This window comes from Carcharodon carcharias, chromosome 5 (genome assembly GCF_017639515.1).
Source record: "Carcharodon carcharias isolate sCarCar2 chromosome 5, sCarCar2.pri, whole genome shotgun sequence".
Taxonomy (NCBI): Eukaryota; Metazoa; Chordata; class Chondrichthyes; order Lamniformes; family Lamnidae; genus Carcharodon; species Carcharodon carcharias.
Window position 1 is genome coordinate 139,170,766 of NC_054471.1, and position 72,089 is coordinate 139,242,854.

At 42.2% G+C, this 72,089-nt stretch overlaps 1 protein-coding gene across 4 annotated transcripts; it reads left to right on the forward strand.

The window, feature by feature from the left end:
* Positions 1-24,436: 24,436 nt before the first annotated feature.
* rwdd1 (RWD domain containing 1) lies at positions 24,437-58,331 on the forward strand. Of its 4 annotated transcripts, XM_041188102.1 has the most exons (8): positions 24,491-24,743; positions 35,759-35,817; positions 38,760-38,825; positions 45,117-45,247; positions 47,761-47,904; positions 51,620-51,752; positions 53,004-53,066; positions 54,139-58,331. In XM_041188102.1, the coding sequence occupies exons 2-8, from the start codon at positions 35,763-35,765 to the stop codon at positions 54,246-54,248; spliced, it is 702 nt and encodes a 233-aa protein (XP_041044036.1). In that variant the 5' UTR covers positions 24,491-24,743; positions 35,759-35,762; the 3' UTR covers positions 54,249-58,331. The 4 variants fall into 4 exon arrangements, with proteins under 4 accessions (XP_041044035.1, XP_041044040.1, XP_041044036.1 ...); XM_041188101.1 differs by lacking the exon at positions 35,759-35,817 and having other exon boundaries at positions 24,437-24,743; XM_041188105.1 differs by lacking the exon at positions 35,759-35,817 and having other exon boundaries at positions 24,739-24,825.
* The last annotated feature ends 13,758 nt before the right edge of the window (positions 58,332-72,089 follow it).

The window sequence follows — 72,089 nt, forward strand, 5'->3', positions numbered from 1 at the left end:
TTTGCTGCCACAAACACTGCCCCAAAACTGTGCAGTGTTGCCGTCACTTCAGCAATGAGACCACAGTGAGTTCAACTTCTTATAAACATGCAGTGTCACTTCCTTCGTCGAAATCTCTAATTTGCTTTTTATTAACACGACAAAATGTTCTGTAATTGATAGGGGATAGGAAATATGTTAGTCTGTCTTTGTACTTTTGAAGGTAATTTGTATTTCTTATCTGACCACGTCTTAACTGCTTTACTGTTGAATGTGCTAATTTCTTATCCACTTTTTAAATTCAAATATGATCCTGCTTCAACAAGGTGAGTAGTTTGAAAGGACAAATGACTCAATGGTGATGGTCAACAGGAAAATGGGGTCCAGTATAAAGTGGTTAAAAGCTCGTTTCAAAATGCTCCATGTTTCTATTTCAGATTTCTAGCATCCGCAATATTTTGCTTTTATTTCAAAATGCCTCATTTGGCACTCATAATGACAGGGTTTACTTTGTACATAATACATTCACATCAGGAGAAATTTTACTTATTTGGGGTTATTTTTGAAGGTGGCTGATTCAAGCGCTAAAGGGCTTTTTCCTCCTGACTGCTGGATTGGCCCAAGAGAAGATGTCCATATATGACTACTATGAAAATGAAAGACACCAAGCACCAAATTTGGCTGAAAATCCTCAAGCCATGATCCCATTCAGTTAAGGATTTTAACCACCGGTAATAACTGTGTTGGAGTATATGGGATCAGTGAGGTGGTCAACTAATTTAAATAGTCCCAGTAGGTGGCCTTCCCACTAAAGGCACACCTGAGGTTTCCACTTGACCTGTTCCAAATTATGGCTAAGAATGACCAATCAGGGAAGCTTGTCTGCATATGTTTTCCTTGCCATTTCCACCCTAAACAGTCTTCTGCAAATTTCAACTTCCGGCCAATAGCCATGTCTGACTCCTTGCTAGGCATCCCAAATACTGAGACTTGAAAAGCCAGGCCTCTAGCTTCACTGTTGCGCCCTGCTAGGCTGCCCATCTCATAGGGGATACAATTTTCTACTCACCCACCTCTTTGTCTTTTCCTGTTGCAAGTTAAAACATGGGCTGTTGGTATTCTTAAGAATGTAGGAAGAGAACTGGCCATTCAGCCCCTTGAGCAGTGCTGCCATTCAATTAGATAATGATTGATTTGTATCTCTGCTGTATGTACCAGTCTTGGATCCATATCTGATGATATCCTTGTTTAACAAAATATTAATGAAAGTCTCAAATTGACTCAGCATCCACAGGATTTTGGGCAAGAGAATTTTAGATAGCACTTGCCAAGTAGTCCTCAGTTCTTGCCAATTAACTATAAAAAATAAAATAACATCAGGGTGGCATATAAAAATATATGATTTTCAAACAGTACCTGAATAAAATTTGCATGCCTTGGTCCAATTGTCACCTACCTTCTAACATGTGCGAAGTTCAGCACCATTTGTGACTCCTCAGATTCTGAAACAGTCCATGTCCAAATGCAGCAAGACCTGGACAATATCCAGTCTTGGGCTGACAAGTGGCAAGTACCATTTGCACCACACATATGCCAGGCAATGACCATCTCCAACAAGAGAGAATCTAACCATCGCCCCTTGACATTCAGTGGCATTACCATTGCTGAATCCCCCATTGTCATCATCCTGGGGGTTACCATTGACCAGAAACTGGACTGGACTGGCCATATAAATACTGTGGCTACAAGAACAGGTCAGAGGCTAGGAATCCTGTGGTGAGTAGCCCACCTCCTGATTCACCAAAGCCTGTCCACTATCTACAAGGCACAAGTCAGGAGTGTGATGGAATACTCTCCACTTACCTGGATGAGTGCAGCTCCAACAACACTCAAGAAGCTTGGCACCATCCAGGACAGAGAAACCTGCTTGATTGGCACCACATCCAAAAACATTCACTCCTTGCACCACCAATGAACTGTGGCAGTACATCTACAAGATATACTGCAGAAACTCACCAAGGCTCCTTGGGCAGCACCTTCCAAACCCATGACTGCTACCATCTAGAAGGACAAGGGCAGCAGATAGATGGGAACACCACAACCTGGAAGTACCTCTCCAAGCCACACACCATCCTGACTTGGAAATATATCGCCATTCTTTCACTGTCACTAGGTCAAAACCCTGGAACTCCCTTCCTAACAACACTTACACCACATGGACTGCAACGGTTCAAGAAGGCAGCTCACCACCATCTTCTCAAGGACAATTAGGGATGGGCGATAAATGCTGGCCTAGCCAATGAGAGACCAAGTGTGAAAAAGTGTCTTTTTCACTCCTTTTTTAGTCTAGCTCTAATTTTATTGTGTGCTCAGTTGTTTAAGATGCCCACCACATAGGAAATCATGTCATCTACCCTATCGAACCCCATTATCATGTGAAAGATCTTATTTCTGCTTCTCAAGCCCACACTTCTGATTACAGCACTTGCACCACTTCAATACTGTGAGGCTGTGACAATGAAATTCAGGCAATTCATTTGATCAGCTATAGCTGTGCAAATGAATCAAGGAATTATTTTAGTTATGTGTCTTACTCGATGGAAACAAGCAAATTCGTTTAAATATATGTCTCAGTGAATTCAGAGCAGTAAATTAATTATATAATGTAACGGTGAGTCAGTGGAATCAGCCAATTAATTAATGTGCTGTTATGTGAATGAAAGCCAGAAAACTCATTTGATAACTACTTGGTCTCTCATGGTGTTGCACACAGGTGAAAATTGACATGCAGATGCTATTCAAGTCCTGTTTGAAAATCATATATTCTGCCCTATTTTAAATGCCACTTTGATGTCACTGTATCATTTTTAGTTAAAGGGCAAAGCTGACAACCATTTGGGAAGCAGAGAAGTAGAACTGGCTGAAGCACTTCACTGTATTATAGGTAAGGAGCTGGAATACACAAAATCATCATTATCACAGTTTGACAGCTTTACATTGGCAGTCTGTTATAAATTTGGACATATAATGAGAAGAGTATTTTAATAAATGTTTTATAATGAGAAGAGTTGAAATAAAAGTTGAACAAAATGTTAGAACAGAAAGAAAATCTTTGACTAACATGATGAGATATTCAATATATTACTAAGCAATCTCCTCAGATTGTGGGGAATTTGTTAAGTGCTGTCTTCAGGTAAAGTGACGTTAAAAGCTGAGGGATAATTGGACATGGCTGAGACAATATTGTGACAATGGGGATGAGGAGCGAAGGTAGAACAGAATTGATGGATCAGAGGGGTAAGAGGAGAAGGAGAAAGGAGAAGAGGTGGGGGAGAAGAAGAATGGGAGGGAGAAAGGGGAGTGAGGAGAAAGTAAATATAGAAGGGGAAAAAGCAGGAAAGTCTGGGAGGTGTAATAGACAATGGAATGACAGGGTGAGGGAAGTAGGAGGAGAGGGAAAGGGTACAGAGAACTAAGAATGTGGCCAGGGCTTTGAAAAAGAAAAATGGGCCAAAACGTGCTGGAGTGGGGACTATGTCCAGTTATTTAGATATTTTTCCTGCACTGTTCAATAAGTTTCTAGAAGTGTGAGCTGATAACAGTACAGTGAGAGCATCTGGGACCTAGGTGAACAATGGGCCCAACAGTGCTCCTTAACCAATGAGATTAAAAGACTGGGGGTGCCATGACCATGGATCATAGCCCTAAATTACTTATAGGCATATTGAACTTTTATGTAAAGCATGTGTTTTTTTAAAAAGGACATAAAAGCAAAAGCTAACTGGAAAATTTCTATACGGATCATACTTGATCAGCTAGTCCTTTAGTTAACTAAAAAGAAATCGAGGCCTGCTTCAGACAGAGACACTTCAAAGGAAGAGATGCAATGCAGAAAACTGAACTGTAACCTGCTGTGGTTGTGGAGATAATGGAGGTTGATTACCATCTCAGCTCAAACCACCCCTGTTGAGTTTTATTCCAGACTGTGGATATGATCCAAGTTGAAAGGAAGCATATCTGGGTGAAAGACAGGTTTGATCTCTTTTTCCCTTCCAGGAATACACAAGAAAATGGGTTAAAAAGCCAATTTCAACCCTGGTTTCTGTGTGCTAGTTTTGGTGTTCCAGGCCTGATGTGTGAGGGTGTGCTGTGAAGGTCACAGCTGAGGAACATCAACTAGGCATCCCTGTGCTTACAGGTTAAAAAAACTCTCTCCAATTGCTGGAAGCAAATCACAAGTCATCAAAGCCACAGTCAAAAATGAAACAGGACAGCTCCTTTCAGCAGGCTAGCCTGCAGTACCAAAAATCTCCAAACCAACTGCTCAGCTGCCCAAAGTAAGCTCTATTGGAATCATCCAATTTAACGGCTGCAATGTTTTATCAGCTACTCCTCATGGACCAGCCAAAGACTGATTTGAGTATCTTTTTAACTTTTATTTCTGGACTCACTTCTCATTTCTAATCTGTGTGTATGTGTTGCATTTTTATTAATTTTTTCTCGCATTTTAGTAACTAACAAACTCTCTTTTTTAACTCAAGAAAGCCTGTTTAAGTTGGGTCCTTTTAAAACATAAATACATTTGGGCTGGGAAAAGGTATGCATGAGGGAAGTGATCCTTTTTAAATTAACCTTGTTGCGACCAACCGAGGGGGTTGAAAAAAGAAGAGTCAGTTCATGCCTCCTCACCTGGGAGCATAACATCCGGAACCACAACAAATCGGGGGGCCTTGCTTGGGACCAGTCATAACAAGGGATATGGGGAGCAGGGGATCAGCCATGCTCATTTTGAATGGCGCAGGCTCAAGGGGCCATATGGTCTCCTGTTCTTCTTTCCTATTGAGAAAGAAACAGGAGAGAGACTGAGAGAGGGGGTGAATTTAAGTCAAAATAGGCACAGAAAGAGAGTGAAAGAAAGATTAGTTTGAGAGAAAAAAAAGCAGCTAGAAAGGAAAAGTAAGAGGAAAATTTAATTTAAAATTTTGACTTTAAACCTTGAACAGCAAGTCACAATCTGAATGGATGAGACTGCTCATTTTCAATTGTGCATGTTTTGGGCAAGAGAGGTTGATAGACAACCATTAACAATCATATCATTGAAAGGGTACCTGCACTGCTAATTACTAGACTTAACTTTCTGGCATGTTAAATGGGCAAAGAATGTGTAAATCGTGCAAATTCATGAAACTCATAGGAATTTTAAGAGTGAGATGTTATTATGAAGTTAATGGCAGAGTGGCACAAATCATTCAGCAACTTGTAGTGATTGGCAAAGCATTTCATTTGTAGGCCCATTTGCCCACACAGTTTAGGCTGTTCACATGCCATTATTTTTTCAACTGAGGAGCTGAATCATGTGGCTGAGAAGTCTGCAGCCTGTGAGAACCAAACATCTTCATTTAGAAAAGGTTGGAAAAGTAGATTTTTTTTTATTCATTGGATGTGGGCTTTGTTGAGCCAGCATTTATTACCTATCCCAACTGAATGGCTTGCTAGGCTATTTCAGAGGGCATTAAGAGTCAACCACATGTGGGTCTGGAGACACATGTAGGCCAGATTTCCTTCCCTAAAGGACATTAGTGACCCAGATGGGTTTTTACAACATTTGACAATTAGACTTTTAATTCCAGATATTTATTGAATTCAAATCCCACCAACAATCATGGTGTCCCCCTGGGTCCCCAGATCATTATCCTGGATCTCTAAACCACTAGTCCAGTGACAATACCACTATGCCATTGCCTCCCCATAAGAATGCTCCAATGGCCACCAAAAGTGCATAACATTAATCAATATCACATTTTATGAAGAGAATGAAATTGTCAAAATAAATGCATTTTGCAAGTTTTTAAAAAATTGAATGGTTGAAAAAGGTTTATTATTTATTTTCTTCACAGTTGAATAAAAGCAAGGTGATGGCTGAATTGACATGGATATTTGGAATTTGGCAAAATTCCTGTATGACAACAGACAGTTAAGTGGTGTAGACAGGCAATGTGCACGGCTTTGAGTTCTTTGAACTATTATAAAAACCCTATTCCATCTCAGCTCATTTTGCTTATTGACTAATCCATTCCCCCCAAGATACTTGCTAACCACAGTTTTCCTTTCCCCATAAGTTACTCACTACAGCTCAGTTTTCTGAGGACAGCTCTGACGAAGTCATACAGGCTCAAAACATTAACTCTGTTTCATCTCCACAGATGCTGCCAGACCAGCTGAGTTTTTCCAGCATTTTCTATTTTTACCTCAGTTTCCTCTATTTACAACTCATTTCTCTACATTAAAAATCCTTTCCCAGATCCTCGATTCTTTCCAACAATTCTCTTCTTTTCTGAAACTACTCATTGCCCCCGTATATTTTAATTCCTTCTCTTCCACTCGTCACTTCTTTTCTTTTCTCTTCACCTCCTCTGTTCTCCTCTCTCTACCTTTCATCTCTTCCCTTCCTCTGAAACTTTTTTGTCTTCCACTCCCTCATCCCTTTTCATCTGTTTCCCTTACCTTCTCTCTCTTTGTCCTATTATTCTTTCTGAACCCACTTGGCCTAAAAACTACACATTTTCCATGCAGTTTTTTAAAAGGAGTGCAGTAATTCTCTATACATTTTATATAAAATTTGTTGTGACCAGTAATTAAGTAGCTTTTAGAAAACAGTTACTAATAATCACACAGTTAACCTACCAACACAAGTATGACAATAGATGTATGATGTTGCCTAATAACATCACATATCCATTTCCTTATAGAACACTATAGGGTAGATTTTCATATGACTGCTTTCATTGGCCTTTCATATTGCTTATAAATGCCCCTCATAAAACTTATTTAATGAACCTTTTTCCTTACCTACTGAGTGGCTTCCAGCGATTCCTTTTAAGGACTACTGATTAGCCTGATCAAAGCGTATGGTGCATGTCTCACCTGTTGAAACTTCAAAATTGCAGTGGGGTACTATTGGTATCTTAGGACTCTGATTTGCAAGGGGTAATGAGATTTCTGCTGTTCATGGTGAGAACCTTGGCTCCTTTCATTTAAAAGCCCCAACCAAAATGTTGGTGAGCTGGCCATTGGTAGGAACGAGGCAGTAAGTCCTGTGCTGCTATTTTAATTGTAGTACTCTCCATTCCTGCCTGGCACAAGAAATGGAGATCAGCCCCTATGTTAGCTGACTGTCAGCAACTCCATGGGAGAATCATTTGTCTAACAGCAAGAGTAGTGTATTCATGTGTTTACTTGTGCACATAATGTACTGGACTTCATTCAGTCTGACAAATTCACTTTAGAGATAGCTTTCTCTAGTGCATTTGCAGTTCTTAATTAAATATTATTTTTAATACAAAGGCTATAGGAAGTGACCAATGTGAGAAAGCCATGCTTTAGAATCATGCTTTTTAAGGGAATTGAACCTAGTATTCAAATTTTGCAGCTATAACACATTTCTGTATAACCTCGGGTACCATATTTTAGACTCTAAGTGAACCATAGCTTGCATATTTGCTTGTAACTGCATGGAACTAGACTAGAATGGTTAAAACCAGCATATAACTGAAAAGGTGTCTAGATGTTAGATAATTCTTTTACTTAGGAATGTTATAGGTTAGCAACTAACAATAGATGGCAGGGACCAATTAAATATCATTTACATGCCCTGGTAACTGGTCTATTGGCTCAAATGTAAAGGGGGGGACTAATTAACTGTTTAGGATATAGAAAGGAAGTTGAAACCATTTTTGTTGCAACGGAGAGAAGAAAGATCCTAAGGGAAGGGATTGCCCCTACCCAGGATCAGAGAACTACAGAAGTTTGACTAGAAGTCTGAAGAAACCACAGAATCTGAGAAGTCTACAAGATGCATCCAGCCTGGGTTTTTGCGTGCTCTGTTAACTATAGCTGAAACGGAAGTAAAACTGTTAATTTTTGCTTGGTTTGTTAGGTGATATTTTATGTATTATAAATCCTTCCACTTTGCTGTCTTGCTTTCAGCTTATTCATCATGCCCTAAATCCTTACACAAAAAGCATGCCTTAGGGTTTCAATAGCAGAGGACTGAGATGTTATTTTAAACAGTTTTCAATTTCACTCCTCCCCATCACTTAAGAGTTAATCACCAACCATACAACCATCAAATTTCAAACTTCACACACTGAAAACAACTGAGAACCTGACACACAAATATGAAATTCTATTGATACTTTTAATATATTATCCATTAACAAAATATTGGATAAAAGTTATATTCAATGCTTCACAAATAGAAAAATAGTCTACAATTTTACATATACACATTTTAAATACATTTTAGTATGTTTTTAGTATTTTCCACATCTATATTTGTTATAATTTCATATTACTGAATCCTTTACAATTAAATGAAAACCTTCCATTTTATTCTTATTTACTGTTGCTTTCATTTTTAAAGTAATTTCTTTAATGCTCTACATTGATACAATCTCCGTGGTGCCATTTTAATCCTTCTGTTCTATCGGTTTCCTGTATGCAATGTCACAGGAAATCAGTCACAACACATACATCTACAAATGTTACACTGCCTGCAATTTTAATGAACAAAATTATTTTATTTATAGCTGTCCAATGTTGCCTTTGGCATCAACACAATGACCACAGAATCTTCTGCCCATTCATTCTGCCTGTCTTCTGTAGCTCCTGAATAGCTTCCCCAGTGAATGCCTCATACCATGTACAGTTCTGATCCACAGTGCTAACCTCTGCTAGTTACTCAATGATTTTGCATTGGCTTATTTTATATATATAGGCCCTGCTTTATAAAATATATATAAACTCTGCTCGCTCAATTTTGTAAGGATATATATAGCATTGTTGTACACTCTTTTAAGAAAAGAGTCAAGCGTCCATGATATTGCACACAGAAGGTCCTGTTAGGTTGAGCGGTTCCAAAAGCTTAATTGTTACAAAAACGGACTAGCAAAAGATTCAGCCATGGGACTACCTTATTGAGATAAAGTCTGATCACATTTATTAAATTCTCAGATAAGCTTTAGCAATGAACTCAGGCAATAATTTACAGTATAACATAGGCTATATACTTCCTGTACAATTATATCTCTTCATTCAGCTTTTGGTCTTCAGGCTTTTAAAAAAAATCATTCATGGGATATGGGCATCGCTGGCTGGTCCAGCATTTATTGACCATCCCTAATTGCACTCAAGAAGGCAATGGTGACTCACCTTCTTGAATCACTGCAGTACGTGTGGTGTTGGTACATCCACAGTCCTGTTAGGAAGGGAGTTCCAAGATTTTGACTCAGTGACAGTGAAGGAATGGTGATATATTTCCAAGTCAGGATGGTGAGTGACTTGGCGTGCAACTTCCAGTTGGTGGTGTTCCCATACAACCGCTGTCCTGGTGCCTTCTAGATGGTAGAGGATGTAGTTTTGGAAGACGCTGTTGAAGGAGCCTTGCAGAGTTGCTGCAGTGCTTCTTGCAGATGGTGCACACTGCTGCCCAGGGCATCGGTGGTGGAGACAGTGAATGTTGAAAGTGTTGGATGGAGTGCCAATCAAGTGGGCTGCTTTGTTCTGGATTGTGTCAAGCTTCTTGAATGTTGTTGGAGCGGCACTCATCCAGGCAAGTGGAGACTATTCAATCACAGTCCTGGCTTGTGCTTTGTTGATGTTGGACAGGCTTTAGGGTATCAGGAGGTGAGTTAGTGTCTGCAGAATTCCCAGCCTCTGACCTGCTCCAGTATTTGTATGGCTGGTTCAGTCAGCTTATGGTCAATGGTAATCCCCAGGCTGTTGATAGTGGGGGATTCAGCAATGATAATGCTGTTAAATGTCAAGGAGAGATGTTTGGATTCTCTCTTGTTGAAGATAGTCATTGGAGTTTTTCTAAACTCTAGTCAAATTAAAGCCGGATGTTTTGAACAATTCAAACGAGATTTCTGCTAGATATTTTCAAGGCGAAAGCTTACCTCTCACAAAACAAATAGTTCCTTTTGCACAGTTGTAAAAATAAATTTTAAACAAGGATAACACATAAACCAGCATCTTTAGTTCAATATGTAATGTATTTATTTTATTTTAACAATTCTGGCTGCACATTCTTAAATAGAAACAAATAGACTCATCAGTAACATTCATTCTATATTTTCATGCAACTTTGAAACATTGATTCCTCTCATAGGTTATGAATTTAAAATCCAAAGATTCTATAACAAATCCAAGGAACACACAGCTTCACCTAGTTCATAACCAAAATATAATTCAAGTTTCCCACAAAAATATACATGTACAGAAAGAAGTTTTCAAGAATAAAGGCCAGACATTAAATGGTTAATGACTTTTAGCCCTGAAGAAGAGCACGCATGTGCACATAAATGAAGAGACACAGGCAGTTTCCAACATTCACCCACAAATAATGAAAATCAAATCCAGTTGTCATTCGCTGAAAACAGAAATGACACTTATTCCTGTCTCATGGCAGTTTTAACTATTGGTATGGGCTTTTTAACTTATTTCTTTTCCTCCTATCCAGCTTCCATTCTGCACAATTGTAAAAGCATTTTCTTGACATAGAAAACATTTACTATCAGCCTAAGCAATGGTTTCAGCTTCTACGATTCCTTATTTTTTGCTTATGAAATGTCGTCACAGCCGCTTATTTGGTTACGTTCAATATGTAATGTATTTCTTATATTTTTTACAATTCTGGCCACATTATCTTAAATTGAAGCAAACAGCCTCATCAGTAACATTCATACTATACTTTCTCAGTTGCTTTTTAAACATTCCTTCTTCTGGTATTTCAACTGGTTTCCGGCTTCTTGACCTTCAGTCAGATATGTGCCAGCCTTCAGGTAAGATACATGCTGCTGTAGCAACAAAGCGGCTGTATGTTTTGCACAGACCCAAGTCTCGAGTTAGGTGGTTCAGTCACTCTATTTCTTGTTTTTTCTGGTTAATAATCTCATCATTTCTGAGGGCAAAAGTGAAAACTGTAAGCATGAGGTCTCTTATTCTCCCACTTTTTAACTTGCGGCTTATCCTACCTTGGATAAGCTCTGGGTTCTGCTGAAGATCCACTTAACATTTTTGGATGACATAACTTTAGTTATTCTTTATATGTTCTCGTATATTCTTTATTTTAATCTTGTGCAAGTGCCTTTGATGACTGGTGGGTCCGTGAATGTCTTCACACTGCACAAAGGTTTTCCCTTCTAAGACGCATACTGACTGAACTCGCTAGGTTCTAACTGTTCCCCAAAAAGTGTTCATGACCTAGCCAGTCCCATCTGGGGTGCCATCTGATGGTTTTTGGGGGTACTGAACCCTTAATTGTTATGGGAACAGACTGGCAAAAAGTTCAGCCACGAGACTACTTTAATGAGAAAAAGTCAGAACAAGGTTATTAAAGTTCTCAGAGAAACTTTAGCAAGAAACTCAGACAATGACTTACAGTCGAATGTGGGCTACACACTTCCAGTATCAATTCTTGATGGGGAACACACGATGACTTCTCTTCTTGCAGCTTTTGGATTCAGGCTCTTCTTGTCTGTCTCTCTCTCCCCCTCCTCTGTCTTGTTTGTTCTTGTCTTGGATGGTTTCTCTCCACTGCACAGAGGCAAAGTTAGGGAGTTTGAATCACAATGAACTACTTACAGTTCCATTTGTTTAGTGAAGTGACATTTACATATAGTTTATAGCACAAGAAAGAGACTATTTGGTGTTTATGGTCCACACAATGCTCTTCCCAATAAAATTATCCATCTTGCACACTATTGACATATCCTTCTATTCCTCTCTTCCTCATATATTTATCTGGCTTCTCCTTAAATGTACTGAGGCTTCCAAATCCTGGCTGTAGCCAATTCACAGGAGAAGTTAACTTCAGGATCCAACAATTTTCATTTCTTGTCAGTTTTATGGAGTTTAAGCTGGTTAGATAATTTCTGTGATCAATTGGTTAGAGGTTACTGTAAATAATGAGGTTAACTAGGAAAGAGTATGAAGATCTGTCCCATAACATTAGTTCACTTTTGTTAAATGGTTCCCATAACGTGATGTTCACCTATCGGCACAATGCCATTAGACGGTTACAATAATCCCCTGGGAAACATCTTAACCCTGCCCACAAGGCAGGGACTGGGCGAGTGGACAGTTAAAATTGCCCTGAGTTACTTAACCTATCGGAAATCTGCCCACATTGCATCATTTCTGATTTTAATGGGCACTTCTGGATAAGTTTCTAGACTGGCCACCCAAATTCAGCAGGATCATAATTTACATATGAAGTGGTGTAAACTGCCATTGCTTTCCTTCCAGTTGAAAGCCAGCACAAAGAGGATCAGAAAGTTGAAGGGATGCTTTAGGTATGTTTTTTCTTTCCTGTGTGGGACCCAGAGGAGCAACAGTGTAGGATAAGGTGGCAAACATATTGAAAACAGTAAAATTTCATGACAAAAACAAAAATACTTGGAAAAACTCAGCAGATCTGGCAGCATCTGCGGAGAGGAACACAGTTAACGTTTCAAATCCATATGACCCTTCCACAGAACTAAGGAAAAATAGAAGAGAGGTGAAATATAAGCTGGAAATATAAGGGGGGGGGAACAGATAGAGCTGGATAGAGGGCCAGTGATAGGTGGAGATTGCGAAAAGATATCATAGACAAAAGGACAAAGGGGTGTTGACGGTGGTGATATTATCTAAGAGATGTGCTAATGATGACATTAAGGGTAGAAAGCAGGACGAGCAAGCTACAGATAGCCCTAGTGGGGCTGGGGTGGGGGGAAGGGATCGAAATAGGCTAAAAGGTAGAGATAAAACAATGGATGGAAATACATTTAAAAATAATGGAAGTAGGTGGGAAAAGAAAAATATGTATAAATTATTGGAAAAAGGGGGCTCGGAAAGGGGGTGGGGATGAAGGAGAGAGTTCATGATCTAAAGTTGTTGAACTCAGTATTCAGTCTGGAAGGCTGTAAAGTTCCTAGTTGGAAGATGAGTAAAATTTCATGAACAGCGTTAGGAATAATGGCCAATTAACCTAATTTTGGTGGTGCTGACTCGCCAGGAGACTAAGAACTGACTGTCATGGTACCGTGGGATTTTTAATGTTCACCTGAACTTCTGAAATGGATAGATATTATCTGAAGGACACAATTCTGACAATGCAGCTCTGTACTGGATTATCAGGTGGATGATATCGTCAATCCTAGGCCTGGATTTTCTGGCCCCACCTATGGTGGGTGTAAAGGGCTCAACCTGAGGGGGAGGAGGGTGGTGGTGGGGGAAGACAAAACAGAGGCAAGAGGGATATTAGGGCTTCAGGAGGAGTCGATCACAGTGCAGTGGGGGTTGGTGGGGGGGTGGTGGGTAGGCGATTAAAGGCACACCCATCTGGAATCTGTATTACCACATGAGGAGGAATGTACAGCTGAGACATGTTAGGAGCATCTCAATAGCTACACGGGCAATCTTGAGCCTTCAATGTAATAGCACATTCATGAGAGATTAATTCCATTGTGTTCCAGCCATCAATCTCCCTACAATGACACATTGTACCAACCATGGTAATTCCCCAGTGGGATAATGACTCCAAAAACAAGTGGGCACCTGAGCAAACTGGAGAAACCTCTTGGAAAGCCCACCTCAGAACCTTGCAGCTGCCAGGTTCAGAGATGGGAACTCCAGGCCCTCCTAAAACAATTCCATTTCCTCACAGAGCATGTGTCCTCATGTGTATTCTAAAGGATATAGTTATAGAGTCCATTGAATGAGTAATTTATTGCCTCAAATAAATGAGGGCATCCAAGCACCTGGCAAAATCCATCTCATAGCAGTAAGTCTACTGAAATGGGGCCATGGGTGGTGGGAGGGGGGGGTGGGGAGCATAATGTGTCCCTGAGAGCAGTCCTTGCAATGGCCAGGATTATATTGGCTAATTGGTGCCTAGACTGTAGCCAAGCCCTTGAATCCACAGTCACTCATGAGTCAGTGACAGAAAGCGACCCTTTGGAGGCTGATGCTCAGTCATGTCTTTCTTTCAGGAAACTGTCAAGAAGATGGAGGGTGCATTTAATGTTGCCTGCAGCAACGCGTGCAGGTGGCAGGAAAGGCGGAGAAGACTGCCATGGTGGCGCCAGGCTCGCCAAAGTGAGGAGCTTCATGCTGATGAGCAATGGGCAGCAGGGCTTTCTCTGGATCCACTGGATGAGGCTCACAGAAATGCTGCACATAAGCGCCTCTCAAGACCAAGGGTGTACAGAAGCTGCATGTCTTTTCTGCAGATGAGCGAGAGAGTGTTGTTGACACCTCTGCATGTCCAGGGATCTGGTAGCTCATATCTGCTACATTCTCCAGGAGTTGACATCATAGGGAGGACATCCATTGCCAGTGGCTCTGAAAGTCACTGCCACTCTTAACTTCTATCCGAGTGGCTCTTTTCAGAGCTCCACTAGGGACCTCTGTGGCATCTCTCGAGCTTCTACACACAAGTGTATACAGGAGGTAAGAGGCCCTTTTTGCCAAAGCCCACAATTTTGTTAATTTTGGCAGAGATCAAGCAAGCCAGGAGACCAGAGGACTGGGCTTTGCTACAATTTCCAGTTTGCCACAAGTGCAGCATGTCTTGCACAAGCATGCTTTACATTGTGGGTGAGGCCTCACTGATGTCAGTAATGAACTAAGAAAGGACAAACACTGTGATGAGATGACTGCACACAACATCAACCTGAGGCACATGATGTGAAATTTATGATAGATGGGGGGAGGGAACATGGTGTGACATCTGATCAAACCCAGCACAACACAACATACAGAGGGGGCTGTCAGGAAGAGGTATTAATGTATATAATGTTATTGCAAATTATTATTATTTTTAGATTAGTCTGTGTGTGTGTTAATTGGATTAAAGCCAGCTAGTCTTGGTGCTTTGATGTACAGTAGTTTTGAGATGTCAACAGTAAGTTAGAGGGTATATTTTCATTTTGTTGAATTCAGCATTCAAGAGTGGGAATGAAATTTTGCACCTAGCTAGGAGACACCACGCAATGTTTGTATTACTAATAAAATTGGTGTTACGAAAGGGGTTTTATTGTTAGAAGAGGTGGAGTTCAAAGGGCCTGGTGATATAATAAGAATTTACATTCAAAGGGGAGTGCTGGGTATAAGAGAAAGGAACTTTATGCATACAGGTCAGAGGCATGTGAAATCTAAGCCTGTATGCCTACCACTGTCTGCAAAGGAACCAAATTGAAAGGAAAACAAAAACAAAAATGCCTGGAAAAACTCAGCAGGTCGGGCAGCATCTGCGGAGAGCAGCGCAGTTAACGTTTCGATTCTGATGACCCTTCAGCAGAACTAAGTAAAAATAGAAGAGAGGTGAAATATTAGCTGGTTTAAGGGGGTGTAGGACAAGTAGAGCTGGATAGAGGGCCAGTGATAGGTGGAGATAACCAAAAGATGTCACAGACAAAAGAACACAGGTGTTGAAGGTGGTGCTATTATCTAAGGAATGTGCTAATTAAGGGTAGAAAGCAGGACAAGCAAGGTACAGATAGCCCTAGTGGGGGTGGAGTGGGGGGAAGGGATTGAAATAGACTAAAAGGCAGAGATAAAACAATGGATGGAAATACATTTAAAAATAACGGAAATAGGTGGGAAAAGAAAAATCTATATAAATTATTGGGAAAAAAAGGGGGGGGGATCAGAAAGGGGTTAGGGATGGAGGAGAGAGTTCATGATCTAAAATTGTTGAACTCAATATTCAATCCAGAAGGCTGTAAAGTGCCTAGTCGGAAGATGAGGTGCTGTTCCTCCAGTTTGCATTGAGCTTCACTGGAACAATGCAGCAGGCCAAGAATGGGCATGTGGGCATGAGAGCAGGTTGGAGTGTTGAAATGGCAAGCAACAAGGAGGTCTGGGTAATGTTTGCGGACAGAAGGTGTTCTGCAAAGCGGTCACCCAGTCTGTGTATGGTCTCTCCAATGTAGAGGAAACCGCATTGGGAGCAACAAATGCAGTAGACTGAATTGAGGGATGTGCAAGTGAAATGCTGCTTCACTTGAAAGGAGTGTTTGGACCCTTGGACGGTGAGGAGAGGGGAAGCGAAGGGGCAGGTATTGCACCTTCTGTGGTTGCATGGGAAGGTGCCGTAGGAGGGGGTTGAGGTGTAGGGGGTGATGGAGGAGTGGACCAGGGTGTCCCGGAGGGAACAATCCCTGCCGCCCGGGGGGTGGGGGGCGGGGGTGGTGAAGAGAAGATGTGTTTGGTGGTGGCATCATACTGGAGTTGGCATAAATGGCGCAGAATGATCCTTTGAATGTGGAGGCTGGTGGGGTGATAAGTGAGGATAAGGAGGACCCTATCATGTTTCTGGGAGGGAGAGGAAGGTGTGAGGGCGGATGTGTGGGAGATGGGCCGGACACGGTTGAGGGCCCTGTCAACGACCGTGGATGGGAAACCTCGGTTAAGGAAAAAGGAAGACATGTCAGGGGAACTGTTTTTGAAAGTGGCATCATCAGAACAGATGCGGCAGAGGTGAAGGAACTGAGAGAATGGGGTGGAGTCCTTACAGGAAGCAGGGTGTGAGGAGCTGTAGTCGAGGTAGCTGCGGGAGTCGGTAGGCTTGTAATGGCTTTTGGTGAACAGTCTATCACCAGAAATTGAGACAGAGAGGTCAAGGAAAGGAAATAAGTGTCAGAGATGGACCACGTGAAAATGATGGAGGGGTGGGAATTAGAAGCAAAATTAATAAATTTTTCCAGGTCCAGACAAGAGCATGAGCAGCACCGAAGTAATCATCGATGTACTGGAGAAAGAGTTGTGGGAGGGGGGCCGGAGTAGGACTGGAACAAGGAATGTTCCACATACCCAATAAAGAGATAGGCATAGCTGGGGCCCATGTGGGTACCCATAGCCACACCTTTTATTTGGAGGAAGTGAGAGGAGTTTAAGGAGAAATTATTTTTGTTTTTGTTTTGGATTTCCAGCATCCGCAGCTTTTTGCTTTTATCTTAGTGTCAAATTGAAGGGAACCTCATTTTGAATTTGTAAGGTGAAAAATGCTTTGACAGGTGTCTGCTTAAGTCTATTGGTTATTGTTGTCCTAGTGGAAATTAATTTGGAAATTTGTTAAAAGTTCTGATAGTAGTAATTTGTAGTCATGTGTATGTGTTTAATTTGTTGTAAAAAAAAAATTCATTTAGCTTGATATTAAAGCCTCTTGAGAACTCGTGGTCTTATTCCTGAATTTAGAGCTGTAACTCAAAACATACAAATTGAAAATATAGGTTATGACAGTTGTTTAAAATATCCCTCTGGAATTTTAAATAATTCAGTCTTTAACAACTGCTGTGTCATAACAGGGGCACACACAAGAGGAGATGCAGAGTGGGTACAATTCTATTTATAGTAGTGGAAAGAATATACATGTGCTGAACACCCAATCCACTGTTGTGCTCCAAATATTTTGCGATCTTCCTAACCCTACCGCTCTATCTTGGTGCATCCCTGAGATCTACAGTGGAGGGGGAGGCAGCCTCCTCTCTGCTACACCCTGTTGTCTGTGGTGACTTTGGCAGGCCTTTTCTGGATGGCCCCAGCCTCCTTTGGGTCTTCTGCTGAGGAGCACCCTCCTCAGCCTGTGGAGCTGGAGGTGATGGAGTCACAGGCAGAGGGGATTGGGATCAGCTGGACACTCCTGGAATCACCTGGGTGGATGGTCCTGAGGCTCTGGCCTCCTCTCACATAGCCCCTGGTGGATGCCACCAATGCCCTCAGCGATGGAGTACAAATCCCACAGCAGCACAGGTGCTAGGTCCTGGACCAAGGTCTCCATGGTGGCTGCCATCCTACCAGCTTTGACCTTGGTATGTTGGCATGGCAGCACTTCTACCTCAGACTGAATGCTTACAGACTCCTCCATTGGATGTTGCAAGCTGTGGGATGCAGCTGAAAACCCTGCCTGATGTCCCCATGTCTGTTGCTACTGCTGCAATATCTGCATTAAGATTGAGTCCACAGGCTCATCACCTGACTGGAGCTCAGCAGAATCCTGGCCTCTAGCAATCCTCCAAGTCTCGGTGACCTTGGATATCCCTGCCTCCGCCTGCTGTGGACCAGAATCTGTGCTGTGCTCACCAGGTTGTGATACCAAGACTGCTCTATATCTAGGACCACCATGGTTTGTGTCTGCACTGGTGGAGGGAGCGTGTGAGTGCTGTGATGGGTCGTCTATAAGTAGGTCCCCAAGGTCCTCTTCGGAACTGGAGATGACAGGCCAGCTCCCGGTGTCCCTGGGGCACTTGGCTGTGGTGCCTATGCAATAGAGCAGAATTAATTAATGTATGGCAACAAACTACAAGACCTAACATTTAACCCACAGTCTTGCTGCCTGAAGGATCAGCTGGTGCAGGGTCCTCACTTGGGTGTGCACCACCGACCTCACGGTCGCCGCAGTCCTCTCCAGCCAAGCATACTGCATGTTCCTCACACTGAGTGAGGGCCCTGTTCTCTGGCATCCCGTCATCGGTCTGGGAGCTCTCCCTCTGTGGGCGAGCTTGGCCTGCATGAAGACAGATGGAGAGAGTGTGAGCAGGAACCATGCCAAGGCAGATGATAAGGATGCTAGCCATGTATGGGTCCTGAGTGGAGCTGTGTATGGGATGAGGACACGAACTGCACAGGATGTGAGCCCAGATGGAGATATCAGGGTGTGTGTGGGAGTGTGAGTGATGATGTCCCTTGTGCTGGCAGTGTGTGAGATCACTGTGGACTGTCATCCCGTGACTGTGTGAGGGGCTCATGAGAGTGTGAGCTGAGAGGGATGAGAAGGTTGACTTACCCTGGTTGTGCGGATGAGATCATTCATCTATTTGCGGCACTGTAGCGTTGTTCTCCTGTGGGCTAAGGTGGCGCTCACCGCCACAGACACCTCCTCCAAAGCTGGGTTAGTGGCCTTGTTGGACTTCCGTTGGCCATCCCCAGGGTAGAGAATGTCACAGTGGGCCTCGACAGCATCCAGGTGACCCAGCAATGTGTCACTAAACTTGGGGTCTGCATTCTTCCTGCTTTTGGGGGCCATCTGTCTCCCGCAGGCATTGAAAGATGTGTATGTGAGTGTGGTTTAAATATGGCGCCCGGAGCGAGGATCCGCTGAGGTCACGGCAGTGTGAATGAATCACAGGTCACCCGCCGGCTAAATGGTGTGTTCCCAGCTGATGAATATTTAATGAGGCGAGATGCAGACAAGCGGGCATGAAAATGCGGCATTACGGTTGGCATGGAAAAAGCTGCTTTTCCTGCCCACCACCACACTGGTCCACGGAGAGGAATATCCCACCTCTAGACTTGACATTGATTACATAAAGCAAGAGTTAAACTGTTGAAATCAAAATCTGGAAGGGATTCCAATCTCACTTTTTGGAAATCTATCACCTGCAGGTGAAAGCTCTATGTATTAAGCTATCAAGTAATTCAGCAATGGATCCCTTTTAAGCTTTTAAGATTTTAAGCTGAAAAATTAAATGATGTATAATCAGTGGCACAGAAGTATTGTAGACCAGTGGTGCTTGCTATTGTCAGTTATTCCATGCGCTTGAAATGAGGACAATCTGTGAACGAGATAACAGCATGAAGTGTGACAAGTTAAACTCTGCTAGAAAATGTTCTTAGGGTTTACTGTATGATGTGTTCTGAGGGGTTCGGGCATTTGAACCTCTTTAATTAATGTATATTTTAGAGAAAACACAAAAAAATAATAAAGAATGTGTTAACTTAATGGAAGGAAATTCTGGAAGGGTTATATCACTTATTTAGATGGGTATTCTGAATAAAAGTCAGGTTCAAACATGCAAGACAAGAGCATTTTAGTGATTACATGCCTTTGCAGTTTTTTATATGCAAAATGAAAAATAGTTCAATCGCTCTCTGCATTTTATAGTTTTTGATCCTTACTATAAAATGACAGCACCTAACGCCATGTAACAGTCTACTAATAGATATTTGTAGATGAAGCCTGCTGAATTGAAACACCCTCCCCTAGCAAACTTTGAAAAGGAATATAGTTCATATAATTTTTGCTCAGGGTAAAGAATCGTTAATGAGCAGCACAAAATCTGAAACAGAAGTCTTCCGCTAGAATGTCAAATCAGGTAAATAAAGCAAAAAAGAAACAAAGATGCGATGAAGTAAGAAAGACAAGAGACAAAGAAAGAGTTTTTTAAATCTCCAACAATAATCAAAATTTGAAAGAATGAGACACCATACTTGTAGTTAATTTTCAGTGTCAGAGAAATTGTTTCATATTAATTAAGAATTATCACACCATAAATCTGCAGACCCAGATGAGATGTATCCCAGGCTGTTGAGGGAGGCAAGGGAAAAGATATCAGGGGCCCTGGCAGTAATTTCCAAATCCTCTCTGGCTGCAGGTGGGGTGCCAGAAGGCTAGAGAATTGCTAACATTGTCCTATTATTAAAAAATGGAGGAAGGGATAGACCAGGAAATTACAGGTCAGTCAGTCTAACCTTGGTGGTGGGGAAGTTACTAAAAAGAATTCTGAGGGACTGAATATATCTGCACTTGGAGAGACATGGATTAATCAGGGATAGACAGCATGGATTTGTTAAGAGAAGGTTGTGTTTGACAAATTTGATTGAATTTCTTGAGGAGATAACCAGGTGTGTTGTTGAGTGCATTCGATGTGGTCTAAATGGACTTTAGCAAGGCTGTTGATAAGGTCCCTTATGGCAGGCTGGTCAAGAAAATAAGAGCCCATGGGATCCAAGGCAAAGTGGCACGTTGGATCCAAAATTGTCTGAGGCAGGAAGCAGAAGGTGATGGTAATGGGATGTTTCTGTGACTGGAAGTCTGTTTTCAGTGGGGTCCCACAGGGCTGTGCTGGGGCCCTTGGTGTTTGTGGTGTGCATAAATGATTTGGACTTAAATGTAGGGGGTGTGACCAAGGAATTTACGGATGACACGAAAAATTGGCAGAGTGGTAAATAGTGAGGGGGATAGCCGTAAACTGCAGGAGGATATCAATGGACTGTTCGGGTGGGCAGAGCAGTGGCAAATGGAATTCAACCCGGAAAAGCGTGAGGTAATGCACTTGGGGAGGGCTAACAAGGCAAGGGGCTACTCTGTGAATGGTAGGACCCTGGAAAGTACTGAACATCAGAGGAGCCTTGGCGTGCATATCCATAGATCCCTGAAGGTAGCAGGACAAGTAGATAAGATGGTTAAGAAGGCACATGGGATAGTTGCCTTTATTAGCCAACGCATAGAATACAAGAGCAGGAAGGTTATGCTAGAACTGTTTAAAATGCTGGTTAGGCTACAGCTGGAGTACTGCGTACAGTTCTGGTCACCACATTATAGGAAGGTGATTGCATTGAAGAAGGTGCAGGGGGGATTTACCAGGATGCCGTCTGGGCTGGAGGGTCTGAGCTATGAGGAAAGATTGGATAGGCTGGGGTTGTTTTCTTTGGAGCAGTGAAGTTGAGGGATGACCTAATAGAGGCATATAAGATTATGAGGAGCATAGATAGGGTGCATAGGAAAGCACCTTTTCCGTTAGAAGAGGGGCCAATAACCAGGGGGCATAGACTTAAGGTAAGAGGTAGCAGGCTAAGAGGGGAGTTGAGGAGAAAATTTTCACCCAGAGGGTGGTGGGAGTCTGAAACTCACTGCCTGAAAGAGTGGTTGAGTCAGAAACTCTTGTAAGAAGTATTTTGACATTCACTTGCATTGCCATAGCCTCTAGGGCTACAGGCCAAGCGCTGGAAAATGGGATTATGATAAGTGTAGTCAGATCTTTGTTGACAGTGTGGACACGAAGTTTTCTTGCCCATGCTTGACCTGATGCCATGAGACTACACGGGGGCTGGAGTTGATGTTGAGGACTCCCATGGCAACTCCTTCCCGACTGTATCTCAATGAGCCACCACCTCTGCTGGGTCTGTCTCCGGTGGAACAGGACACACCCAGGGATGGTGATGTTGGTGTCTGGGACATTATCCATGACACTACCCTGACAAACTCCTGTAGTGATGTTCTGAAGCTGAGATGATTGACCTCCAACAACCATAACCATCTTCGTTTGTGCTAGGTATGACTCCAACAAGTGGAGAGTTTTCCCCATGATTCCCAATGACTTTTGCTAGTGCTCCTTGATGCCACACTCGGTCAAATGTGGCCTTGACGTCAAGGGCAGTCACTATCACCTTGGGATTTCAGCTCTTTTGTCCATGTATGAACCAAGGCTGTAATGAGGTCAGGAGCCGAGTGGCCCTGGCAGTACCAAAATTAAGCATCAGTGAGCAGGTTATTGCTAAGCAAGTGATGCTTGATAGCACTGTTGATGACTCATACCATTACTTTACTGAAGATCAAGAGTAGATTGATGGTGAGGTAATTGGCCAGGTTGGAATTGCCAGGACTTACCTGGGCAATTTTCCACATAGCCGGGTAGATGCTAGTGTTGTAGCTGTACTGGAACAGCTTGGCTAGGGCCATGGCAAGTTCTGGAATACAAGTCTTCAATACTATTGCCAGAATATTGTCAGGGCCCATAGCCTTTGCAGTATCCAGTGCCTTCAGCCGTTTCTTTACGTCACGTGGAGTAAATTGAATTGGCTGAAGACCGGCATCAGTGATGTTGGAAACCTCTGGAGGAGGCCGAGATGGATCATTGCCTCGGCACTTCTGACTGAAGATTGTAGCAGATCCTTCAGCCTTATATTTTGCACTGACGTGCTGGGCTCCCCCCATCATTGAGGACAGGGATATTTATGGAGTCTTTTCCCCCAGTGAGTTTTTAAATTGTCCATTACCATTCGCGACTGGAAGTGGCAGGACTGCAGAGCTTAGGCCTGATCTGTTGGTTGTAGAATCACTTAGCTCTATTACTTGCTGCTTATGCTGTTTGGCATGCAAGTAGTCCTGTGTTGTAGCTTCACCAGGTTGACACCTCATTTTTAGGTATGCCTGATGCTTCTCCTGGCATGCCCTCCTGCACTCTTCATTGAACCCTGGCTTGATGGTAATGGTAGAATGTGGATATGCCAGGCTGTGAGGTCAGATTGTGTTCGAGTACAATTCTGCTGCTGGTGATGGCCCACAGCACCTCATGGATGCCCATTCTTGAGTTGCTAGATCTGTTCAAAATATATCCCATTTAGCACGGTGGTAGTGCCACACAACACATTGGAGGGTACCCTCAATGTGAAGGCAGGGCTTCACCTCCACAAGTACTGTGCAGTGGTCATTCCTACTCATATTGTCATGGACAGTGCATCTGTAGCAGGCAGGTTGGTGAGGATGAGGTCAAGTATGTTTTTCCCTCTTGTTGGTTCCCTCACCACCTGCAGCAGATCCAGTCTAGCAGCTATGTGTTTTCTGACTCGGCCAGCTTAGACAGTAGTGGGGCTACCGAGCCACTTTTGGTGATGGACATTTAAGTCCTGCGCCCAGAGTACATTCTGCGCCCTTGTCACCCTCAGTGCTTCATCCAAGTGGTGTTCAACATGAAGGAGCATTGATTCATCAGCTCAGGGCGGTACATGGTAATTAGCAGGAGGTTTTCTTGCCCATGTTTTACCTAATGCCACGAGACTACACGGGGGCTGGAGTTGATGTTGAGGACTCCCACGGCAACTCCCTCCCGACTGTATCTCACTGAGCCACCACCTCTGCTGGGTCTGTCTCTGGTGGGACAGGACACACCCAGGGATGGTGATGGTGCTGTATGGGACATTATCTGTAAGATATAATTCCCTGAGAGCAGTATTTATGGGGGTCCTCATTACTTCTCCTCAGCCACATCAAGAGACACAGCTTAAAGGGAAAGAATAAAAAGTTATTTGCAGATAAGGACTAAGAAGCTGAACAATAAATTGTAAACAGAAATGGGATCCATAGGGAAATTCTCAGCAGGTCGAACAGCATCTGTGGAGAGGAAAACAAGAGTTAAGGTCTTCCACCATCAATGAGTCATACGGACTCGAAACGTTAATTCTGTCTTTCTCTCCACAGATGCTGTCAGACCTGCTGAGTTTTTCCAGCATTTTCTGTTTTTGTTTCAGATTTCCAGCATCCGCAGTATTTAGCTTTCATCCACAGGGAGATTGTCTGCCGTTTCATTGTTTCCCCGTTCGAGACTGAAATAAACGGAGACACAGTGGAATACATAACATATTCATATCGGTATTCAGCATTTTCTCCGTGTAATGCATTTGGAACTATTGGGCCACTTTTGGGACAAGTCTGCTCCTGGTGCACGGTAAAAGGACGCTGCTGCTGAGCTATGATGACGTGAACAGTGCCATTTTTGCGCCTGGCCGCTGCCTACTCCATTGGTCTTAATGACGTAACTGAGAAAATAGTCAAACTGCGCCTGCACGGCGTTGGCAGCACACGCAGCCCTACAACATCAATGAAGACGCGCAGTCAAGAGATGCTTTCCCTTTGAGTCCTCCGAGCTAACTTTGTGCTGGGCAGGGAGGACTCTGTCGTCATCTATGCCATCTTTGATGCAGTCAGTAATTCTGCGGACAACAGGGCGTGCCAGCCTTCTGCGCCTGCGCAAACCGGTGTAGACGCTGGTGGAACCGGCCGCGCGGCGCGAGGAACACTGCGCGTGCGTAGAGCCGGTTCTCGGTAGGTCTCCGAGTTTCTCTCCATGGCGCTTCTCAGCAGCTCAAGATGACCGATTACATCGAGGAGCAGCACAACGAGCTGGAGGCGCTGGAATCCATTTACCCGGACTCGTTCACAGGTGAGAGGCCTGTGGGCCGAGCTCCTGGCTGGCGGGCCAAGGATGAGTGGGAGCCGATCTTTGACCTCCCCCCGCCTGGCAGGTCTGTCTCCAGTTCTGTTCCAGGGCCTAATCCGGACATGTGAGAGTGGGACTGGGCAGGGACCGGCGCTGGAGGTGTGGCCGGGTGGGAACTGCTATGATCTCAATCCGCAACCAAATAGATAGACATTCTTGACAAGTGGCACTTTTAGCTCTCTGACTTCTGAAAGCCACCCAGGGATGAAGGAATTCATGACCCCTTGGTGTTCTCTTTATTTGGGAACAGCTGTATTGAAACTGTACCACCCAAAGATTAACCCTTACAGTAATGACGTGCGGATGTTGTTTTATAGATGTGTTGCACATGTACACACTGGGTTTAGGTAAGGCATGTGGAGTGCTGAAGCATTGAATAAGGCATTACTGAATGTTCTGGTCCGGAACAAGGAGTGGGCAGAATGCAGCCCCGAGATAAAAAAAAACTACAGACGAAACATCTCAGTAAACATTTGGATGTTCTGCTGTCCTCTCGTTGGTCTTTGTCGCTACCTTTTCTCATTCTAGGCCAGGATCTGCTCTTGTCCGTCTACTTAACCATCGTCCACAAGGAATCATAAGCATCTCTGTCTGTTAGAGAGAGACAAGTAGCCATGCTCCTAGCATGGCTGACCGGGAATCTCTCCTGCTTTTACTGTCATAGGCGTGTTGGAAGAATTAGCGGGGTTACTATCAATCTGTTTTGCCGTGTCATGAATGCTCCTTCTCTGGCTAGCAAGTCCTGCAGCAGGATTTGAACCCAGAGGTTCTACTTCAGGAACAGGCGCTACTTACTGAGTCACAGGACCTCCATTTGTCCTTGTATTTGCTTCTAATACTGCCTCTTGCTAAGTTTGCTCTGGTCTCCTCCAATTACGTCCTGGTGATTACTTTATTCACTCTTGTTATTTCCTTCACTAAATCTTGCTCTTGCATAAAATGCTTTATTTTGCATTAGAAATAAATATTTTTTGTTTCTCTTGAGTTCAGCATCCGATCTGAAGGTGTTGTAAAAGCTATTATTGCCTGTTAGTTGTGCTGTTGAGTTATTAAAACTGCAGCAGGATTGGAAGTGGCTTGGATTGTTCCTATTAGGAATGCAAGTAATCAGTAGGTATGATTGTTATTTGGGAGAGGAGATAAAATTAGTCTGCTTCAGGAACTGGACTGAGACTTCAAATAAATTTAAATGAAATGATTGCGTGTGTAGATTTAAACGTTAGAAACATAGAAACTAGGTGCAGGAGTAAGTCATTTAGCCCTTCGAGGCTGCTCTGCCATTCAGTATGATCATGGCTGATCCTCTATCTCAACATCATATTCCTGCTTTCACTCATATCCAAAAAAATTATCAATTTCTTTCTTGAATATACTCAGTGACCTGGCCTCCACAGCCTTCTGTGGCAGAGAATTCCACAGGTTGACCACCCTCTGAGTGAAGAAATTAGTTATAGATAGTCATAGAGGTCTACAGCACAGAAAAAGGCCCCTCGGCCCATCGAGTCTGCACTGGTCAAACAAGTACCTAGCTATTCTAATCCCATTTTCTAGCACTAGGCCCATAGCCTTGTATGCCATGGCATCACAAGTGCACATCCAAATACTTCTTAAATGTTATGAGGGTTTCTGCCTCTACCACCCTTTCAGGCAGTGAGTTCCAGATTCCCACCACCCTCTGGGTGAAAAATTCTTCCTCACATCCCCTCTAAACCTCCTGCCCCCTACCTTACATCTATGCCTCCTGGTTATTGATCCCTCCGCCAAGGGGAAAAGTTCCTTCCTGTCTACCCTATCTATGCCCCTCATAATTTTATGCACCTCAATCATGTCCCCCCCATAATCTCCTCTGCTCCAGGGAAAATAACCCCAGTCTATCCAATCGCTCCACATAACTAAAACTCTCCAGCCCAGGAAACATCCTGGTAAATCTCCCCTGCGGTCTCTCTCGTGCAGTCACATCCTTCCTATAATGCAGACTCCAGAACTGCACACAATACTTTAGCCGTGGCCTAACCATCGTTTTATACCGTTCCAGCATAACCTCCCTGCTCTTATATTCTATGCCTTGGCTAATAAAGGCAAGTATCCCATATGCCTTAACCACCTTATCTACCTGTCCCGTGACCTTAAGGGACCGGTGGACATGAACACCAAGGTCCCTCTGATCCTCGGTACTTCCCAGGGTCCTACCATTCATCGTGTATTCCCGTACCTTGTTTATCCTGCCCAAGTGCATCAGCTCATGCTTATCTGGATTAAATTTTATTTGCCACTGCTCAGCCCATCTGACCAGCCCGTCTATGTCCTCCTGAAATCTAAGGCCATCCTCCTCACTATTTACCACCCCACCAATTTTCGTGTCATCTGCAAACACACTGATCAACCCTCCTTCTTTCAAGTCTAAATTGTTTATATATACCACAAACAGCAAGGGACCCAACACCGATCCCTGTGGAACCCCACAGGACACAGGCATCCAGTCACAAAAACACCCCTTGACCATTACCTTCTGTTTCCTGCAACTCAGCCAATTCTGAATCCAATTTGCCAAATTACCTTGGATCCCATGGGCTGTTACCTTCGTTATTAGTCTCCCATGCGGGACCTTATCAAAAGCCTAGCTGAAGTCCAAGTAGACTCCATCAAATGCATTGCCCTCATCAACACACCTGGTCACCTCTTCGAAAAATTCAATTAAATTGGTCTCCCCTTAACAAAACCATGCTGACTGTCCTTGATTAATCCCTGCCTCGCCAAGTGTAGATTAATTCTGTCCCTCAGAATTGCTTCCAATAGTTTCCCCACCACTGACTGGCCTGTAGTTCCCTTGTTTATCTCTTCCTCCCTTCTTGAATGACGGTACCACATTGGCTGTCCTCCAGTCCACTGGCACCTCTCCTGTGGCCAGAGAGTTTTTGAAAATTATTGCCAGCGCCCCTGCTATCTCCTCCCTTGCCTCACTCAACAGCCTGGGATACATTTCATCCGAGCCTGGACATTTACCCACTTCTAAACCTGCCAGACCGTTTATGCTATGCTAATTTCTATGCTAATTTCTTCAATTATGTCACAGTCTTCCTGCCTGATTTGCATGCCCACATCGTCCCTCTCACTTGTGAGCACCGACACAAAGTATACATTTCGAGCCCTCCACACACAAATTTCCACTATGGTCCTTAATGGGCCCTACTCTTTCCCTAGTTATCCTCTTACACTTAATGCACTTGTAAAATAACTTTGGATTTTCCTTTATTTAACCTGCCAATGTATTTTCATGTCCTTTTGCTCTCCTAATTCCCTTTTTAAGTTTCCCCCCTACACATCCTATACTCCTCTGGGGCTTCCGCTGTTTTGAGTCCTCAGTATCTGCCATAAGCCTCCCTTTTTCTCTTTATCCAATCCTGTATATCCCTCGACATCCAGGGTTCCCTGGATTTGTTGGTCCTACCCTTTGTCTTTACTGGAATATGTTGGCCTTGTACTCTCCCTATTTCCTTCTTGGATGAGTCCCACTGCTGTGATGCAGATTTACCTAAAAGTAGCTGCTCCCAGCCCGCTCTGGCGAAATCATATCTGACCTTATTAAAATCGGCCTTCCCCTAATTTAGAACTCTGATTTCTGGCCCATCCTTATCCTTTCCCATAACAACCTTGAATCTAATGGAGTTATGATCACTATCTGCAAAATGCTCCCCCACTGATACCTCGACCACTTGCCTGGCTTCATTCTTTAAAATTAAGTCCAGGACCGCCCCATGTCTTGTAGGACCTTCTACGTACTGGCTTAAAAAGCTCTCCTGGATGCATTTTAAGAATTCCTCTCCCTCTAAACCTATCACACTTATTAACCCAGTTAATGTTAGGGAAGTTGAAACCCCCCACTATTACTACCCTATCATTTTTCCTCATCTTAGTCCTAAATGGCCTGCCCCATACCCTGAGACTGTGGCCCCTGGTTCTAACCTTCCCAACCAGGGGAAACATCCTCCCTGCATCCACTCATTCTAACCGTGTTAGAATTTTATATGTTTCAGTCAGATCGCTTCTCATCCTTCTAAACTGTAGTGAATACAGGCCCAGTCGAACCAAACTCTCCTCATATGACAGTCCTGTCATCCCCAGTATCGGCCTCGTCAACCTTCGCTGCACTCCCTATGGCAAGTATATCCTTTCTTAGGTAGGGAGACCAAAACTGCGTGCGACACTCCAGATGTGGTCTCACCAAGGCCCTGTATAACTGCAGTAATACATCCCTACTTCTGAACTCAAATCCTCTCGTAGTGAAGGCCAACATACCATTTGTCTTCTTAATTGCTTGCTGCTCCTGCCTACCTACTTTCATTGACTGGTGTACAAGGAGTGGATGATCCATCTTGGCCTCCTCCAGAGGTCCCCAGCATTACAGATGCCAGTCATCAGCCAATTCGATTCACTCCACGTGAAACGGCTGAAGGCATTGGATAGTGCAAAGGCTATGGGCCCTGACAGTATTCCAGCAAAATTACTGAAGACTTGTGCTCCAGAACTTGCTGTGTCCCTGGCCAAGCTGTTAAAGTACAGCTACAATACTGACATCTAGCCAGCAATGTGCAAAATCGCCCAGGTATGTCCTGTACACAAAAAGCAAGGCAAATCCAACCTGGCCAATTACTGCCCATCAGTCTACTGTCGATCATCAGTAAAATAATGGAAGGGGTCATCAACAGTGCTATCAAGCGACACTTGCTTAACAATAACCTGCTCACTGATGCCTAGTTTGAGTTCTGCCAGGGCCATTCAGCTCCTGACCTTTTTACAGCCTTGGTTCAAAAATGGACAAAAGAGCTGAACTCCTGAGCACAAAAGAAGATGGTTGTGGTTGTTGGAGTTCAGTCATCTGAGCTCCAGGACATCATTGCAGGAGTTCCTCAGGGTAGTGTCCTCAGGCCAACCATCTTTAGCTGCTTCATCAAAGACCTTCCATCATAAGGTCAGAAGTAGGGATGTTCACTGATGATTGCACAACGTTCAGCACCATTCACGACTCCTCAGATACTGAAGCAGTTCATGTCCAAATGCAGCAAGACCTGGACAACATCCAGGCTTGACCTGACAAGTGGCAAGTAACATTCGCACCACACAAGTGTCAGGCAGTGACCGTCGCCAACAAGAGAGAATCCAACCATCACCCCTTGATGTTCAATGGAATTATCACTGAATCCCCCACTATCAACATCCTGGGGGTTACCATTGACCAGAAACTGAACTGGACTAACCATATAAATGCTGTGGCTACAAGAGCAGGTCAAAGACTAGGAATTGTGTGACGAGTAACTCACCATCTGACTCCCCAAAGTCTGTCCACCATCTACAAGGCAAAAGTCAGGAGTGTGATAGAATATCCCCTGCTTGCCTGGATGAGTGCAGCACCCACAGCACTCAAGAAACTTGACACCATCCAGGACAAAGCAGCCTGCTTGATTGGCATCACATGCACAAACATTCACTTCCTCCACCACTGACGCACAGTAGCAGCAGTGTGTACCATCTACAATATGCACTTCAGGAATTCACCAAGACTCCTTCGACAGCGCCTTCCAAACTCACAACCACTAACATCTAGAAGAACAAGGGCAGCAGATTGATGGGAACACTATCATCTATAAGTTCCCCTGCAAGTCACCCGCCATCCTGACTTGGAAATATATCACCGTTCCTTCACTGTCGCTGGGTCAAAATCCTGGAACTCCCTTCCTAACAGCACTGTTGGTGTACCCACACCACAAAGTCTGCAGCGGTTCAAGAAGGCAGCTCACCACCACCTTTCCAAGGGCAACTAGGAATTGGCAATAAATGCTGGCCCAGCCAGTGAAGTCCACATCCCATGAATGAATAATTTTTTAAAAAGGACACCCAGATCACTTTGTACATCCACATTTCCCATATATCACCATTTAAATAACACTTTGCCTTTCTGTTTTTCAAACCAAAGCGTATAACTTCACATTTATCCATGTTATACTGCATCTGCCATGTGTTTGCCCACACACACAACTTGTCTAAATCGCCTTGAAGCCTCCTTGCATCCTCCTCACAACTCAACCCTGCCCAGTTTAGTGTTGTCAGCAAACTTGGAAATATTGCATTTGGTTTCTTCATCCAAGTCACATATATATATCGTGAATAGCTGGGACCCAAGCACTGATCCTTGTGGTACACCACTAGTCACTGCCTGCCACTCGAAAAAGACCAATTTATTCCCACTCACTGTTTCTGGTCTGTCAACCAATTCTCAATCCATGCCAGTATATTACCCCACATGCTTTTATTTTGTCCACTAGCCTCTTACATGGGACCGAATCAAAAGCCTCCTTGAAATCCAAATACACCACATCCACTGGTTCTCCCTTTTCTATTCTACTAGTTACATCCTCAAAAAACTCCAGTAGATTAGTTAAGCATGATTTCCCTTTCATAAACCCATGCTGACTGTCTAATCCTGTTAATGCTTTCCAAGTGTTCTGTTACCATGTCTTTTATAATAGACTCTAGCATTTTCCCCACTACTGATGTTAGGCTAACTGGTCTGTAATTCTCTAGTTTTCTCTCCCTCCTTTTTTAAATAGTGGGGTTACATTTGCCCCCCTCCAATCTGTAGGAACTGCTCCAGAGTCTATAGAATTTTGTAAGATGACCACCAATGCATCCAATATTTCTTGGGCCACTTCCTTTTGTACTCTAGGATGTACATTATCAGGCCCTAGGGATTTTTCGGCCTTTAACCCTATTAATTTTCCTAGCGTCATTTATTTTTACTGATACTGGTTTTCTTCAATTCCTCCCTCTCACTAGACATTGGTTCCTTAACATTTCTGGCAAATTATTTGTGTCCCTTTTTGTGAAGACACAACCAAAATATGTGTTCAATTCTTCTGCCATTTCTTCATTCCCCATTAAAATTTCCCCTGTTTCTGATTGTAAGAGATCTACATTTGTCTTTGCTAATCTTTTTCTCTTCATATTTATAGAAGCTTTTACAGTCAGTTTTTATGTTCCATGCAAGTTTATTCTCATACTCCATTTTCCACTTGATCAATCTTTTTGTCCACTTTTGTTGAATTCCAGACTGCTCTCAATCCTCAGGCTTGCTGCTTTTTCTGGCAATTTTATGTCTCCTCTTTGGATCTAATACTACCACAAATTTCTTTTGTAAACCATGGTTGAGCCACCTTTCCTGTTTTATTTTCGTGCCAGATAGGAATGAATAATTGTTGTAATTCATGCATACGTTCTTTAAATATTAGCATTGACTATCCGCTGTCAACCCCTTTAGTAAGGTTCCCCAATCCATCATTGCCAACTCGATGCTCATACCCTCGTATTTCCCTTTATTTAGATTCAGAACCCTAGTTTCGGATTCAACTTCTTCTCTCTCCATCCTAATGAACAATTCTAACACTTTATTGTTGCTCTACCCCAAGGGACCCCGCACAACAAGATTGTTAATTAATCCTTTCTCATTGCATAATACCCAGTCAAGAATAGCCTGCTCTCTAGTTGGTTCCCCAACGTATTGGTTTAAAAACCATCATGTACACAGGACACCATCATGTCCAGGAAATCCTCCTCCACAGTATTATTGCTAATTTGGTTTGGCCAATCGATATGTAGTTTAAAATCACCCATGATTACAGTTGTACCCTTATTGCACGCATCTCTAATTTCCTGCTTAATGCCTTCCCTTGCGTCTGCATTACTGTTTTGGGGCCTATAGACAACCCCCACAAACATTTTCTGCCGCTTAGTGTTTCTTATCTCCATCCAAACGGATTCCACATCATGATTTTCCTAGCCAATATCCTTCCTCACTATTGCATTGATTTCCTTCTTTACTAACAATGCTACCCCACCTCCTTTCCCTATTTGCCTTTCCTTCCTAAATATTGAATACCCCTGAATGTTTAGTTCCCATCCTTGGTCACCCTGCAGCCATGTCTCCGTAATTACAACTATATCATAACCGTTTATATCTATTTGCACTGTTAATTCATCTACCTTATTGCAAATGCTCCGCAGATTAAGATACAATGCCTTTAGACTTGGCTTTTTAACCTTGTTAGTCATCTTAGCTTTATTTTGCACTATGACCCCATTGGTTTTTCACCCTTGTTTTTTCTGCCTTCCACTTTTGTTTCTTACTTTTCTGTCTTTGGTTTCTATCCTTGTTTCCCTGCTCAGGTTCCCAACCCCCTGCCATTCCAGTTTAAGCCCTTCCCGATCGCGCTAGCAAACACCACCTCCCCCCTCCACCCCTAGGGACATTGGTCTCGGTCCTACCCAGATGCAGCCTGTCCTGTTTGTGCTGGTCCCACCTTCCCCAGAACTGGTCCCAATGTCCCAGGAATCTGAATCCCTCCCCCCTACACCATTTGTTCAGCCACGTATTTATCTGATGTTTCCTGTTTCCAGTTTCACTAGCACATGGCACTGGTAGTAATCCTGAGATTACCACCTTTTGAGGTCCTACTTTTTAATTTACTTCCTAACTCCTTATATTCAGCTTGTAGGACTGCAACCCTTTTCTAGCCATGTTATTGGTACCAATAAGCACCAAGACCACTGGCCGTTCATCCTCCCCCTTCAGAATGCCCTGCAGCCTCACCGAGACATCCTTGACCCTGGCACCAGGGAGGCAATATACCATCCTGGAGTCTCTTTTGCAGCCGCCGAAATACCTGAGTGTTCCCCTTCCTATTGAATCCACTATCACTATAGCCTTGCCACTCTTCTTCCTCCCCTCTTGTGCAGCAGAGCCACCCATGGTGCCATGAACTTGGCTCCTGCTGCTTTCTCCTGAGAGGTCATTTCCCCCAACAGTATCCAAAACAATATATCTGTGGGGGGGGGGGGGGCCGGCCACAGGGGACTCCTGTACTACCTGCCTTCCTCTACTCTGCTTGGTGGTCACCCATCTCCTTACAGCCCTGTCAGTCTTTACCTGCGGTGTGACCACCTCACTGAAAATGCTGTCCACGATAATCTCAGCATCGGTGATGCTCCACAGTGAATCTACCTGCAGCTCAAGCTCCGAAATGCAGTTAACCAGTAGCTGCAGCTGGACACACTTCCTGCTCGCGTGGTTGACAGAGACAGTGGAAGTGTCCATGATTTTCCCACATAGTGCAGGAGGAGCATATCACGGGTGTGACCTCAGCTGCCGTGACTTGCCTTTTAGATTAAGCTCATTAGTTACTCCTTTTAAAGAATACTAATTATGCTAGGGGCTTTATTCCACTCCAAACACTCCCACTACAATCCAAAGTCCTCACCTTATTTTGTTTAAGCTAATGGACTGCAGCAGTTTAATTAGTAGAAAAAGTAGAAGTACTCACCTGACCCTACTAACTGTTCCCTGCATCACGTCACTTTTTGAATCGTGACATCCTTGCTCCGATTTCAACCCTGAGTCACCCTGTAACTCTCACTCTGTCCGCGTGCTGCTTTCAGCCCCAAGTTCAGCTCCCACTCTTTTTAAATCTCTGCTTTAACTCTCCACTCCCGTTCTTTTTAAATCTCCACTCGGACGCTCAGCTCCCACTCGGACGCTCAGCTCCCACTCTTTAAATCTCCGCCCCAACTCTCAACTCCCGCTCTTTTTAAATCTTACCAAGTTTGCTGCTCCTCTCGCACTGCCTCCTGGTTCTGCTGTGGTGTTGGGCCTGGTTTTCCTTATGCTTTAAAATCACAGCTCCTGTCACACTGCCTCCCGGTCTCACTCTGGGGGACCACCAGCTGTTTTATCTGCTCCATTGCTCTCGTGCTTTTTTTTTTTGTTGCAGCCGACCCTTAGCTCCCAAATGCACAGAGGTTCTTTCAAATATATAAAGAAACATTTTGTGAATTTCTCTTTACTTGGCTCTCTAGCTCATATTTCAAAAGGAGATCTACAGTGTATACCTAATGCACACTTCATGGAAAACTTTCATGTCATTGGTCTTTTTTCTTTTAAATTCAATTGAATCCCCATTTCTTGTCTCTGACTCATTCCCTTCACATGACTTACTCCAGCCCTGATCCTTGCAGCACTTGAATTGCATTTCGACGAATCAAGTGGTGCAGTTCTTAAGACCAGCTTGTGCTTGAGCTTTTCAAATGCTTCCTAAGTATTTAGTATCTCTATTTGTTTCATCTAATTTCTAATGTTTAAATCCAGGGGCGGCCCTGGATGGATCCTTCTCATTTGCCAAGTGTTTTAATGGATCCAGCCAGCTCATCCCTGTCTCCATAATATTTGCATTGTACAGCCTCGTCTGGACCCCAACAGATTCCTGTGTTTCAAATATAATGAAAGCTTAGGAAAAATTTAGTCAGGAATGGAAATGATGAACAGAGACTGTCCACATTTCCCAGGGCTTGCTCCCTTTCTCCAGTACTGCTTTTTAAAATTTGTTCATGGGATGTGGACATAGCTGGCTAGGCCAGCATTTATTGCCCATCCCTAATAGTCCTTGAGAAGATGGTGGTGAGCTGTCTTCTTGAAGTGTTGCAGCCTAGGTGGTGTAGGTACACCCACTGTGCTGTTAGGGAGGGAGCTCCAGGATTTTGACCCAGCGACTGAAAGAATGGCAATATATTTCCAAGTCAGTATGCTGCAGTCAGACCTTGACAGCCTGTCCCATTCCAAAACCTAGGAATCCCTAACTACAATGAGGCTCCAAGAGTTATCTGGTAAATCAATCCCCATTTTTGACACCCCAGACTCATCCTTCATGGTACTTTTATTTCCCAGCTCATTTCCATTGCTATCAATGCAGAGAAACTCCATTAACAGCCTCCTGCTAACCCTGTAAATCTACTTACACTTTGCTATTATTTTCCTATTCCTATGAACACAGCTTTGAAAAATCACGGTAAAGATTTAAATGCATAGGCTTGTAAAGATAGTTGATTATAAATGAACAAATTCATTTCTTTTTCAGAAACATGAATACAAGTTTAAAAAAGAAACTCCAAAATCTTGTAATGAAAAGAGAATTTGGTGTGTTCATAAATCATTTTATATTTATTCATGGATGGGGGTGTCACTGGCTAGGCCATATTTTATTATCCATCTTTAGTTGCACCGGTGCTTTGAATTGAGTGGCTTGCCCAGTTAGTTAAGAGTCATCCCCACTGGTGTGGAACTGGAGTCACCTATAGGTCAGATGGGATAGGAACATCAGTTTCTTTTCCTAAAGGACATTAGTGAACCATTTAGGCTCTTGCAACAAAGAAGGCCACTTTTACTGATAGCAACTTTTGTTTTCAAACTGCTGTGGTGAAATTTGGATTACTGGCCCAGCAACATAAGATGGTTTGTTAGAAAATGACTGCGTTTATTTTTGCCACAACAAAGTAGGGGGCACTTCCTGCAAATACGCAGATGCAGTGTCAGGACCAGAGCCTGTGACTTTAAAGTGAGAGATGTTTTTAAGTGCAACTCTGCTTTCTGTTACTGAATTATGCTTTTTTTTTGCAAGTTGGTGTCTTTAACTGTTTTTGTCGTAAAGGAGACAGTTATATGGAAAATACTTGCAACTACTCAGAGCAGCCATTGTGCCAAAATTGAGGAAAACTGTCCAGTGAATTGCTCGAAATAGTAGTTTACTTTTCGTGGAAGAATTTGAATGTGTTTGCTGAGTAACTATACATTCTATTAATATATCTTTAGTGTTCAAAATTTGATTATGAAGGACCTTACTTTGGAGTTTTATTTATGATTAGATGTTTTATTTAAGGTAAAGATTTGGAAATTATTAAATAAAGCAATACTGTCTTTTAAATATTTATCCCAGTAGTGAATACAAGATGACTGGGAGCGACTGGTAGATATTTTTTTATGTTTTTTTGCATGTCCTCATTATCTCCTGATTTATTCTCTGTCCTACAATATAGCTACTGTTCGGAAGGCCTATAAACTACATCCCACCAGTGTCGCCTTCACCTTGTTATTTCTTACCTCCACCCATATGGATTCTACATCCTCAGATCCAAGATCCTTTTCTTGCTATCGTACTTATTCCATCTCATACTAACAAAGCTACCCCACCATCCTTTCCTTACTGCCTGTCCTTTCGAAAAGTCACATACCCCTGAATATTTAGTTCCCAGCTTTGATCCCCTTGTAACCATGACTCCATATTGATAATAAGATCATACTCATTAACCTCTATTTGTGCCATTAATTCATTTATTTTGACTCTTTACCATTTTTGCCCCTTTGACCTTATTTGCTGCTTTTGTTTATGTTTGTACACTCTGCCCCTTCCTCTGGGAGTCATTACCTAAATAACTGCCCTGCAAGGCTGCCATGCCCTTTTGCTTTGTAAGCCTACGTATCCCTTTTCCAGAACCCCCCCCCCCCATTTAGTTTAAAGCCCTCTGTGCAGCTCTAGTTACCTGGACACTAGTCCCAGCACAGTTAAAGTGAAGCCTATTCCACTGGAACAGCTCCCTTCTACCCCAGTACTGGTACCAGTACCCCATAAACTGAAACCCATTCCTCCCACACCAATCTTTGAGTCACGCATTTAACTCCTTGACTTTATTTACCCTATGCCAGTTTGCCCGTGGCTCAGGTAGTAATCCTGAGATTATTACCTTGGAGGTTCTGCTTTTTAATTTAGCACCTAACTGTTCAAATTCTTTCAGCAGAACCTCCTTTCTAGCCTTATCAATGTCGTTGGTACCGACGTGGACGATGACAACTGGATCCCTCCCTTCCCAATCCAGGTTCCTGTCCAGCCCTGAGGAGATGTCCTTAATCCTGGCATCAGACAGGCAACACAGCCTTTGGGACTCATGCTCATGGCTGCAGAGAACAGTATCTGTCCCCCTAATTATACTGTCCCCTATGACTACTACGTTCTTATTTCCTCCCCCCAGTTGAATGGCTCCCTGTACCACGGTGCCGTGGTCAGTTCGCTCATCCTCCTTCAGTCCCTGCTCTCGTCCACACAGCTGCAAGAACCTCGTAACTGTTGGACAGTTGCGAGGCCGAGCCTTCTCAAAAGCTACCCCTGGGTCCCCTTATCTGCTTCACCTGCAGTCACACCCTCCTATCCTTGATCACAGACCAAATTTGAATTATCCAGCCTGAGGGGTGACCTCCCTCTTGGAGCAAAGTGTCCAACTTGACCCCTCCCTGATGTGGCACAATGCCTGCAGCTTGGACTCCAGCTCCTTAACTTGGCTCTGAAGTTCCTTGAGCTACAAACACCTGGTACAGATGTGTTCGCCCTGGATCACCTTGGTGTCCAGCAGTACCCACATGTTGCTGCAGCAACACAACACCTGTCTTGCCATCGCTATTGTATTTTATTCAAATGATCAATTAATTAGTCTAGTATCCCTGCTCTTTACACTTTATTGTAATTATTTATTATTTACCAACTGATCTAACCTGGCTTTGTGGGCAATCCCTGCACATGTTCAGCTCGTTCACTTTTTCAAATAAACACAACCTTTTATAAAGCAGGAAAGATGACACTGGGTCTAAAGACAGCTTCACAAGTGACTCCTCTTAAACATTTCAAAATCACTGTCATTCCTGCTAACCAGAAAGGCCTCAGAGACAGTTGTGCATTGCACCGGCAGCCACAGTGTGGGCTGAGTGTGCATGTGTAATGTCTGACACCTTTGCAGTTGATGGCAGGATTTAACCTTGTTATAAAATAGCGCATCCTCTGCCATGTTGTGCAGTGTAACAGGAGATTTACTAAAGTACAGATTTGACTCCTGATGCTCCAGCCAACTGGAATTATGTGAACTGTAGCTTTATGCTAACAGAGGGAAAACCATAAGGAATAAAAGAATGCTAATACTACGTTATGGGGAAAAGAGAAATGTGTATAAACTGCTTTTTTTGGCGTATTAGTATATTTTACTTGAAGGAGTTTATATTAGTTCAGACTATTTTTCTAATATTTAGTTTTTTTCCAGTGGTGTTGGAGAATCCTACAAGTTTCACTATCACAGTAACATCTGACACTGGTGAAAATGAAGAAAGTAAGTGCATAAATTTGGTTAAATAATGCTTTATTGAGTATTGCACTGGATTTCATTTAATTCCATATAAGTTTAAAATAGAAAGCTTGATTGGTTGTGCGTTATGTTACTGATTCCATATTTGCAGACTCGATGGGTGGAAGGGCCTCTTCTGCACTGTGAGATTCTGTAATCCTGTGTAATCGAGGAAGTATGGAAAAGCGCTGGAAAGTATCCATTTGGATTTTTTGAGGCCATTGATTCAATCAACTTCAGACAATGTGCTGTGTGATGGACTATACAGAATTGAAAGCTTTTGAGGGTTCAGAATAAACACACAAAACACTTTCTCCTTGCCCCACCCAAAGTAAATGTGCAAAATTGCACACTATTAACCTAAGACAATCTCTATTACATGGCTCCTGGAGCAGTTGGGTCTCCTGCAGTGGTTGGGTTGGATTGATGACATTATTTTATATTATGATATATTCCTTACTGTATTTTCTGATCTGTTACAATATTTGTTCCATTTTTAATTAGATATTATTCAACTTTTTTTTAAATCATGCATTTTGGGACCCGGGTCAATGTAAGTCACAAAGGATGAGGTAATGGGTGAGTGGAACTTAGTGTCAGATGAGATACAGGCAGGAGACTTCTGGATGATCTGAAGTTTATGCGGAGCATTGGAATAGTCTAAGCTTGAGGAATGAATATTGTTTTCCAACAGATAGCCAGCAGCACAGATGGGTACCACTACATGGTTGAAATGAGTGGTCTTTGTGACAGAGGGAATGTGGGGTTGGAAACTTAGCATGGCAAAGTGGAACAACAAGGTGTAGCATGATGAGGAGGCAGCCAAGGGTGGAACCTTGGGAAACTTCAGAGGTGCTGTTGCAGGGGCAGGATGCGAAGTCATTGCTGTGGAGGCTGTGACTTTGGTCATATGGGTGCAGGGAATCAAACGAGGGTTGCCCTATTGAGCTAGACAACAGAAAAGAGGCTTTGAAGGAAGATGGTGTGATTGACCACATCGAATCCTGGAGAGAGGTCAAGAAGGATGAGGACAAATACTGCACCACAGTTGGCGAGCTTGCTGTTTAGTCTTGGGTGGCGACTTGAAGAGGTGGGGATAGCAATTTTGAAAAGTAACGGAACAATGCCAAAAAAGATGGGAACGTTTTACAATATCAGTTAAAATGGGGGCCAGGATGGGAGGGAAGATGCTCAGCAGTTTTGTGGGAATTTGATTATGTACCAGGTGGTGGATCCCACAGACAGGATGAACTTGCAGAATATATAAGGGGAGATGGGTCAGAAACAGAGTAAGATGTGAATTCAAAGTAGGTAGAAATGAAGGGAAGAAGGGTGATGCAACAGAAGCAGATGAATGGATGATTTTCTATCCCTAGAACAGGATTACGCTGAGATTCCCTACTGCAACAGAAGAACAGCTTCAACCTTGGGCCTTGACTTTCCCTGCTTTCAACCCCAGAAGGGTCTTCTACAGCTGAACAAATTTTCAGGTTCAAGTGATGGTTCCCTAATATTTGGCCCAAATGCCATTCAAGCCTGATTCTATTCATCCTTTTTTTAATTTAAAAGTCTACTCTTAGATGCGATTCCATGATTAGGCAGCATTTTCCGAAAAATGTTGAGTGTGCTAACAGCCCCATATTGAATAACTTCTCCTTTGACTGTACTCACTTGCTCCAAAACATAGGAATGGAAGTCTGTATGGGATATGTGTAACATTCATTGTTCCGGTCTTACTTTGGTCCCTGCCCTCACCTCATATAGATGAGGATACAAGTATATTGGTGCTGTTTCCCGCTGTTGTTCTGAACTGGAAATTTTCATCAATTCTACTTCCAATTTCCAGGGAAAGGATGGGGTGGGGGGGGCAATGGATCTAGTCAAATTGTTCTTGTAGCGAGCTGTTACCGTTCTATGATCCCCTCGCCTCCACATGATCCATATCTGACTCTTCCCTTCCTCAACTTCTCGATCTTTGTTTCTGGGGATTATCTATTACCCAGTATCTGCTGACTCCCACATGCACCTTGATTACACCTCCCACCCAAAATTTGCTTAGAATGTTAGAATAATGCTCTCCTTATTAATGATCAAATGGCCAGGCATTACAACTAATTGCTGGTTGATTTGTGCTGCTCCAGTGTTGGCTATATAAAAATTGTATCTCATGCAAACCTCCCAGCAGTTTTTGTGAAGTTCCTGAATTTCCGCATTATTTGCCCATTACAACTTATCTTAAGCCTAGTAGTTAATATCTCAAATAATTAGTACCCTTCTAACAATGTAATAGTTGTTAGCAACTGTCAATCAATCCCAGAAAGTAAATGATTAAAAGTATGAAGTATCATTCCTTCAAATTGTGAATTGTGGTTGAAGATTCCTTTAAGCTATTTACATTTTTCTCTTCCTCCCTCACTTTCCCTTTTTATACCTAATTTGACATTAAATTCACTCTCCTCAGTCCTTCCTCTTTTTATTTCTTAATCCTTTCATTTTATTGGTTAATGAGATTTGGGTTGATCTGTTGTTCACCAAGTTCCTAGATCCACTTTCAAAAAAATTGTGTACAAAATACTTTAAAACCTGGATGTGCACGAACATGTCTTAACAATGCACTGAGATGCCCTGCCCCAGCAAAATCTGGGCCATTGTAATATGTTCTTAGAATGTAGCATAAGTAACAGCAATTTTAAAATCAAACACGTTTTGTTTGATTCTCTGAATATTATTGGTACCATAATTGCTGTAGCTGATTGGGAAGTGTAGCGAATTGAATAAAAGTACAAAATTTTAAATAGCACATAACCAGGATTAAGAAATACCTGTGTTGCAAATGAGAACTCGCTTCTTGCAGTGAGATTAAATACTTTTTCTTCCTAATGTAAGTAGCAGAGAATTTTGATTTAAAATTGCCAACCAAATTGTTAAATAGCTTTTTAAAAAAAAATACTGAAAGGAGTTTTAATTGATTTGATCAGAGGATCACATGATTGCTTAAAGAACTGTAACAATAATGTAGTTATTGGTAGAAAATAGATATACAGTACACAGCCATGCACCTTTTGTTAAATTAAGTTGGCATATAGTATGTATAGTTTTTACCATCATGATACACTCTTAAACATTTGCGTATTAACCTTTTCTGAATACAGCCATGTATTTTCCCATTCAGGATATTTTGGGGAAAATGTCGCTGCTTAATCAATCTTGAAGTCATCTAAAACTCTGTTGCTCATGTCCTCACTCAAACTAAATCCTTTTCACCCATCGCCCCTATACTCGCTGACCTACATTGGCTCCCAATTCAGCAATGCCTTAAAATTCTTGTCCTTGTTTTCAAATCTCTCCATGACTTCACCCCTGCCTATCTCTGTAATCTCCAGCTACATGACCTTTGAGATAACTGTGCTGTTCTAATTCTGGCTTCTTGAGTATCCTAAGTTTTAATTGCTTCACCACTGGCGGCCATGCCTTCACCTGTCTAGGCCGTAAGCTGTGGAATTCCCCCCATATGCATCTGTCTCTTTTTCCTCCTTTCAAGATGCTTTCTAAAACCTACTATTCTTACCAAACTTTAGGCATCTGCTCTAATATCTCTTTACATGGTTCAGTATCAGGTTTTAACTTATAAAGTTCATTGGGAACAAGGCTCTGGTTAAGTGCATGATAATGACGATGGATGCAGCATTATGGGGAGGGATTGCACGGTGGATAGATCAGTTGAACCAGTATCGCCCCCTCCCACCTTTTTCTACATTAAAAACACCCTCAGGTGAGGTTTTATGTGGTATGCCAAGTTTTAGGTGAGGACCAATATTTGGAGAAAAAGACTAACGAGATAAATTTCAAGCATATAGTGCTCATAAATCACAAGAAGAGCCTGAGCTTTTCTCACACCAGAGCTTGGGTATGTTTCTTTTCGTATAATATTGATAATTCTAACAACATTTGTTTGTTTATTGTCTCTTGCTAGCCTCTTATTACTGCATGCTACTGAGGCATGTAGTATCCATTTGCCCATCACTTTTGATTTGCAGTGAATTGGGATTATATCCTTTGTCAGAAGTTACTGAACACTACTGTCATAAAGCATCGCACATATTTTTGAGCTCTTGGATTTAGCTTGTCCAGCAAAATCACAGAACTTTGCAGCACAAAAGGAGTTCGACCCTGATGTGATGGCTGGGCTTTTTGAAAGCACTTTTCATTATCTCAATTGACAGTTCTTGCCCCAAACCTCTAGATGGCAGCTTACGCCATAGGAATGGACATGTCACAAGTTTTGCTAGCCTGTTTTTCCAGATTGGGCGTTACTACCCTAAAATAAAAGCAAAAAACTGTGGATGCTGGAAATCCAAAACAAAAATACCTGGAAAAACTCAGCAGGCCTGACAGCATCTGCGGAGAGGAACACAGTTAATGTTTTGAGTCGGTATGACTCTTCAACAGAACTAAGGAAAAATAGAAAAGAGATGAAATATAAGCTAGTTGTGGGGGTGGGGGGCGTGGGACAGGTAGAGGTGGATCGAGGGCCAGTAATAGGTGGAGATAACCAAGAGATGTCATAGACAAAAGGACAAAGAGTTGTTGAATTTGGTGATATTATCTAAGGAATGTGAACCTTAGCTGGGGTGGGGGGAAGGGAATGAAATAGACTAAAAAGCAGAGATAAAACAATGGGTGGAAATACATTTAAAAATAATGGAAATAGGTGGGAAAAGAAATATCTATATAAATTATTGGAAAAAATGGGGATCGGAAAGAGGGTGAGGATGGAGGAGAGAGTTCATGATCTAAAATTGTTGAACTCAGTATTCAGTCCGGAAAGCTGTAAAGTGCCTAGTCGGAAGATGAGGTGCTCCTCCAGTTTGCGTTGAGCAATGGAACAATGCAGCAGGCCAAGGACAGGCATGAGAGCAGGGTGGAGTGTTGAAATGGCAAGCGGCAAGGAGGTCTGGGTAATGCTTGCGGACAGACCGAAGGTGTTCCGCAAAGCGGTCACCCAGTCTGCATTTGGTCTCTCCAATGTAGAGGAGACCATATTGGGAGCAGCGAATGCAGTAGACTAAATTGAGGGAAGTGCAAGTGAAATGCTGCTTCACTTGAAAGGAGTGTTTGGGCCCTTGGACGGTGAGGAGAGGGTAAGTAAAGGGGCAGGTGTTGCACCTTCTTCGGTTGCATGGGAAGGTGCTGGGGGGCGCGGTGAAGGGAAGATGTGTTTGCTGGTGGCATCATGCTGGGGTTGGTGGAAATGGCAGAGGATGATCCTTTGAATGCAGAGACTGGTGGGGTGAAAAGTGAGCGCAAGGGGGACCCTATCATGGTTCTGGGAGGGAGAGGAAGGTGTGAGGGCAGATGCACAGGAGATGGGCCGGACACGGTTGAGGGTCCTGTCAACCACCGTGGGTGGAAAATCTTGGTCAAGGAAGAAGGAAGGTATGTCAGAGGAACTGTTTTTGAAAGTGGCATCATCAGAACAGATGCGACGGAGGCGAAGAAACTGAGAGAATGCAATCCCATAGCCCTATTGTTGTAAAGTGGCTTATCTCACAACTCACTGAATATGCCGAGGGAGACCTGTTGCACAAACAATATTTCATTTTCAATATTGACTACAATGTTGCTTCACTCATCCAAACCTTTAGTCCGTGGAAGTGACCATGACTGATCTTGTTTAGAAATCAAAGAACTAACTTATTCTGTAGTCTTGGGTGCGTTCTTTGTCTAGTTGTCAATATTTAACACTGGTCTCTTTTTAAATTGTTGAGCCTCCTGATAGGATTTTTAAATAAGTATTGAATTGCATAGTTATGCCATTATATTGAAGCCAACTTGCTCAACATTTAAGGAGTAGGTATATAAAAAAAGTTATTAGAAATGTATTGAAAGTCACAAGGAATGGGAATGGAGTAGGTGGCTCCAATGGGGAGCTGGCACAGACACAATGGGCAAAATGGCCTCTTATGCTGGAATTCCCTTGAGTTTATTGCCAATTTCTGCACTAAGCTAAGTGTATCACAACTTTGACATGTTTTTAATTGGATAGCAATGATTCCTAAAGTAATGGTTTTACATGGCTCATGTTTAGTTTAAGTGTGAGACTGAAGCTGCTTTTCACTGATCCTTCAAATCATGCTTGTATTAAGCTAAGAAGTTTTACAATAATTACAGCTTATATAGATACGCTTTATTTTAAACCTGAATTTGTGCTTGTTTGTAATACCTGTAGATACTGTAAGCTATTGAATATTAAATCCAATAATTGTCTTTTAATAGCTGTTGAAGCAACCATCCAATTCACATATGTAGAACAATATCCAGATGATCCTCCAAGTTTTGAAATCATTGGGCAAGAGAATCTTCAGAAGTCTGATGTTGCAGATATAATAACACTATTAAATGAACAGGTGAGTGAACTGAAGATTTAGCATCTGGGCATAAAGCAGCATGCAAATATGTTGGAATGAGGCAATTAGAGAATAAACACTCCTATGACAGTTCAGTTTTTGTTTATTATGGGTGTGTGACCCTTCTTAGCTGATCTAGAAGAGCACAAACAACAGCTTACAGGAAATGCTTCATCATGAACAAAAGGAAAAGGACCCAGCTCTGCTTGAATACAGCACATATTTAAAGTAGAGGTACAAACAGTATTTTGAACACAAAGTGATATATTCCTAGACATAATGGAGGGCCTCTTAAGTTGCTTGGGGTGGGAAATAATGGAGCTGGGTCTTCATACTTATATATTGTCAATGACAAACAGAATTTTTTTTTTGCTGTTGGCTTTGTTTTTGATTCGCAGTAGCTACCACATGTGTTAATCTCGTTAGCTCATAAACCTTCAACCACCAGAATTTAATGTTTGCTTCACATCAATGATACCAATTCTAGGCAAATGGAATTTTGGCCTATTTTGCTAGAAGTCCTGTTACAACTGTACAGGGTGTTGGTGAGGCCGCACCTGGAGTCCTGTGTACAGTTTTGGTCTCAGTATTTAAGAAACGATATACTGGCATTGGAGGCAGTTCAGAAGAGATTCACTAGGCTGATTCCTGGGATGACGGGGTTGAGCTATCAAGAACAGTTAAACAGGTTGGGCCTTTATTCATTAGAGTTTAGAAGACTGGGGGGTGATTTTACTGAAATGTACAAGATTCTGAGGGAGTTTGACTGGTTAGATGTTGAGAAGATGTTTCTTGGGGAAATCTTGAACTAGGGGACATAGTTACAGAATAAAGGGTCACTCACTTAAAACTGAGATGTGAAAGAATTTCTCCTCTTGAGGGTAGTGAATGTCTGGTATTCCCTACCTCAGATAGTTGTGGAGGTTAGATCACAAAGTATTTAAAGAGGAGGTAGATAGATTTTTGAAATGTTGGGGAGTTGAGGGCTATGAGGAGCTAGCACAAAAGAGGAGTTGAGGCCTGGGGCATATCAGCCTTGATCTTATTGAATGGCGGGGCAGGCTTGAGGGGCCAAATGGCCTACTCCTGCACCTATTTCTTATGTTCTTATTCCTCACAATACATGATAGCTGCATTGCATACTGATGTGTGATGTATGTTGCTAGATGGCATCACTTAAATGATGTGTTTACACTTTGGAACCTATTTTTTTTGTGCGATGTCCAAAGACAACTTGGGAGTTTTATTGCCAAAACCGAAAGAAAATTATTTTCTTGTTTGCCAACCCTCAAAGCTGGGAATTTAAAAATGATTTTAATGTTCCTTGTGCACAACCTCCCATTACGTTTTCCTTTTGTCAGACTGCAAATTACAGGTAAATTAAGACATGGAGTTTATGTTGGAAAAATCCTAACAAAGTACCATTGGTGAATTGCATTCAATTTAGCGCTTCCATTACCTAGTTAAATACAAACTCTTCTGGGTTTGAAACTACAATAGTGCTGTTGTTTTTTTTGTGGCAGCGGGAAGGATAAAGGTTTAGCTTTCCATGTGGTGATTTGATTTTCATCATTTCAAAATTGTTTTATTTAGACCTTTTAGTTTTTTATCTTGCAGATATGCACCAATGTTACTTTAACAGTCATTAAGCTATACTGCAATTGCTGTTTGCAAACTGGTGTTTAATTTATTTATGCAGCATGTTTCTCATGCCCAGGTCAATTTGGGAGCAATTTGTGTTAATATGATGCTTCTCATTGTTTGAAATTCATATGCTATATTCCTGTTTCCCTGGCCACCCTCTGTCCCTGTATTTTTTGTTTTCTCCGTGACAATTTCTCTTCCCCAGCCCTCTAGTTACCTGTCTGGTTGCTGTGGTGAATTAAAATGGTGGTCCATATGCCCCTTCTAGATTTTGTTTTTGACTCACTCAGCTGACTTTTAATGCTGCCATTTGTAGTAGCAAGGTTAACTTGATGGAATTGAAACTACATGTCTCCTTGACTCTGCAAGATGGTGCCAAAGCATGGCACCTCAATGCTATATTCTTCTTACAAACTAAAATAACACTCTAGCATTTCAAGTTAGCCACAATTTATGCACATGTACAGCTATTATTAAAATGTTACTCAGTAATTCACTGCCAATTTTTTTAGAACTCTGTTTGAAGTTCATTAATATCCTATTGGTAATATTATACTAGTCAGCACATGCCCTGTTCTGCTGCCTTATCAGTATGTGATTGTAAGTATAAACTAGACCATGAATTAGAAAAGTGAGTGAGAGGAAAGTAAATCAGTTCAAAAAAGGAAAGCAGATGGCTTTAAGTCCACTAGAAATGAAAAAGACATGCGTATTAGTTTTTGTAACAAGACTTAATTATTTTCAACAGTTGAATTCTATTCCAAAGCTCAACTTTTCTTTCAGACTTTGCACCTGGTTTCTGATAGTGGTGGTGAAAGCAATTATGTTCTTTCATCTTGTTCTTACACTGAAATATGACTTCCTTTCAGATACAAGAAAACATTGGGATGGTGATGATATTCACTCTGGTAACAGCTGTACAAGAAAAATTAAATGAAATTGTGGATCAAATAAAGTCCCGCAAAGAAGAGGAAAAGTTACTAAAAGAAAAAGAAGCTGAAGAAGTTGAAAAGGTTTGAAGATCAGATTCTGGATTTGTGCACAAACTGATTCATGTATTCAGGCCAAATATTTAGAAAACTTCTAAACAAATGGTCACTCATTTATGATAACATTATTTCTATTAAATACATCTTTGGTTTCCCTTGGAACTGTTGATAATATCTATATCCACAACTGCCAAGGAAGCTTGTTTCACATATTCATCACCTATAGTATAAAGTAGTTAAGTCCATCTGTTCACTTCCTCTTTTTTTTTGAACTTGAGTCTCAAATCCACATTTGAACATTAATTGGTGTTCATTTTATCTATATTCTCTTGGAATCTTCAATACCTCTCTAATCTCTTCCCTGACCTATCTTTCATCTGGAATAGATGCAGCATTCCCAATTTCAGTCTGTCGTAGTTCAGCAGCTAATCCACGATATAAGTTTAATTGTCCCTTGCAATACTTGCCCCACTACTAGGATTTTACAGTGTAATACAGTTCCTCCTGTTGGGCCAGGTGTGTGCTCTGTACAAATTCATTATCCCTTCCTGCGACTTGTGCTCTGCACTCTTGTTTCCTCTGTTCCTTTCCTTTCGTGTTGTGTATACCAATGTACTTTAGCTTATACCACTTCCTCAGACCCACCACTTTGCAGTTATTTGCAGTACTTGTATTTGTATCGTTCCTCCAAAAAAGAGAAGGAAGCAAATGTTGAGCTTGTTGGGAAAATAAATTGAATAGTTGACCAAAGATATGATTAAACAGAAGGAATGTGAGAAGATATTTGTAGCTGGGAAGGAGTGCAACAAGACTTGAGTGAAAGAATTCCAGAGAGCATAATTGTGATTGTTGAAATATCTCTTTCCTGTGATGCATTAAGGTATTGAACTCGGGGAGAGAGACTGTGAGGTTCTTAAGCAAGTTGATATAGGGAGTGACAAGGTATTGGAGGTGTTGGCAGGCTTAAAAGTGGACAAATCTACAGGTCCAGATGATTTGTGTCTAAGACTGCTGAGGGATGCAAGGGAGGAGATCACAGGGCCTCTGACCCAAATTTTTAATTCCTCTCTGGGCACGGGGGAGGTGCCAGAGGACTGGACAACAGCTAATGTGGTTCCGCTATTTAAGAAGGGTTGTAGAGATAAGCCAGGGAACTACAGGCCAGTGAGTCTCAGGTCAGTGGTAGGGAAACTATTGGAGAAAATTCTGAAGGACAGAATCTATCTCCATTTGGAGAGGCAAGGTTTGATAAGCATGGCTTTGTCAGAGGGAGGTCATTCCTAACAAATTTGATTGAATTTTTTGAGGAGGTGACCAGGTGTGTAGATGAGGGTAGTGCAGTTGTTGTAATTTATACAGATTTCAGCAAAGCCTTTGACAAGATCCCACATGGGAGACCTATAAAGAAGGCAAGTACACATGGGATACATGGTAATTTGATAAGGTAGATTCAAAATTGGCTTAGTTGTAGGAGACAGAGGGTGATGACAGAAGGATGCTTTAGTGTCTGGAAGCCAGTGTACAGGGATCTGTGCTGGGTCCCCTATTATTTGTTATTTATATAAACAACATAGAGGACTGTGTGGGGGTAGGATTAGTAAGTTTGTGGATGACACAAAGATTGGCTGGGTGGTTAACAGTGAGGTTGAGTGTCTTGGGCTACAGGAAGATATAGACGGGATGGTCAAATGGGCAGATAAGTGGCAGATGGAATTTAACCCTGAAAAGTGTGAGGTGATACACTTTGGAAGGAGTAATTTGACAAGGAAGTATTCAATGAATGGCATGACACTAGGAAGTTCTGAGGAACAAAGGGATCTTGACGTGTGTCCATAGATCTCTGAAGGCAGAGGGGCATGTTAGTGGGGTGGTGGAAAAGGCATATGGGACATTTGCCTTTATCAATCGAGGCATAGATTACAAAAGTAAGGAGATCATGTTGGAGTTGTATGGAACCTTGGTGAGGCCACAGCTGGACTACTGTGTACAGTTCTGGTCGCCACAATATAGGAAGGATGTGACTGCACTGGAGGGGGTGTAGAGGAGATTCACTAGGATATTGCCTGGGATGAAACATTTAAGTTATGAAGAGAGGTTGGATAGACTTGGGTTGCTTTCGTTGGAGCAGAGAAGACTGAGGGGCAACCTGATTGAGGTGTACAAAATTACGAGCGGCATGGACAGGGAGCAGCTGTTCCCCTTAGTTGAAGGGTCAGTTACAAGGGGACATAAGTTCAAGGTGAGGGCAGTAGGTTTTCGGGGATGTGAAGAAAAACTTTTTTACCCAGAGGGTGGTGACAGTCTGGAATACATTGCCTTGGAGGGTGGTGGAGGCGAGCTGCCTCACATCCATTTAAAAAGTACCTGGGTGAGCACTTGGCACGTCATAATGTTCAAGGCTATGGGCCAAGTGCAGGTAAGTATGATTAGGTAGGTAGGTCAGGTGTTTCTCACGTGTCAGTGCAGACTCGATCGGCCAAAGGGTCTCTTCTGCACACTGTTATTTTGTGATTAAAGGGAGGGTGATACATATCGTACGCTAGTCACAATAACACTTGGTGCAAGCTTTGGCGCTAGACCAATTCCTTTGTGATTGCACCAACACCAGCCACCACCCCCCAATCAAAAACAGTTATATGTGATCATAGTGACCATGAGATACAAACCCAAGTCACACTGGCCACCTCTACACATTGATATTGGTTACAAGAATTTATCCAGTTCCCTTGTCACAGTGATGTGCGCTCATCAATCAGGTTGTTCTATGTATTGACGACCCTTTACTGCCCACTCTTGTTGTGTGCGAACATGAACTGGTGGTAATCCAAAGAGCAGAAGTGAAAAGATTATTTGATCTTGATTGGCACATATATTGTGAAATTTCACACACTCATATGTGTAGTATGATGTGGTGGGTCTGTGCTTGGGTGCAATGTGTTTGAGTTCCATTCCTTTCTGCCATTGTATATTTCTCCTACCGATCTGAGTTAAGCAAGTGTATGCGAATCAGAACTTGTGCGCGCTGTTCTCTTCCCAGTCATTATATCACCGAGTTATATCATTACAATTATATACAAGGGGAAAGACTACATAAATTTATGCTTCTAGACTCACTGCAACTAAATTGTGCTAAATTGCAGTGATTTTTGTTTTAAACTTCGGCTGAGATATCAGTACTGCTTTCATGTTGGCTTTCGTGAACATCTAGAGAAACTTGTCAAATTTTGCAGAATCGTGCCCCAAAAGAGCCATTGTTTTTAACCTGATCTTCTAACTGCTGCCAATCATCCGGAAGCCAGCAGACTTGCTGCTCCATCACATGGTCAAAATTGTCACGATACCTGGATGAGGAGTGTTGAGCCCCTTAATACAGCTGGCTTACAGGAAGACAGGCTGAAGTATCCACAATTAAATGTATAAGAGCAATGCAGTCAATTCACTCAGGCAGGATCCAAACTGTTACATAATAAGCAGTTCTGGTAAATATTTAGGAATAAAAAAACTTTGCTTCGTTAGGATAAAGGAAAGAACTCTTTGCTCTTCCCATTAAAAATTAGTGTATTGTGAGGCTGAAATTCTTCTATGTGGGTAAAGATTTTTAATTTTGTTCTGTACTGTCATTCTTAGTCCCTTTACATCCTTTATTTCCTCCCTGAATTATAGCTGTGTAATTCGCTCACTAGTGTCCATAGCATATGCAATGTTACAAAGAACTTATATTTTCTGCAAATTTTTGTAGGCTGTTTTCCATGGTACAGCTGTTACAATTGAAAATTTCTTGTCATGGAAAGCAAAATTTGACACAGAGTTAGCTGAAATCAGAAGAAAACGACAAAAAGAAGAGGAGCAGGCTGGAAAAGTTAAACTAACAGGTATGTTAGTTGTACTTGTGTTGATTATGAAAGCACTTTGATTTTACTTGACTCTTTTTCCAATCCTTGCTTTCACCTTGGTTTCTTCATACAAAATGAGGTGTGTAAATACTGTATCTAAAATCTGTGAATAGCACTTGGCATATTACAAGTCTTTTCAGAGAACCTATACAATCGTGTTTCTCCAAAAATAAAAGTTTCAGTAGATGACCATAAGAGTGTGCCATCTCTGATTTAAAATGTTACTTTAGTAACTTCCTTAACAGTTTACATCAAACTAATACTGCCTTTATCACCACCAAACTGGTTACTCCAGTTATTGCTAGTCAGCCTTCCCCTTTCTGTATACATCTACCACTCTAAAACTCTGCTGGCTGTATCCTATCCTACACTTGACCTAAATTGGCTTCTAACACCTCAAATTTAAATTTCTCACCCTGTATTCAAAGCCATGTTGCCCCACTCTTTTTCATCTCCTTAACCCCCAGCTCTGTAGTTTCACCACTCCGAAACTCCCAGTTCCTCTTGTGTCCCATTTCTCTTTCTCTTGCACTCTTCATCCCTTTTTAGGCTTTGCAACTTGATATAGCTTGTATGCTACTATGACCCTGAGAGCTATAAATGGGTGTAAACTCCTAATGTATCCACCCAAGCCATATCGTTTGATAGGAAGTTCATCTGTACTCCTTGTAGGTGATTGTAAGTCAGGCACATGGTCTGTTTGTGTAAATATGCCTTTAGTTGCAAATTGACCAAGAAGCAAGATGAGCCTGTTAGTCCTGCAAATGTAAATGTCAGCTGTGGAAAAGCTTGATGTAAGGCAAGATGATACTCTGATCAGAGTCAAATATCTTGATTTGGACAGACAGTGGAATAAATGAGTGCCACTACCTACAGGAGACTTGAACTAACTAAATAACTTTCCCTCACCTTTGACAGCTGTGACTTCAGTTGCCTATGCTCACATGCTGAATTCCCTCACTAAGTAAGCCCTCTTCCTCTCCATTTCCCTCCTCTCCTTTAAGACCCTCCTTAAAACTTGCCTTTCACCAAACTTCTGATCACTCTTGATCCTTTAACTCTTCCTAGTCTCTCCTCCTTTTGCTAGGTATCCCTGCATCTCCAAGAATGAGACTTTTCCAGGCTGTCAGAGTAGGCACAAAGACTTCATGCAGTACTGTAAGATTCTGATTGTGTTAAACGATTCAAAATTTAATGCTGCATCTTTCAGATTGTGTTTTTATGTTTCAGGAAAGCAGCTGTTTGAAACTGATCATAACCTCGATACATCTGACATTCAGTTCTTGGAAGAAGGTAAAGCACAATTTATTTCAATTTATAATGAAATTCTGTGGGCAGAATTTTCCATTCGGCATGCGGGTGCGCGCCTGACATGCTGGAACGGGCATGCGTCCTGACATCATTGCAAAGTCGTGCAATATTTTGTTTGGAGTGCACACGCTGGAATCGGCTGCACACCCGCCGATAATTGCAAGGCCATTAACCTGAATTTTATGCTCCCAGTCCAACCTAACGGTTGGCGGGCAAGCGAAAAGGCCAAGTGGCCTTTACGTTTTTCAGGACCCTGAGCCACGAGCGGGATGAGGTTTCCTGAAGCTATTACAAATAAAATAAAAATTTCATTTGAACTTAAAAACATGTCCCATTTCATGTGACACAGTCACCTGAGGGAACATGTTTCATTGAATTTTTCTGCTCTTTTTTTTTCAAAAAGCACTGAGCTGCCTCAGGGAGATTGAAGCGCTCTTTCGTGCGCGTGCGCAGACTGTGTGCTAAGCCCAGCTCTCCCTCCTCTCCCCCGCCCGCCCAAGTAGCACCCAGCTCTACTGCTCGCAATCCGTGCAGGGTGGGCTATAATTGACCCGTCCGCATGAAATCGCGGTGCAGAGCCCATCACGGGTGGCTCCGCGACCATCCATTCCTGCCGAGCCTGCCCGATGAATGGAAAATCCTGGCCTATGTTCTTTATTTTGATTTGTACTGTTGGCACTGCTAAAAGGTCTGAAATTTGAAATTGGCAAGACACTGTAAAGATTTGTATACACATACAAACTTTGACTGCAATTGAGTCTGGGTGTGGGGGATATGGAGGAGGGTACAGGGAAAGGAGTCAAACCTTTTAATTTTCTAGTCATGAAGCAAACCATGTTTTGCTTCTTAATCAAATTATTGTAATTGGAACAATGCAAGTTTTTTTTATGGACTCTGCCACTCTGATACCTTGTAGAGATATGATTTTTAAATTATGCTTGGTTAACTGGACCTAAATTAATGTTGTGTATGAAATCATTACCAGAATATTGCTGTTTCACTTGTTTATGTAATTGGATTGTGACTAAAACTGTTCAATGTCCATTTACAACAGGTAACAATGTGGAAGTTGATGAATCCCTGTTCCAAGATATGGATGATTTAGAATTAGATGATGATGATGACCCAGATTATAATCCTGATTTAGGGAGTGATGAAGACTAAGTACCTAAAAATTATTTTGTAAAAAGCACCATTCACAATGGCAAAATTTGTATACATCAGAGAATGAGGATGAAGTCACAGCATCTGTGACTTTTTATATTGCAAATAGCAAGCAATGGTCATAAAATGCAAACTTTTTTTTAAATTTTGTGCTCTCATGTATGCTTCTCTAACCGTGTTCAATAAATTTTATCCTAAAGTAAAACTATTTTGAATGTAATCAGAAATGATTCCTTGTTTGAAATGCTTGCCTTTTCATAAATAGTCAGTTCATTTCCTCCTAATTATGCCTTGAGCGAATTTATTACTTGTCTTGAGTATTATTAACAAATGAATGCTACTGGAATGTTGCCTCAGCCTTAGTATTATTTTAGGAATATGTTTTTGTTAGACATCCCAAAATATAGTATTAAAACAATAAAGAAAAGAAAAATCATCAGTTGAGATCATGCAAGTTAACTACGGGAAGCACTTGGGAAGTACTTGGGTTTGGTAGCGTTTGTGGAGTGACCACTCCACCGTAATCCCCACCACCGACCAAGTCCGCCCCAGGACTGACCAGCATTTTAACTCTGGCCCGAATGTTCCATGGAGTGACAATGTTTGAGGTCAAATGTTAGCTCTGTTTCTTCACCAATGTTGTCAACCCTGAATATTTTTAGCATTTTCTGTTCTTATTTCCAGCTTCCAGCATATGCAGTATTTTGCTTTTAAACAGCTTCCATGTGAAATCATAGAAACTTACAGCATGGAAGGAGGCTATTTGGTGCATCATGTCCACACTAACCGATAAGGAACCATCCAGCTTGATCCCACTTTCCAGCTATTTGCCTAAAACCTTTTAGGTTACAGAACTTCAAGTGCATATTCAAGTACTTTTTTAAATGTTATGAGGATTTTTGCCTTTACCACCCTTTCAGGCAGTGATTTTCAAATCCCTATCCTCTGGGCAAAATAATTTCCCCTTGAATCACCTCTAAACCTCCCATCATCTACCCTACATTTATGCCCCTGATTATGGACCCCTCAACCAAGGGAAATAGGGCCTTCCTACCCACTATCTAATCTCCTCATAATTTATGCCTTTCACTAGGTTTCCCCTCAGCCACCTCTGTTTCAAAGAAAACCCTTGCTATCCAATCTTTCCTCATAACTAAGATCATCCAGATCAGACAGCATCCTTGTAAATCTCCTCTGTACTGTCTCTTGTGCAATCACATCTTTCCTAGAGTGCAATGACCAGAATTGCACACAGTACTCCAGCTGTGGCTGAACTAGTATTTAGTAGTTTCAGCATAACCTTCCAGCTTTTGTATTCCATGCCTTGGCTAATACAGGGCAAGTATCCTGTATGCTTTCTTGACCCCCTTATCTACCAAAACAGTCACTTTCAGTAATCTATGGACATACTGTTTATCTACATTTCTCAGTTTGCTACCATTTATTGTGTATTCCCTTGCTGCCTTTGCCCTCCCCAAGTGCATTACCTCACACTTCTTCTGTGGATTGAACTTCATTTGCCACTGTTCCACCCACCTGACTAGTCCATTGGTAACTTCTTGCGGCCTATAGCTTTCTTATATAGGATTACATAGGATAGAAGCAGGCTATTCAGCGCAACCAGTCGATGTGGTGTTTATGTTCCATTCCAGCTGCCTCCTATCTTTTATCATCTAAATCTACTATCTATTTCCTTCTGCCTTATGTGCTTGTCAATCTTCTCTTAAATGCCTCTGTACTATTCACTTCAAACAAGTTGTGAGTTTCACATTCTCACAAATCTTTGGGTAAAGAAGTTTCTTCTGAATTACCTATTGAATTTCTGGTAACCATCTTATAATGATGGCCTACAGTTATGTTCTACCCTACAAGAGGAAACATTCTCTATCCACTCTATCAACATTTTTTATAATTTTAAAAACCTCTGTTAGGTCACTCCTCAGCCTCCCTTTTTCAAGAAAAAAGAGATCCAGCCTGCCAATCCCTTCCTGATACATATATCCACATATTTCTATCCTCGTAAATCTTCTCTGTACCCTCCACTGCTTCCATATCCTTTTCATAATATGGTGACTTGAACTGCACACATTACTGTTAATTGCAACCTAACCAAGGTTTGAAGCATTTGTTCCATTTGTATTCCCCTAGAAATGAAGCCAGTGCTTGGTTTGCTTTTTTTTATGGCCTTGTTAACCAACTTTTAGCAATAGAGGTATTCGTATTCTTGGATCCCTTTTTTCAATTACCCCACCTAAACTTGTATCTTCCAAGTAATAGGTGACCTCCTATTCTTCCTATCAAAATGCACTGCCTCACATTTATCTTTGTTGAACTTCATTTGCTAATTATTTGCCCATTCTGCAAGTTTATTATGTCTTGTAATTTAACTGTCCCCCGCATTTGGTGTCATCCGCAAATTTAGAAGTTGTGTTTTTGATTCCAGAGTCCAAATCGTTAATATAAATGCTGAACAGCAGTGGTACCAGCAATGATCCTGTTGGAGCAGCACTTCCTCCTTGCTGCCATGCTGAATAACTTACCCTTTACTCCCACTCTCTGCTTGCTGTTTTGAAACCAGCTAGCAATATATTCTGCCACTTGTCCCTTCACTCCACATTCTCTAATCATATTCAATAGTCTATTCTGGGGCACCTTATCAAAGCGCCTTTTGAAAATCCACATAAATTGCATCTGCTACATTACTGTTACCTACTCTCTGTTACCTCCTCAAAAAAATTCAAATGGTCAAAAAAAGTTTTCCTTTTTAGAAATCCATGCTATTCATTATACATTTCATCTCGAGATGTTCTTTCATTCTCTCCTTTAGTAAGGATTCAATTCTTTTTCCTCCCACTGATGTTAAGCTGACTGGTTTATACTTCCCTGGACATGTTCTGTTCACTGTTGAATATAGGAATTGCAATCTAACAATTAAGAAATGTAAGCCAAACAAATTCTGATCAAATTGAAGTTAGTTTTATTTTTATTAATAATTGAACCATTGTTTACATTGGGCAGGAATAATTTGTGTTTATTTTTTTTAAAATGGCATTCTTGACAATTCATCCCTGCTGATTTATTGGTGTTGGATAACAGGAGATACACGTTTATTATATCAGAAATGTTGAATTTTTGAAATAAATTCCTAAAATAATTTTAAAGACTATGCAGTGTATAGGTTGTAAGGTAAAACCAATGATTAAAGGAGAAATTCAGTTGTCTAAATGTTGAGAATCATGTTTTACAGATTTTGTGATTTAAGTTTTTTTGTGGTTTCAAATGCATTTTATGCAGGCACAGGTGTATATTTGTACACTTTTACGAAGCTATTATACATATTGATGGACATTCATATACAGAGTTTATGCAGCTATCTTGCATCAAACTGTACATTCCCTCAAATATTTTATCATGCCATTACATACACATCTCTATTTCAGGTAGACTCTGATTTTAGAGAGTTAGGGCTCAGAGGAGTTGTAAGTCTGAAGGAAATAAATAAGTATCCTCATTAATATTGGTCATAGTGATCAGTTAGTACCTTGTAACATCTGAATTTGAGCAACATACTTATTGGTATTGATGTGTACTTGTGGGCTCACTTACTGACAGCAAATGTGTTCATCATTAATTGTTGATCAAAATAAATATGGCAGCAGAGATACTCTGATAATAATAGTGAATTTATTGGTGAGTTTTTAGAGTGGGTTATCACTATTTCTTAAAGACTACTTTTGTTAAAAGTTGTCCTGGATTAACTGTGCCATATTGTAAGAGCATCTGTTAGTAATTGTTTCTAGTGTTTTTTTGGCTGGAAAATCAAAGTTTCTTCTAAGCAGTGATCAAATTATTTCCTGCTAGAAGGAATTGTAGACGTCTGTTAATGGATTATGAATGAAGGATTGAGAAATAAGTTTGCATAATTGCTACAGAATCTTTTATAAAATCAAAAAACATTTTGCAATGCTGTGTTCATTATTTTTGAAGCAAACAATTTTAGTCTTTAATTTTCCAGATGTAATTCAGTGGAATGTTTTTCATTTTCTCCTGGAATATTCTATTAAATCTTTCATTTTCAGTCAATGTGAAATGATTTTTTCAGTCTCCTACTAGCCCTAAAGGAAGGATAAAACATGTAAGTTAGACGATGGGCAAGAACAGTCTAAACGCTAATAAGCACTCTACTTTTCTATCTTTCGACCTCCACCATCATAGCCATCTCCTTAAGCCCAGTCCTGGACAACTTTGGCTGTGAGCTTGTCCAGGTCCAATCATTGATATTTTGTAAGCATTGATCAGGATATTTGTTCATGTGGGTTGTGATCAGATTGTCAGTTTTGACCTGCGACTCTACCAATGCTTCAAGAGACTTTGGCAAAAATTGGCAAAATTCACCCAGTGAGGGTCAGTTAAGTTCAAATGACAGGCATGCTTAACTTTCTAGTTGAGAAACCCAATCTTTCTTATAGAAAGATTGTAAATCTATAAATTAAGTTTTTTAAGCTGGGAGTAAAAAATAATTTATCAAAATCTGCATTGAACATTTAATATTTGAGATGCATAAATGTGGCACTGTACATTGAGATCATTTGCTGCAGTATAGCATAGGAGGACACTGAGTTAGTGAGAAGGAAAGGCACCTTCTCATTTAATCTGCTGTCTGCTTCTTAGAGTGACCACACAATTTCAACTACAGTTAGTTTCATTGGAAGCTGAAGCTATCCATAATTGTAATCAACTTTGTTTTTCATTTATCCTGCATCTCTTGGACTCGGCTGTAGCCATCTAACTTTCCTGGACCAGGAAAATTCCAGATCACCTGGGAAATGATGCAGCAGCCAGCAAAATATTGGGTGATGTGCAAGATATTTATGCTAACTCATGTATCTAGGCCACTACAGGATATACAGAGACACCATTATTAATTGAAAATTTAGAAAAGTGTCATTCTTCTGTTGCATTTCTCAATGCTGCTTCTGCAGCTCGTGAATACCTGGGATGATTCACACTAATTCTCCATCGGCATACTTATGCCACAACATCAGGTCCTTAGAAAATAGATATATTTTCTACTTTATTGAAGATACGTTGGAAGCTTTTTAATAGCTGGATATAATTAATTGAATTACTGATAACTCTTAATTTGATAAAGAGCTTAAAATGTGTACCTTTTCTTAAATCCTGCAACTGAATCATCCAAGGTAGAAAACCCTGAATTTTCATAATTTGATTTTGGTTTCGATTTCATAAAGATAGAGTGGTCCACAATTATGTCAACACTTTTATTATCCAAAGACCTTCCAAGAAAATCGTTGAATGTCAATACTGCCACTCTAAGATTCAAGGGTACAAGGACATTCATAATTAGCTTTCCATTGTGTACATGAGAGAGAACTTAATACAGCACTGGAGGTGAATGACTCACTTCTTGACTCCCCAAAGTCTGACCTCCATTTACAAGGCACGAGTCAGGACTGTGATGGAATAATCTCCACTTGCCTGGATGAATGCAGGCGCAACAATATCCAGCACTAAGCAGCTTGCTTGAGTAGCACTCCACCTATCACCTTAAACATCCACACCCTCCTCCACCCAGGCACATGGTCTGCAAGATATGCTGTAGCAACTCACTAAGGCTCCCTTGACAGCACCTTCCAAACCTGCAATGTCTACCATTTAGGAAGGACAAGGGCAGCAGATGCATGGGAACACCACCATCTGCAACTTCCCCTCCAAGTCACACACCATCCTGACTTGAAAATATATCATCTGTGAAAGAAAAAAAGTTGTTGACTGCCAACCTTTGAAAGCAGTGAGCTATAGCTAGTACATTTCCAACCTTTAATCTTTCTTACTGTGTACTTTGATAAAGCTGATTATTATGTATTATGAACATGTCAATGGGTTCTTACTGAGAACAATGTATTGCACTTGTCATGTTTTCTTCTAGGTACAAGATAATATAACATAGTTGGTACATTCAGGATCTCAGGATGAGACATAAAATACTGAAGTAACCCAATCATTTGTTCAAAAAGCATTTTTTTCTCTGAACGTGGGAATGGTAGGGTTGGAGATGGCTGGTGCTAATGAAGGGGAGATGCAGTAATGTCAAATCTATGATGACAACACAAAATGTAATCCTGTACTAACAAAATAGTAAAAACTGGTACAAACATTACTTTGACCGTAGAAGCATTTAGCAACTTTTACACTAAACCTAAATTTAAAATCATAAGTGTGTTAAGTCATTCTACCAACTTATGTAATCTTAGCCTAATTCCATTGCAGTAAAAAAAAGAGCACTTTTGATGCCTGTAGGATATCCTAAAATGATCCATAATTAAGTACTATACTTTTGAAGTCTAGTTACTGCTGTGATGTAGGAAAGTAGGACAGCTAGTTTTTGTTGGCCCTGCCATAGCACAGACCCAAACAGCAATGAGATAAATTGAGGGATAAATGTTGATCTGAATATGGAGAATTCCTCTGCTGTCCTTTGAATAGTGCCATGGGATCTTACAGGTTTACTTAACAAAGCATATTGGAATAAAAGCAGAAAATGCTGGAAAACTCAATAGGTCTGTCAGCAACTGTAGAGAGAGAATCCACAGTGTTAAATCAGATGGCTTACTGTTGCATTCAAAGGAAATACAAAATTTGCAACAACTTGTATTTATACAGTAACTTGAGTAAAATGTTGCAAGGTACTTCAATAGAGAATAAAAGGAGTCGGTGCTGGAAGTTCAGAAGTTTACAATGAGCTTCAGCTCATTATGCTTATGCTGACTTTTTGAAAGCTATACACATGGTTCCATTCCCCATACTTTCTCCATTTCATTTTAAAGTATTCTTTAGTAAATATCTATCCAGCTATCTTTTAAAAGCCAATGGGGATTCTGTTTTTACCATTTCCTGGTAAGGAGTCAACAACAAGATATAGATAGGTTAAGTGAGCGGGCAAAAAATTGGCAGATGGAGTATAATGTGGGAAAATGTGACCTTGTCTACTTTGGAAGGAAGAATAGAAAGCAGTATATCATTTAAATGGAGAGAGACTGCAGAACTCTATAGTACAGAGGCTTCTGGGGTGTCCTGGTGCATGAATCACAAGTTAGTAGGCAGGTACAGTAAGTGATTAGGAAGGCAAATGGAATTTTGTTGTTTATTGCAAGTGGGATGGAACATAAAAGTAGGGACGTGTTGCTAAAGCTGTACAGGGCCTTAGTGAGACCACATCTGGAATAGTGTGTGCAGGTTGGGTTTGCATTAGAAGCAGTTCAGAGAAGATTCACTCAAATGATTCCTGGAATGAAGGGGGTTATCTTATGAGGAAAGTTTGAGCAGGTTGGACCTATACCTATTAGAGTTTAGAAGAATTAGAGGCGATCTTATCGAAACATAAGATCCTGAGGGGATTTGATGATGATAGGATGCTGGCAAGTCTAGAACCAGAGAACCATGTTTAAAAATTAGGGGTCTCCCATTTAAGACTGAGATGAGGGGAATTTTTTTCTCTTGGAGAGTTGTTAGTCTGTAGAGAGAGAAGTGGCGGCTGGGTCAATGGATATATTCAAGGCTGAATTATACAGACTTTTGATTGGTAAGGGAGCGAAGGGTTATGGGGATGCAGACAGGAAAGTGGAATTCAGGCCACAATAAAATCAGCTATAACCTTATTGAATGATGAAGCAGGCTTAAAGGGCTGTATGGCCTACTCCTGCTGTTCTTTTGTTCTTGTGCATATCAAGTTTCTCCTAACTTCCATCATTTGGTGATCAGAAATTTACACATCCTAGTAACCAAATCACAGATCAGTGAAAATATTTGTTCCATTTGTAATTCTGAATACCTCTTTCCCATTTCCTCTTAACCTTCTTTGTTCTAATGAAAACAGCATCAGTTTCTCCTTCCTGGACTCAATTTCACAATTGTCTTGACATCCTTTCTAAAGTGCCCAGAGATGGATATTGTGGCTAGTTTTTTCAGCTTCTGTAGTTGTCAGATCATAATTTGCTGCCCACTCAATGCACAGCATAACCAGAGTCAGAGTGTAGGAAAGGCCTTGAGGTTGCAACAGTAGAGCACAGCAAAATTGCAGAGGAGTTTACAGATGGCAATATTAATTCACTGCATTAACAATTTAGCATCGGATCCAGTTATGGGCAGTGAAGAAGTTTTGAGCTGCTGAGCGTAAGCAAAGCAGAGGATGCAGGTGGTGGAGTTTTAAAAGAATGAGAGATATCTCAGGACTTCAGAATATCCCAAAGCACTTTGCAGCCAATTAAGCTTTGGATAATTTAGAATTTATAATGGAAAGAGGTTGGGAGCAGGCATATGAATCTCAAAGATTTTAGGAGCAGTGGGCTAAGGTAGAACAAAGTGGAGAGGTAAAACAGGTACACCTGGAAGCTGCCCTATTTTCTGCAGATTATGTCACCAAGACTACTACAGTAGTTGAGAAAAAGGAGGATTCAAGGATTGATCTTTGGGGAACTCTGGATGTGACAAGTGGAGATGCACACATTGTTCGGACAGATAGTAAAACCACAAAAAAGAAGTCCTATGGAGCTGAGCTGCAGAAAAGAATGGCATAATTCACCATGGCAGGAATGCTGCAGGGATGTTAAGGAGAAGAAACAAAAACAGAATTACCTGGAAAAACTCAGCAGGTCTGGCAGCATCAGCGGAGAAGAAAAGAGTTGACGTTTCGAGTCCTCATGACCCTTCGACAGAACTTGTTTCTTCTCCGCCGATGCTGCCAGACCTGCTGAGTTTTTCCAGGTAATTCTGTTTTTGTTTTGGATTTCCAGCATCCACAGTTTTTTTGTTTTTATCTCTATGTGAAGGAGAAGGATGGATAATGCACCATTGTCACAGTCAGAGGATATTGTTGGTGACTTTGACCAGAATGATGCAAATAGTTAATTCTTCATCTACAATGTTATTGGTAGCCTTAAACTTCACATGGCCACTGCTGTTGCGAAATATACTTGTTTCTTTTCAGATGCAGATAGGCACGGTGCTTTAATTCAAAATACACCAAATACCTTCAACTGTTAGTAGGACAATTTGTACAAGCAAAATGTAATTCCCTGGGGTGATACTAAAATGACTATTCAGTGGGCTTAACAATAGCTTCTTTTTATATAGCACATATAAAGCACAGGGACTGGACCCTGTATCTAGAAAGCTTGGGACTGGACATGTGCCAGATTTGGGGATTTTACAGATTTTTGGCTCTAGGCCTAGCATGTACTTATAATACATATATAATACATATAAAATAGAGTAAGAAAAATAAAGAATAAAGAGGCTTTATTCAAATTGCTAACCAGGGCACCAGCTTCGAATGTAGCCTGTTTTCTGGTCCTTCAGGATTTTGGGATGCTGGATAAGGAGCCTAGTACCTGTAATAAAATGCCCAAATCCACTTCATTGAAGCATTATAAAGAAAAAATTGAGGTATGGAGATATTAGGGCAGGTGATTAAAAGCTTGGTCAAAGAGGTAGGTTTTAAGGCACACCTTAAAGGAAAAATGAGTGGTAGAGAAATGGAGAGATTGTAGGATGGAACCCGAGATCTTAGGGCCTTGGCAGCTGAAGGCATAGCCACCAATGTTGGAGCAAATAAAATTAGAGATGCGCAAGAAATCAGGGTTAGAGCAGTGCAGACCTCTCAGAAAATTGTGGGGTTAGAGAAGTTTACAAAGATAGGGAAGAGAGAGGCCATGGAGTGATTTTAAAAACAAGCATGAGGATTTTAAAATTAGCTTATCTTAAACAGGAGCCAGTCTGAGTTAGTGAGCATAGGGATGATGGGTGAAAGGTAATTGGTGCATGTAAGGGCATGGACAACAGAATTTTGGATGACTTCAAGTTTTTTTAGAGTATAGAATGTGCGAATCTGGCTAGGAGTGTACTGGATTAGTCAAGACGTGGATGAGGGTTTCAGTATGAGATGTGTTGAGGCGGGGTGGAGTTAGGCAATGCTACAAAGGTAGAAATAATCTATCTTAGTGATGCTGCGGATCTGTGGTTGGAAACTCATCTTGATGTCAAATATAAATGCAATTTACCATGATCACCTCTTCATACAACTGGAACTTAGGGCAGAATTTTTAGCTCGGCTGGCGGGCAGTGCCTGACCCGCTCTAGCGTTAAATAAAGTGCCTTGTCGTTGGCCGAGCGTGCTGACATCAACGTGCACTATTGCAATATTTTGCTAGGCATGCCCGCCATTAATTAAGTGGCCAGTTAAGGCTCTTGAGACACCAAATGTCTCCAAATTTATGTAGCCCGTGAGATTTTTAGGCCGTTGCCTGAGCAAAGCGGACAGGCCACAATTGTCAAAACCTCATCCAAGAGTGGGATAAGAGGGGTCAGTAGCCTTGTTAATGCAATTAGTGAGGAGTTTAGGATTTCATTTGCTTCTGTGAACAGGACAGCTTCATCTCGCTTCAGAGCTGCATTCAGAGAATTTCGAGGCTTCAGTTCAGGACTCATTGTTGCCTTTCAGGCCCCCGGAGGATACACACCACATGGGCCCTTCCAGGTATCGGACAGCCTTCCCTTACCCTGGCAATGAGGATTGTGATCTCTGCTGGAGGCACCTCCTCTGAGGAGGAAGAGAGGGGCAGAAGTGGGAAGAGGCCATGCGTCCCAATATAGCTTCCAGGGGGGCGACCTGTGGGAGGAGAGGCACAGCCACACAGGTCACAGGGCCAGCAGGAAATCCAAGGCGGAAAGAGCCACAGAAGATGCCATTATCCTGCTGCCAGGGTTTACATGCGGCAATGCAGCTACCTCAATATGTCTGAGATGCAATGCTGAAGGAAGCACCTCATGGGGGACAGTGCCCTGCACATGTCAGAGGATCAGCCCTGAGATCAGCTCCGACTGTGTGAGTGGACACCCCATGCCAATGGTGCTGAAGGTCACAGTGGTCCTCAACCTTTATGCATCTGGCTCTTTACAGGGCTCAGTGGAGGATCTGTGTGGAGTCTCTCAATCAGCTGCCCACAGTTGCGTGAAGCTGGTGACAGAAGCTCTGTTCAAGTGGGTACTGACTTTCATTCGTTATCGTACAGATGAGGCCAGCTAGGCTGAGCAAGCCAGAGGCTCCGCAGCGATTGCTGGGTTCCCCCATGTCCAGGGTGCAATAGACTGTACACATGTGGCCATCAAGGCGCCAGCAGGTGAGCCCTTCCCCTCTCCGATGCTGAACGTTCAGTGCTCAGCAAAGGACTTAGTTTCATACCCTTACGCTCTCACCTCAATGAATTTCGGGCTCGGCATGATGCTGAACTCTTCTTCTGCCGTCTTTTTCTCTGGGCTCACTTCTTTGGGCAGGAGTCCTCTCCCCGTTCAACGGATCCTTTCACCCACCTCCAATATTCTCCCTCCACCTGGACCCCTCCCTCTGGATCCTTACCTTCTCTTCATCTTTTCATTGAGAACTGTCGGCGCGACATTAGTCGTCTCAATTTCTTTGCTCCTCTCACCCATTCTAATCTCTCTCTCTCTGAACCTACTGCAATCCGTTCTCTCAGGTCCAACCCTGACATTGTCATCAAACCCGCTGACAAGGGTGGTGCTGTTGTTGTCTGGCGCACGGACCTCTACCTCGCGGAGACTGAGCGTCAACTCGCAGACACTTCCTCCTACCTCTCCCTGGACCATGACCCCACCACTAAACATCAAGCCATTGTTTCCAGGACTGTCACTGACCTCATCTCCTCTGGGGATCTTCCTCCCACAGCTTCCAATCTGATAGTCGCCCAACCTCGGACGGCCCACTTCTACCTCCTACCCAAAATCCACAAAGAGAACTGTCCAGGTAGACCGATCGTCTCAGCTTGCTCCTGCTGCACAGAACTCATTTCTCGTTATCTTGACTCCCTTCTCTCTCCCCTTGTCCAGTTCCTTCCCACCTACATCCGTGATTCCTCTGACACCTTACGTCACATCAACAATTTCCATTCCCTGGCCCCAACCGCCTCCTCTTCACCATGGACGTCCAATCCCTCTACACCTCCATCCCCCACCAGGATGGTCTGAGGGCCCTTAGCTTCTTCCTCGAACAGAGGCCCGAACAATCCCCATCCACCACTACTCTCCTCCGCCTGGCTGAACTTGTTCTCACACTGAACAATTTCTCCTTCAACTCCTCTCACTTCCTCCAAATAAAAGGTGTGGCTATGGGTACCCGCATGGGCCCCAGCTATGCCTGTCTCTTTATGGGGCATGTGGAACATTCCTTGTTCCAGTCCTACTCCGGCCCCCTTCCACAACTCTTTCTCTGGTACATCGATGATTACTTCGGTGCTGCTTCATGCTCTCGTCGGGACTTGGAAAATTTTATTAATTTTGCTTCCAATCTCCACCCCTCCATCATTTTCACGTGGTCCATCTCTGACTCTTCCCTTCCCTTCCTTGACCTCTCTGTCTCAATCTCTGGTGATAGACTGTCCACCAATATCCATTACAAACCTACCGACTCCCACAGCTACCTCGACTACAGCTCCTCACACACCGCTTCCTGTAAGGACTCCATCCCATTCTCTCAGTTCCTTCACCTCCGTCGCATCTGTTCCGATGATGCTACCTTCAAAAACAGTTCCTCTGACTTGTCATCCTTCTTCCTTAACCGAGGTTTTCCACCCACGGTCGTTGACAGAGCCCTCAACCGTGTCCGGCCCCTCTCCCGCGCATCCGCCCTCACGCCTTCTCCTGCCACCAAGAAACATGATAGGGTCTCCCTTGTCCTCACTTATCACCCCACCAGCCTCCCCATTCAAAGGATCATCCTCTGCCATTTCCGCCAACTCCAGCATGATGCCACCACCAAACACATCTTCCCTTCACCCCCCCATCAGCATTCCGTAGGGATCGTTCCTTCCGGGACACCATGATCCACTCCTCCATCACTCCCCACTTCTCAACCCCCTCCTATGGCACCACCCATGCCCACGCAAAAGATGTAACACCTGCCCCTTCACTTCCTCTCTCCTCACCGTCCAAGGGCCCAAACACTCCTTTCAAGTGAAGCAGCATTTCACTTGCATTTCCCCCAACTTAGTCTACTGCATTCGTTGCTCCCAATGTGGTCTCCTCTACATTGGAGAGACCAAACGTAAACTGGGCAACCGCTTTGCAGAACACCTGTGGTCTGTCCGCAAGAATGACCCAAACCTCCCTGTCGCTTGCCATTTTAACACTCCACCCTGCTCTCTTGCCCACATGTCTGTCCTTGGCTTGCTGCATTGTTCCAGTGAAACCCAACGCAAACTGGAGGAACAACACCTCATCTTCCGACTAGGCACTTTACAGCCTTCCGGACTAAATACTGAATTCAACAACTTTAGGTCTTGAGCTCCCTCCTCCATCCCCACCCCCTTTCTGTTTCTTCCCCCTTCCTTTTATTTTTTCCAATAAATTATATAGATTTTTCTTTTCCCACCTATTTCCATTATTTTTAAATATTCTTAAATCTTTTATGCTCACCCCACCCCCACTAGAGCTGTACCTTGAGTGCCCTACCATCCATTCTTAATTAGCACATTCGTTTAGATAATATCACCAACTTTAACACCTATGTGTTCTTTTGTTCTGTTGTCTGTGACATCTTTTGATGTTCTGCTTCTATCACTGCCTGTTTGTCCCTACAACCACACCAGCCCCCTCCACTTCTCTCCCCCCCACCCCAAACCCCCCTCCACCAACGCCCCCCCCCCCCACATACACCTTAAACCAGCTTATATTTCACCCCTTTCTTGGATTCACTCAAGTTCTGTCGAAGGGTCATGAGGACTCGAAACGTCAACTCTTTTCTTCTCCGCCGATGCTGCCAGACCTGTTGAGTTTTTCCAGGTAATTCTGTTTTTGTTTTGGATTTCCAGCATCCGCAGTTTTTTTGTTTTTATAGGAAATAAATGCTGGCCTAGCCAGAAATGCCCACGCCCCGTGAAAGAATTTAAATTTAACCAGCATGGCACAAACTATCGTCATATGAGCTGGAAGGATACCACCGGGAGGTAGTTTGGAGAATGTTCACCACGTTGATTCCAGGGATGAGGGTGTTGTCTCGTGAGGAAATGTTGAGCAGGTTGGGCCTGTACTCCTTGGAGTTTAGAAGCATAAAAGGTGACCATATTGAAATATATAAGATGCTGAGCCACTTGACACTTGACACTTGCTGAGAGGATGTTTCCCTTCATAGGGGAATCTAGAACTAGGGGACATCGTTTCAAAATAAAGATTCTCCTATTTAAGATGGGGATGAGATGGAATTTATTTTCTCAGTAGGCCACTAATCTTTGGAATTCTCTGGCCCAGAGAACAGGGGAGGCTGGGTTTGAAAATATTGAAGACTGAGTAAGACAGATTTTTGACCTACAAGAGTCTTGTGAGGAATGCAAGAATGCCACATGATCTTATTGAATGGTGGAGCAGGCTTGAGGGGCCAAATGGTGCACTCCTGCCGCTATTTCTTATGTTCTTATGGGCTGGATATTATGAGGATGCAAACGGCTTCCCACCCCACCCCCTCCTCCTCCCAACACACCCACTCCAGAAACAAAGTTGGCCATGGCTCCATTGTGGCCCGCCCCACACCCATAAAGCACTGTGGGCGGACTTAACATGACCAGTGTGGGACTTGCACTGCTCACTGGGGAGGAGGTGCCACCCTCGGGAGCTGCCGGCCAATCCAAAAGCATGTTAGCGGCCACTGCCAGGGCTGCAAGAGGAGGAGGAAGATGGACCATGGATCCCGGAACCAGGTAAGTCCAGGGTCTTGGCCAGCGTGAATTTGGGCAGTTCAGAAAGGGTGGTGGGGTGGTGTGGGGTGCAGTGGGTTAGGGCCGCTGGTGGGTAGGAAGAAAACGGAATGGGGAGGGAATTCTACCTTAGAGGGGCCTCCCCTCTGAGCCACAAAGGAAAACCACTGAAGATGTATCTAATTATATAAATCTTCAACTAGGAATTTTTCATGAAGCTCTTGAAAATGTCCTTGTATTTCAGTGTTGAGACAGTTATGATACTGACATATCCTTGTATATCGAGCACCCTTAATATCCTGCATTTGAAGTTGAATTTCAAAATAAACACATAGTACTTTTGCAAGTTTTCACTGTTTGTTCTCATTAAAAAATGGAAACACTCACAGACCAGCTGCTACTGATAACAAACCTGGCTCACAGTCACTGGTGAGAAAGAAAGCTGAAATTAACATTACTGAAAAATAAATCCAATTTAGCAAGAAAAATACAATGCAATTTATAAGAACTACAAAAAGCAAAATCCTACTAGCAGAAATCATAACATAATAATAACAGAAAATATTCTTCCTTTTCCCTCGAAGTTTTTGAGACTATATAGTAGGGAAAGTAAAAGTCACTGAGCGAAGGTGATGGACATGTCTGAAATTTCAAAAGGGAAACTGAAGTCATGGAGTTTGGTAAATGCTCTGTTGGTTTTGCACTACTGTGATCAGAATCAATTAAGCTCAATATTTGTGGCATCCCCTCATATGTGTAAAAACACTGGATTTAAAATCATGCCTTAGTTACAACCCACAAATTAGAAAGTTAAAAATAAAGTTGATGTATTTTATGACTAATGCACAATATGTGTATGTTTATAGATTAAGAAGTACTACAAGGTATTTCCCTCTTGTTCATACTAGGGAAAACCTTGACACATATTCCTTTGAATTGCCTACTTCCTGTGGTTGAGGAAATCATCTCAGAAACACAGTGTGGCTTTAGATCTTCCAGAGGAATGTGTGACATGGGGTTTGTTGCCAGGCAAATCTAGCAAAATGTCAAGGACAACACTAGGAACTCTTTATTGCATATGTCGACCTGACCAAAGCAAGTCTCTGAGGATTGTACTTCAAAGATTTGGATGTCAAGAAACTTCATTACGATCTTGCAATTTCTTCATGGTGATATGACTGCAACTGTCTTGAGTAGAAGATCTGAAATTGACAGATCCTAAATCCAGACCAGGGTCAAACAAGGCTGTGTGCTGGCCCCCATATTATTCACAATATATCTGACAATGGTTACGCACCTCATCAAAGATCAACTGTCATCTGGTTTAAGTAAAAAATACCACCTACACAGAAAACTCTTTAACATCAGTCGCCTCCATGCCAAAGCTGAACTGACCACCATAGACATACATGATCTATACTTTGCAGATAACTGTTGTTGCCCACTCTGCACCAGATTTGTTAATTTAACGTCATTTTTGCTTGTGGAAAGAAAAAGTTACCCAGTAATGCTAATAAAACAGGAGATTTTTATTGTAAGAAATCCAATTTGAATGAACAGAGAATTTGAATTGAGCAACTTTGAATCAAGGGGAGTAGGTGATATATAGTTTATACTATTAAAATATTGGTGATAGCAATCTATTGTCAGAGTTTAGAAGAGTGAGTGGTGACTTGATTGAAGTGTATAAGGTCCTGAATGGTATAGCCAAGATGGATGCGGAAAGGATATTGCCTCCTGTGGGTGTGTCCAGAACTACGGGGCACTGTTTTAAAATTAGGGGTCGCCGTTTTAGGGCAGTGAAGAGGAGAATCTTTTTCTCTGAGAGGGTTGTGTGACGTTGGAACTCTTTGCCTCAGATGGCAGCGGAGGTGGGCGTCGGTGAATATTTTTAAGGCAGAGGTAGATAGATTCTTGTTAGGCAAGGGAATCAAAGGTTATCTGGGTAGATGGGAATGTGGATTTTGAAACACAAACAGATTAGCCATGATCTTACTGAATGTCGGAGCAGCCTGGATGGGCCAAATGGCCTACTTCTGCTCCTACTTCATATGTTCAAATTATTTGCAAGCCTCTCTTGATCTCTTTAATACTGCACATAAGAAGCTGGGCATGTCCTTGAATGTTGCCAAAACAAAACTCATATCTCAACCCACACCTGATCAGCCAAATATCCCACCTTTCATATATTGAAGGAGAGACTCTGGAATATGTTTTGCACTTCCTATACCTTGGCAGCCACCTCCCTCAAAAGGTCACCATTGATGAGAAGATTCAACACAGCTCAGATGCGCCAGCTCAACATTCTACAAACTACAGCAGTGGGTGTTTGACAACAAAGACCTCCGCAAATCAATAAAAGCCCTAGTGTACAGAGCAGTTGTCATCACCATGCTCCTGTACTGGAATGAGAACTGGAATGTGTATCAATGACACATAGGAGCGTTAAAGAAATTCCATCAGCAATTGCTCCATCGCATTCTCCTGATGCAATGGGAGAAATAAACACTAGTGTCCTTCTTGAAGCCAATTCAACCAGCATTCAAACAAGAATTCCTACAATATCAACTTTGGTGGCCTGGACACACTGTGCCCTAATGAACAAAAAGCATCATCCTCGCCAGACCATGTTTTCTCAACTCACAAGTGGCCAACATTCCAGGGGAGGGCTAAGGAAATCTTTCAAAAACACTCTGGAGCTCTCCTTAAAGCTGCGTGGCATTGACATTAAAGATTGGGAAGAGCTTGCTAGCAATTGTTCAGGATGGCAACGACTTGTAAATCAAGCTGCATCATGCTTTGAGTCACAACAGCTTAATAACGAGGCAGAGTGGCAGCAGTGAAGGAAGAAAAGGAAGAAAATCCTGAACTTCAGATATTGGCCCATGTGCCCAAAGATCTGTGGGTCGGGAATTGGCCTGTTCAGTCACACTAAGACCCATGGCCCTGAGTAGACATTATCCATGATTCGAGGAACTGCTGGCAGGATTAAGAAGTGTACTTTTTATACAAATATATTTTAATCCAGCTGTCATTCCTGGAGCCAGTCAGAACATTACAT

Coding starts and splice junctions, on each gene's coding strand:
- rwdd1 (XM_041188101.1), top strand. CDS start 24,671: ATGACCGATTACATCGAGGAGCAGCACAACGAGCTGGAGGCGCTGGAA. Junction 24,744..38,759: donor TTACCCGGACTCGTTCACAG/GTGAGAGGCCTG, acceptor GTTTTTTTCCAG/TGGTGTTGGAGAATCCTACA. Junction 51,753..53,003: donor TGGAAAAGTTAAACTAACAG/GTATGTTAGTTG, acceptor TTTATGTTTCAG/GAAAGCAGCTGTTTGAAACT.